General features: G+C 39.2%; 3 protein-coding genes across 3 annotated transcripts in view; 2 read left to right on the forward strand and 1 right to left on the reverse strand.

Annotated features, from left to right (window-relative positions):
* Window positions 1–2,223: 2,223 nt before the first annotated feature.
* LOC139731661 (RNA cytosine-C(5)-methyltransferase NSUN2-like) lies at window positions 2,224–40,683 on the forward strand. Its single transcript, XM_071642551.1, has 19 exons — window positions 2,224–2,370; window positions 6,780–6,869; window positions 7,570–7,664; window positions 8,946–9,050; window positions 9,526–9,631; window positions 9,964–10,120; window positions 11,068–11,263; window positions 12,637–12,711; window positions 14,486–14,616; window positions 15,211–15,284; window positions 16,400–16,539; window positions 17,978–18,074; window positions 18,517–18,581; window positions 20,380–20,469; window positions 23,472–23,607; window positions 36,862–36,939; window positions 37,529–37,667; window positions 39,307–39,349; window positions 40,293–40,683. Exons 1-19 carry the CDS (start codon window positions 2,326–2,328, stop codon window positions 40,681–40,683), a joined length of 2,253 nt encoding a protein of 750 aa, XP_071498652.1. The 5' UTR covers window positions 2,224–2,325.
* Window positions 40,684–48,674: 7,991 nt separating this feature from the next.
* On the reverse strand, window positions 48,675–56,337 carry LOC139731689 (ADP/ATP translocase 3-like). The gene is made up of 3 exons (XM_071642577.1): window positions 56,188–56,337; window positions 51,726–51,869; window positions 48,675–50,284 (listed from the first exon to the last, which is right to left on the reverse strand). Exons 1-3 carry the CDS (start codon window positions 56,305–56,307, stop codon window positions 49,640–49,642), a joined length of 909 nt encoding a protein of 302 aa, XP_071498678.1. The 5' UTR covers window positions 56,308–56,337; the 3' UTR covers window positions 48,675–49,639.
* A 5,680-nt stretch (window positions 56,338–62,017) lies between these two features.
* Window positions 62,018–72,089, forward strand: part of LOC139731662 (uncharacterized) — a 14,669-nt gene continuing 4,597 nt past the window's right edge. The window contains exons 1-2 of the mRNA XM_071642552.1: window positions 62,018–62,066; window positions 70,434–70,917. Of these exons, the coding sequence (XP_071498653.1) occupies window positions 70,449–70,917 (469 nt within the window). The 5' untranslated portion in view covers window positions 62,018–62,066; window positions 70,434–70,448. The remainder of the gene's footprint in view (window positions 62,067–70,433; window positions 70,918–72,089) is intronic.

The following is a 72,089-nucleotide window of genomic DNA, read 5'->3' on the forward strand; positions in this document are numbered from 1 at the left end:
CGAACTCGCTCATCAAGTCACGCACCACAGGTCCTTGCGGGTATAGGCCTATATAAATAAAATCAGATTTACTGAATGAAATCAATGCTTAGGTAAAGGCAGTTCCAAGGATCATTGTACTGTTTGTGACTGTCAGGCACATAAATTGCCACTGTCGTCGTCCCTAAGTGGCTGTAAGAGACATCAACATGATTTTAGAGCAAAGTTTAGGCCTATGATAATATGGTCGTCAGAATCTTTTAATCCATTTTCCTCTGCCATTACAATAGTCGACCTTAGAGTTCGTTTTCTTTCTTCAATTTTTTTTTTATCACAAAGCAACAGGGTGACTTACTTTTCCACCTTTTTGTCGTTTTGTTCAAAATATTAGCCGGGTTCACACGTACACCAATTAGCGGGATACAAATCTCGAGATTTGCATCGCGATCGTCATCCCGAGTTTTTTGCACGTGTGGACAGAAAAAACCCGAAAATTAGCGGGATAAAGCATCGCGATGCTAATCCCAAGAAATCTTGCGCTGGTTCGTCAATTAGCGGGATAATTGGCCCCGCGCTGGTACGTGTGAACGGTCGGGATTAGAATCTCGAGTTTTTACATCCCATCATGCAATGCGCACATCACAACAGCGAGGCCTCTGCGAAGAGGTCCTTCACCTCTTTGGAGCACAACAACAACAGCGCGCGAACCACACCACTGACGCGTAAAAGACAATGGACAAAGGTAAGTGCGCGCAGGCAGTGATAGAGAAGGGCGCTGTGTGACCCAGTTTGCAGGCTTTGCTGTTATCTCTATCGGCAATTAGCGGGATAATTCGGTACGTGTGGACGCTCGCCAAATTAGCGGGATACCGATCGCGATCGCTATCCCGCTAATTTGGTACGTGTGGACGCTCGCAAAAAAACTCGGGATGAGCATCGCGATCGTCATCCAGCTAATTTGTACGTGTGAACCCGGCTAATGTGTGGGTGGTTTGTTTGGTTTTTTTTTTTTGCAGCAATTTTAGGCCATTCAGAAAATTAAAAGCAAAACGCAATTTGCCGTTATTAACCAGTACTGTAAAAGTGGAAATTTTCGCGGTGTTCAAATTTTCGCGCATTTCGCGCAACCAGAAACTAGCGCGAAAATAAAAGCACGCGAATATTTTTGCGAATATTTTTGCTTGCCATATGTGCCTGTGCGTGATGTCTTGATTCCGCGGAATTAAAAACACGCGAAACTCTTCCGACCCGGCCAAGCGCGAAAAATAAGTCACGCGAAAATATCCACTTTTATACAGTACTTGTCTCTTTGTGTTGCTCCAGCAAAGACGTGTTGCATGGTTGCTTTTTGAATTTTCTTGATTTCTAATTTTCTGTTAAAGGTATGGAATATTTATGAAGCTTTCATAGTTCTTATTGTTTGGCATCTTAGATAATATTCATAAAGTCGAGATTCAATGCAAAAAGCTGCTCCGTGCCAATAGGCTTGGTCGAGCTAACTGGTCAATCCATAACGTTTGCGTCGGGTTGACGGTTATGAAAAAAATGTATGTGTCTGTGTGAGGGGGTGGGGGGTAAGAAAAGGATTGAACCCAAGTGAGCACATTGTTGTTGTTGTTGTTGTTGTTGTTGTCGTTGTTGTTGTTGTTATTATTGATATCTTTTTATAATAATCATCATCATCGTCATCGTCATTATCATCATCATCATCGTCGTCGTCGTCATCATCATCATCATCATCACCTATGATGTGAAATAGCTACATACGCTTTTCGTATCAACAGACTCTAACTATAGAAGAGGTATTTGCTCATCATTATGGACTATGAATGCTTGAAAACAATCGTCAAAAATTTGGTCAACTATCTAAATAAAAGAAGTGTGGCTAAATTGTGATCTCAAAGCTTAAAAAGTTTATAATTTTTCATATAGGCCTATGGTGATACCACATACATTATGTATACATAAATCCTTGCTGTTCTTAGATATTTTCGACCTTTTTTAAGCCGATGTTGTGAAGAAAAAGAGGAAAGAGACCTCATGACCGCACCAGTATTAGAATAATACATAATTGGATTGATCCGGGATCAGCAAAACAAGTTAAACACTAAAGAATGGCATGCTCTTATTTATTATCGTTTAGTAACCTTTATCTTGTACTCAATATTTTTGCAGTGAAATCTGACGACACGACCGATTGAAACGACTGTTCGATGAAGTCTAATGTTGCACCACATGCGACTTTTATTTCATGTGCGAGGATCTCCTCTTCTGAGTTCGTCTGTTTTCAAGAAGAGCGTGAATTGGCGGTCAAAACAGTCTTGGACATCAATTACTAAGGCAGAAATGGGGAAACGGCGAAGATATAATAAGAAGCAACAGAATAAGAATGTAAGACAATGTATGAACTCTTTAAAAAATATCGCCAGGTCGTGCTGGCAGCGCATATGTTCAGTCCTATATATTGGAATTTGTGTACGCTAGTGATACTCTAGTCCTTGACATTGCCGTTTCGTGGTGGCAGTAAACTGCATAGAATTGGTGTGCGTGTTTTTTGTTCCCGTTGAGTCGAATAAAGGTTGTTTATTATATAGCATGTTGTTATTCTTTAATTATAGTTGCGGCAGGGCAACACTTTTATACCAATAATTATTGGCTTGCCAGTGCCCTAGCAAAAGCATTCCAGCAAGCGCAGCTGCTGCGCTTTCATTGCAGTTCAATATTTGTTGGCAATGTCATTCAATGACAAATGTCAATGAGCCAGATTAAAAGTACAAACAAAAATTTACTTGAATTTTGTCATAAGTAGCCGAAGTCGGTTTATCACCGACGATATTGTAACATGTTATTTTCTTCAAAAGTTGTCTTATTTCATTCTTTTGCACCATTGATCATTTAAAAGTTATGGAGAAGAATTGTGTGGTTGCTGTTGTGTGACATTTCATGACTTCAGCTTGGTGCTGCAAACTTAGATTGTAAATTAAATGTATAGACAAGCCTCGTGCAAAGGGATCTTAAAAAAAGAGGAATGCAATAAATAACGAGTGAATGGATTAAAAATGGGCCCCCAAATGAAATTTAAGATATTCACGTCACCCAATCTTGCCTTAAAAGTTTTATTTCAACAGTTGGGGTGTTTGTTGGTAGGTACTAGAAGATCCCATTCTGCCATTGTCCTTGGAAGGAATATTTGTAACATTCCTTCTTTGTGTAATAAAGGATTTTTAAGGTGTGCTGACTTTTAGGCCATTTTAACAAAGCTTGACTTGATAGGGGTAACCATACTGTGACACAGTGAAAAAAAAAATGCAACAGTTAATAACAGAATGCAGAATAGTAAATGAAAATTACCTTTGAATGCTGCACTATGGCCTGAATTCACGAGGGTGGTACAATCTTGTCCGTGGTTTAAACCATGGACAAAGACTATGGGGCGCCAAATGTCGCATGGAATATTTTGTTAATTAGTCATTTCATCAACGAAATGATTATTTGGTGACAAAATGACAATATTTCTGAATGAAATGGTCATTTTGACGAAATGACTGTTTTCATAAGGAAATATTCCATGCGACACTTGGCGCTCTATGGTCTTTGTCCATGGTTTAAACCTTGGACAAGATTGTACCACCTTCGTGAATTCGGACCAATGGGTCATTGTATGTACACATGTTTTAGTTACTCATATGCATCACATAAACATATACCAGTGCAGAGCTGGAGATTGGATTTCAAAGAATAGTATGTTTTCAGATTAGGAGCAGCCAAATGATCAAGAGAATATTGCTCCACAGCTTTGATGCAATAACCATGAAGTTCCTGTCACCAGCCATATTTTGAATTGAAGGTTGTGCTTTGAGGATCTTGGATTTCTGATCCTAGTCTTGTGGGACTTGCATTACTTTTACTGAATTTGTATAAATGTACATATGTGTACTTGTCTATTCCTTCAAATCTATGATGGATTCCTGGGATCTGAGATGTACTTGTGTAAGATTGTTGTTTCAGAATCAAGCATTGTCAACGTTACCTTCTCTGACTGCTCAGATGTACAGCTATATCGGGTGTTCAATGGCTTTCATTTACCATAGTTATCTGGTTCCTCTGTTACGAGAAAACCAGGCAGTCTGCCAGAAACTATTTTGCTGAAACTATATATACAATATATTCCGTGGTATTAATTTTAACACTTTGACCTCAAACACAAAGGAGAGATATATATCTCTTTCTCTCCCTCCCTCTCTCTCTCTCTCTCTTTAGAGAGATAGGGAGAGAGAGAAGTAAAAATGATCAAGTAACACTGGCGTAGCCAGGGGGGGGGGGGGGGCGATGGGGGCAGTCGCCCCCACCCCCCCCCCCCCCCCCCCTAAGATTTGGACCGGGGATTTGGGAGGCGGAAAAAAAAAATGCGTGTATACTGTATGCATGCACATGAAGCGGGTCTCCTTTGCAACCTTTCATCAAATAAGATTTTTTTTTGAATATTTCACTCAAAGTGTGCACCAGATCGTTGAATTTCAATTCAAAATATGCAAAATATCTCATGCTTAGGAAACCCTCCCCCTCTGTGCCTCTTTCCCTAGCTAAGTACACTTTTTAGATTTACAAAAAATTATGAATAATTCTGAGTGCACAAGACTTATCACTTATATTCCGAAAACTCAAGGTTCCCTCACGTATAAGGGGAATTTCCCCTTTTAATCGACCCTTTCCTCAGCCCCCCCCCCCATCAGTTTTTTTTTTTTTTTGGTGATTTCCCAAATGTTGATTCCATCAAATATGCGTATACGAGATATCTCAATTTCAACCTTAAAAAGGCAAAAGCTCCATCGGAAGGGAAGGGTGGAGATCTCGTCCCCCCCCCCCCCCCCCCCCCCCGCCATGCATAGAAGTAGACTGTGGCTATACCCAGATCGCTTTATTTCAGTTCTAAAAACGCAAAAGCTCCACGAGCGGGAGGGGGAATCCTCCTTCCCCTAAGCTCTACCTCACTAGACTTTATACATACACACAGATGGTGCACATTCGGAATAAGAGCTAAATTCCGTGATTTTAAAGGACAAGTTCACCTTCATAAACATAAGGATTGAGAGAATGTAGCAATATTAGTAGAACACATCATTTAAAGTTTGAGGAAAATCAGACAATCCGTTCAAAAGTTATGAATTTTTGAAGTTTTTGTGCAGTACCCGCTGGATGAGAAGACTACTGCAGTGTATGAATAACTTAGATGTCACATGCGTACAACAATATAAGGAAAATATAAAGAGAATTTCACAAAATTCCATCTTTTGAAAAAAGTACACATTCCCCTGACTCGTTACCGATAAATGTTATGGGTAATATCATTCCCCCTGCCTTTAGAAAGAGGCAAGTCAATTGCTCTTTTATTATGCGAAAAAAGTGAAAATATGTTGAATTTTCTTTTATATTTCCTTTATACTGTTGTACGCATATGACTCACAAGCTGTAGTAGTCTCCTCATCCAGCGGTTCCAACACAAAAATTTAAAAAATTCATAACTTTTGCATCGATTGTCCAATTTTCCTCAAACTTTCACTGATGTGTTCTACTAATATTGTTGCATTTTCTCAATCCTTATGTTTATGAAGGTGAACTTGTCCTTTAACACTTCGATGAAAAAGTATTGCACCAAAAATTTGCACCAGATCGCTGAATTTTAGGTCTGAAAACGCAAAATCACCTTCGTGTGGCAGGGGATATGCCCCTGTACACCCTCGTGTGCATGCTTTTTCTGTTTGATTGCTGAACAGACAGCGTTCATGATATTCAGTGTAAGAATTAATACAAGAAGATTAGTGTATTTAAATTATACTATTTTATAGGCAAATTGTTCAATAATAATCTACACTAAAATATACTGCAACCTTAAACAAGTGGGACTGTTTCAACTCGTTAAAACACGCAAAAACATGCATCAAATTGCACCATTTGCAACATCAAAATGCAAAAAGTTCTCACCGTGGGAGGGGGGACACCCCCCTCCCACACCCTCCCCTCCCCCCTCGCTCGCTCCACTCGCTCGGGTTCAGTGGCGTTCATGATATTCAGTGAAAAGAATTAATACAAGAAGTGTATCTAAATTATACCCTTTTATAGGCAAATTGTTCAATAATAATCTACATCAAAATAAACTGCTACCATAAACAAGTGGGACTGCTTCACGTCGATAAAACGCGCAAGAACATGCATCAAATTGCACCATTTACAACATCAAAATGCAAAAAGTTCTTACCGTGGGAGGGGGGACACCCCCTCCCACACCCCCCCCCCCCCCTCGCTCGCTCCGCTCGCTCGGGTTCAGTCGCGTTCATGATATTCAGTGAAAAGAATTAATACAAGAAGTGTATCTAAATTATACCCTTTTATAGGCAAATTGTTCAATAATAATCTACATCAAAATAAACTGCTACCATAAACAAGTGGGACTGTTTCACGTCGATAAAACGCGCAAAAACATGCATCAAATTACACCATTTACAACATCAAAATGCAAAAAGTTCTTACCGTGGGAGGGGGGACACCCCCCTCCCACACCCTCCCCCCCCCCCTCGCTCGCTCCACTTGCTCAAGCTCGGTCGCTTCGCTCCCTCGCGGACTAACCGCCCCCCCTAAAATGAAATCCTGGCTACGCCGTTGTCAAGTAAAACTTATTGAAGATGTAATTAAGGAAAATCAAGATTACTGGCAAGATATGTGTGGGTCAAACAGTATTTATCCCAGTATCTGGTTTGTTCTCTTTTGTTATGTTTCTGTTAATTTTGTCTTTTAACTGTTAGGAGTGGAAACAAAGCAAAACATCTGGGGACCATCAAGGGGGCTACACAGAAGTCAAGATGGAGAATCCAGCATTTGAAGGTTACTACAAGGTAAGATAAGAGTGACAGCCTGACTGGGAATGCCTCACAGGGCTTGGGATGAATGCACTATTGGTCTCAATTTTTATTTCTGTGATTCGCCTAATTGGCCAATCAAGCCACTGAAGACTGGCTAGGAGATTTTATCAGAAAGTAATTTAGAAGACTGATTTTTGTAGACATATATCACCAAGTACTGAACTCTTCTGATCAAACCAAAACACTATTTGCAGTGTATGTGGATCATAACAACTAACCATTGTTTTCTCTTTTTGTAAAAAAAAACAAAACAAAAACAAAAACAAAACAAAAACAAAACACATAAAGAGAAATTATACTGATAGTTGAGACTTGATTGTGTTATTAACAAAGTTGTTGAAATCTTAGCAAATGCATATTAAGTAGTCCAATACACATTGTCACTGGACCTATTAATGCATTCTTTTGAAGGATGTGATTCTGAACAAACAAATAAAGCAACAAACAATAATTTCACTTGTAAATGACTATGTGATGAGAATATGCTGCTCAAGGTACTCTTCACCTGATCAAGCTTTTACAAAGTCAGTTTAATATTAATTTGCTTGTCTGCTGAACATCTATTCCTACACAGGCTTCAGTCCACCATAATCATAATGCTCCATTTTTTTGTGCTTTTATTTCATTTATTTATATATTTTGAATGTGTATTTTTGTATCTCCCAAACTCCAGGAGCAAAAGTTGGTTAAGGAGGAAGAGTGGAATGACTTCATGAGCATCCTCAAGACCAACCTCCCATCTGTCTTCCGGATCACCGGCTTCCGAGGGTGAGAAATTTGTTCCTTTTTTGATGGTGTGGTGTTCTGGTTTGCAAGCATGTTCAGTCATGCCTGGCATTTTTCTAGCTTACTTGACGTGTGCTTGCTTCTCCATCACATTGGCAGAGTGGAATAGCAGATTCAGGAGTGAATGAAATTATGGAGGGAATATTTGTAAGGAAATTCTTTGATTTCTCATGAAACTCCCAAATTTATTTCAAAGTTTTGCGTGTGTACACCCAGATATTTATGATTTAGTATTCTAACTGCTAAACTTTAGCTAAAAACTAAATGGCATTATGGTGTGTATAGTAAAGTGATGTATTATCTGGATTAAAGGACTTCAACAATGTTGAGTTTTCTCCTCTTTTAGGAACAGTTCTAAATTTCATTGTGCAACTGATCATGTTTCATTAGACTAAAAACAGTCACAACATACAAACCAATTTCTCACTAGGTTTTTCATGACATAGTACAAACATTTGTTGAAATTTCTTCTTCTCTTTGATGTTTTCAGAAATCTTTCAGTCACTGACAATATTATGTTTTCCTGTGCTGTTTGAAAGTTTGCATGGTGGTGTACTGTAAATGAATAAGAGAGGTTTGCAACAACACCATGTTTCCTGTTCTCCTCTCCTTTCTGAATCTGTGATATCAGAAAAGTGTAAGGCAAAATCGTTTGCCAGTAACTAAATGTAATCCTGTATTTCACTTACTAGTGGAAAATAGGAACCAATGAAATATCAAATATCAAGTCAAGAACTTACAGTTCATGATGTAAATGTTTCATATATCTATGATTTTATTTTCATATTTTTGCAAGACAATCTATATCTGAACTCTCCTGTTGAGTGTACTTTGACTCTTATGAGAACCTTCTGATGTACATGAGGGGAGTTGCAGTAACCCCATTACTTATAGGAACCAGGTGTTGCCACTTATCAACCCTGCAAGGAATTGCATTGTTAAGGAAGTAATGAGTGAGATGTAGTCTAACCAATATGACAAGTTCCACATTCCTGCTGTTTGATGTAAGTGCAGGGCCCTGTTTCATAAAGCTGTTCGTAAAGTTACGAACATCTTACGAGCGACTGGTGATCAGTTCTTGTGCTGAATTATGGAAATTCTAATAAGTATAGCACATCAGAACTGATCACCAGTCGCTCGTAAGTTGTTCGTAACTTTACGAACAGCTTTATGAAACAGGGCCCTGGTCCTTTTTTCTGTCATGCATTTTCTTCCTTTTTTTTTCTTTTTTGCTGATTGTTTCTTTATTCATTTTTCATACAGACAGTCCAACCAAGTACTGAGATACCTGAAAAGTGAGTGCTTCAGTGAGCTGCTCAACTCCACTTCAGAGGAAGCCCTGGAGACGAGACCTTTCCCAATCCCATGGTGAGTGATACAGTGATGCTCCTACTTTTTCCTTAGCCACATATATGCATCTTTTCTGCCACATCGTTTACTGTTTGATCGACATAAGGAACATCCCTTCAGATGCTATTCAAGTTCCCCGCTCTAGTGTATAGCTAACCAGTACATCACATGTCCAATAAATCTGAACTTGGAAAGCCCTCTCAGACTGTTCCAAGACATACAGTGTACATAATACATTTTGTAAACTTAATGATAGTAAGTGAATAGTTGATTATTTCGACAGTGTTAAAAAAAGAAACAAAAAAACCAACCAGCAAGATAATTTTAATGCTTCTTGAAGTATGAAGCTTCTCATGATGCACCAGTGTTGAAAGGCAGCAAGAATTAGATTGACCCGTTCCCTACGGGCACTTGGTGGCCTGTGTATTAAGTCTGTGGGGATTTCAAAATTCAGTATTGAATGGGTTAACTGACTGTGGTCTGCTTCTTACAGGTATCCAAATGATTTGGCATGGCAGCTGAATCTGACACGGAAGAACATCCGCAAGCTCCCCGCCCTGGAGAAACTTCACCTCTTCCTCATCTCGGAGACAGAGAGTGTGAGTAGAAGGCAATGGTTTATTGTGTGAATACCGGTGCAACCTTGTGCTACATCCGCATGTTTCACGTAATCAGTAATTTAACTTTTCCATGTTTCACCAAATTAACACCAGTATAGAAGTGCAGCTCCAAAGTACTTTCTTGGAGGAATTTCACTGAAAGCAACATTCTCTATCAACTATTCTATTATGAAACTATGGACTTTAACCTTTCACACATTAGAACAATTGAAAAAAAAAAATCAAACAACAACAACAACTGATTTTGTGTGTATGCCGGTATGGTAGTCATTTGTGATGTTTTTAATTATTATTTTCCTCCATTGCTACAGGGCAATATCAGTCGTCAGGAAATTGTCAGTATGATCCCACCTCTGCTGATGCAGGTTAAGCCCCACCACCGAGTGCTGGATATGTGTGCGGCACCTGGCTCAAAGACGGCACAGCTCATCGAGATGGTACATGCTGAGCAGACGCTTGGATGGCCAGGTATGGAAGTAAATAAGGGGAAGTGGCAATGAATAAATAAATAAATAAATAAATCCATACGGAATGGAGACTTTCCATTTTATGCCTTTTCTAGATATGTTGAATTCCATTTACTTTAATTATTGCTTAGGAATATGTGACCTGCCACAACAAAAGGATCTGAAAGTCGCTGACGAGTCTGTGCAAGTCATCTTCTTGCCTTCTCATCTTTAATAAGGCACATTGTCGACTTAATACAAGTCACCTTCTCGCCCCCCCCCCGTCTGGAACAAGGCACTTTGGCGACTTTTGTACAAGTCACCTGTTCACCTTCTCATCTTAAACAAGGCGCTTTGGTGACTTTGTAGAAGTCTGTTGTTTTAAGCAAGGTGCCTTGGCAATTTGCAAAATTCGCCGTGTCGCCTTTTTGGCTGAAACAAGGTGCCTTCACGCCTTGTTGTCTTAAACATAGCGCCTTGGCGACTTTTGTGCCAGTCGTCTTCCCATCTTCTTGTTTTAATCAAAGTGCCTTCGCAACTTTGTAGAAGTTGCCTTTTTTGCTTCTTGTCTAAACAAGGCGCCTTGGTGATTTGTAAAAATTGCCTAGTCGCCTTTTTGGCTAAAACAAGGCGCCTTGGCAAGTTAAACAGCTTGCCTTGATGCTGCACGTACAATCTTCTGTATTTATGTGACATTTTCCAAAGACATGTGGCAATCAGTATAGAGTGAAGTGATGTATGTTTAATGGATCAAGCTGCAGTATTAAACTGTACCATTTTCCTGACAATGATGTATTCAAAGAGGTCAGAGATAATTTGCTTACAGTTACAGCCACATTTCACCAGTCAAGGAACAATCCAAGAAGCCAAATCTGGCTCTATCTGGAAAGTCAATATGGTCGTATGTGTTAACATTCTTTTGCAATAGGCATTATTTTCATATTACTGTGCTTTGTCACCCACTTCCAGAGGGTTTCGTCATTGGCAACGATGATGACAATCGACGTTGCTACATCATGGTCCACCAGGCCAAGCGTCTGAACAGTCCCTGTTGCATGGTGGTCAACCATGATGCATCTGTGTTTCCACGGCTGCGTGTCCCCGGCCCAGACGGGCAGCTGGTGAATCTGGAGTATGATAGAATCCTGTGTGACGTTCCGTGTGGGTGAGTGGAGTTCTCTCCTTTTGCCACTTTGGAAATTATTGAGCATCTCGTTAAACCTCTTTGACATAACCATCCCTGCCTTTCCCTGAAAGACTGATACTTGGTTTTTAGAAAGCATTTGTAAGGTTTTAGGGTGAATTGTATTCTCCCTCATATTAAGTCTGCTGAATGCTATAGTTCTTACTTTGTCATATGTGACCCGATATAACAAAAGGATCCGAAAGTCGGGAGAGGACAATTTTCTGAAAATGGCATGATATTATTCCTGTACTCTTCTAGTTTAATTTCATGGACAGCACAACTCATAAAAGTACTCGGTTGCAGATATATCGATGATTTTATCAGTGTATGTCAAGTGGTTGAGGAAATCAGAGTTTCGAGAAAAACGCCTTCAAAGTTGTCCTTCCGACGCTATCATGATCATGGGGAGGCAATACAGTTTTCACCGCTTGACAATAGAAGCACGCACCTAGCGACCTCTGCCATGTTCAGTCAAGCTTAGCGAAAGCGGTCTCCGCATGACCAATCGGTAATCAGGATGCCACGCCCTGACCAGTAAGATCTCTCCCTTGTTGCTAGGGGCGGAGTCTAGCTGCGGCGCTAAATCCAAATCTTCGGACACATTTCTCTTACATTGAAAGTCGGAAAATCATGGCCCAGAAAAACACTGATTTTTTGCCTTTCCTTTGATCATTTAGTTTCAAAATTTTGGCAGATGATGGACAAAACATTAGACTACAAAATTATACCAAAAAGAGAAATCCGATTGTTTTGACCAATTTAGATGATGTGACTTCAAACTCAATTTTCTTGGCTCGGCCGTCAGCGACTTTAGGATCCTTTTGTTGTAGCGGGTCACATATATTCTTTTACATACTGGCACTAAAGTTGATATTTGTCAGTGACTTGAGCTCTCTAGATTTACACTCTGACCTCCAAACAAAACTTCTGAAGCAATAAAAACAAACATACCTATGGAAAGAAAAAGTTCTACAAATTTTTCTCTATTATATATAGCTGGGTTATTGGTACTTCTTCCTGTTTGTTTCCTGGAGAAGAGTTCAGAGAAATCAATCAGTTCTAACAGTATGTTTCGGTTGCAGTATCTGGTGTTATGTCTGTATTAAAGTGCAAGCATTGTCATTATTATTATTTTTTTTATGCTGCTGGGTTACACCACTAAGCAAAATAGTTTGTCAAAAAAAGCAACAAATGAATGCTCAGTTTCTATTAGGAGGTCTTTACTGAGAAGAAAGGATAATAGAAGCAGGCACATAGCTGTCTTGTTTCTTAATAACTTCATGATTTTTTAAGGGAATGTATGTTTATCCATTTGTTGTTTGTTTGTTTATTTGATTGTTTTTGTGTCACAGTGGTGATGGTACACTGAGGAAGAACTATGCCATATGGAAGAAGTGGACTCCGCTGAGTGGCTTCAACCTACATCCGTAAGCAACCGTCACCGACCAAATTGACATGATATTCTCCCTTTTGTAAAACAATGACAAAGCAAACATTGGTGGTGGAGGAAAGCATACAAAGGGGAAGCTTTTGTGGAGGGTCTTTCATGATGGTGAAAAGTTGTATGTGAGAATACTTTTAATGACCTGTAATCTTCCAAAGAATAACTTTCCATACTTGCAGTGTCTTCAAGGAAAGTTCACCTCACAGAGGAAGATGTTTAGAATGCAGCAACTAATCTGTGATTATTTCAAGAGAGTACTAGAAATGCTTGGGAAAAAAAATGAACCATTCCTCTGCTAGTAGATCAACTAGCACTGCATACCGTTTGCATCTAAGACAAGTATATTATGACCCATTAAAGTGGCATTTCATTTGATTGCCTAATTGAAAAAAAAAAAAGATGTTAAAAGAAAAAATCACATGCAGCTTGCATAACAATTCAAATATATGCAATGCAGTCTTTTGCAACTCAGTAGCCAAAAGGCCTCAGGTCCCTTTATTGTATTGTTATTTGCAAGGACAAAGAAGAAGTGTGATGCAATTTTGATACTCTGCACTTATGAGAACAAATTGAATATTGTAAAGTGAACATAGTTCTTCCATCAAATCTTGGGCTCTCGTGAGGAAAGAAGAATGTCTATAAAAAATGGGAAGTACCTGACATGTCTTGTTAGTTGAAGGAAATCTGTGAAATGGGTAATACCTGACATGTCTTGTTAGTTGAAGGAAATCTGTGAAATGGGTAATACCTGACATGTCTTGTTAGTTGAAGGAAATCTGTGAAATGGGTAATACCTGACATGTCTTGTTAGTTGAAGGAAATCTTTGAAATGGGTAATACCTGACATGTCTTGTTAGTTGAAGGAAATCTGTGAAATGGGTAATACCTGACATGTCTTGTTAGTTGAAGGAAATCTTTGAAATGGGTAATACCTGACATGTCTTGGTAGTTGAAGGAAATCTGTGAAATTCTTTGATGCAGACAGCTAGTATGAAGTTGCCATCAAATAATGTGAATAGTACTTAGTGACAATAAATGCTAAAAGTATTTTGTGTGCAGTGCATGCCCAGATAGAATTTACCTCCCCACCCCACCCCACCCCCCCCCCCCCACACACACACACACACGTATATACCACATTACATACACATGTATGCATAATTACACAAAGGAAAGACGGGTACATGTAGGACAAAAGTGGTATATTTTAACAATAAGCTCCTGTTTGAAAGATGGGCTGATCAGCAATCTTCTCCTGATTATCACAAATGCTATATTCTACACTGCTGCTGTCAACTTTTCTGCACAAGATGTCAATAGTACTGTATATGCCATATATTTAGCAAGTCTAATTTTTTTTTTTGGGGGGGGGGCGAATCTGCACTTCTTGACAATTTCTTGAGTGATTAAATTCACGATCGTGGAACACAGTAATGAACAAAGAAAATTAATGTATATAGTGTCTATGTGTATTCATTCACATACATGTCAGGATCAGGTTGATATTTTCATATGTTTTTACATTTGTGAATGGCACCTGACTTGTGAAATTTACAAAAAAATAAAAACCTTGCGAAATATATGGTGTATACAGTAGTTTGCAGGAGTGCTCCGGAAAGGAATAGTGGATGAATCACACTCGCTGTGAGTGCAGCCAAGGGTCAACTCAATTGTAAACTATGTAAACACAGAAAGTTTATCCTTCACACCTGAGAGATGTAACCATCCATTCTTATTCTGCTCTTGACATCTCCCAGGCTGCAGCGGAGGATTCTCCTTCGAGGGACCGAGCTCCTGGCTGTTGGTGGCAGGCTGGTCTACTCAACCTGCTCCTTCAATCCTATTGAGAACGAGGCTGTTGTTGCTGATGTCCTTAGGCAAAGTCAAGGTATGGTGAATGCAAAAAAAAAAAAAAAAAAAGGAAAAGAAAAGACAAAAAAGACAAAACTATTTAGAAATGGTGCTAATCATTTGAAGGCAGTCAAAGTGTGATCAACCTGACCGGCTTTAAATCATTTCTGAAATCATTGACACATCAAAGAGATTTTACTGTGTTTGCAGCAGTATCAGCCATCGACTGCCATTTAGCATAGGTATTTAGTTGAAACCTTATTGAGTGTTGGTATGCCTGCTCTCTGCATATTTTTTGCCCCCCCCCCCCTAACACACACATAAAGGGGGAAAATCATATTTTGTATGCTTGTCTGTTGACATCATACATTATGTTCATCACCGTGTATTCCAACATTCATTTGCAATTAAGGGGCAATAACAATTAGTAGTTTCATCTGTTCAAGCATATTGATTTCTTCTGTCTGAATATGTTTCTCCCCTCTGTCTGTTTCTCTGCCTGTCTGTCTGTCTGTCTGTCCGTCTTTCTCTCACTCTGCCTTTCGTTTCCCCTCTAATTCTCTTCTTCTCTCCCTTCCTTTCTCCCCCCCCCCCCCCCCTGCCCATCTCTCTGTCTTTCCCCATACCCCAGGTGCTGTTGAGCTAGTGGATGTATCAGATGAGCTACCTGGTCTGAAGCGGATACAGGGTATGCTGACTTGGAAGGTTAGTATGAATGTTCCTTGTGTCAGGTGCGATGAAAGGGTTGGGGATCTCGAGGTCGTGAAAACAGTCTCCTGCTGCTCAGACAAACATTAAATAATGAATGAATTCCAAAGATTGGACGCCCTCTTCACATGTGAGTTTTAGCCCGGCTGAAACAGAGGCTCACATGGGTTTGGTGTAATTGTTAATCATATGCATGCTGTCGCACACATTATTTTGTGTACTGTTATCCAAGAATGTAGTGCAGTTATGAACTGATTCACTTTTTGGTTGTGATCTCATGAAGTCTTGCTACATTTTGCGCCATTCATCAAATTTGTGTATGGATCGAGCTATGTAGCACATTGAGCATGAAGCGCAGCATTGTATATATTGCACAACATTATGAAAATCCGAGAGTGAGCTGCATCTCCACAAACACCCCGAAAGTTAAACCTGTTCATAACTTGCCTTATGAAATGATTCTATGAAGTATGTTTCATTTACCTTATTTTATGGTTAAATACCTGTCAGCTACATGTAGAACTTGCTTGTGAAAAAGCAGAATGTAAGAAGAAATGCCCCAAACCAACTGGTATTGAACACAAATTTGTTTACAGTAAATAGGTGATCAAGCACGCACTTGTAACTGACTGCATTGCTTAAGTATGCAATGGTGATAATTGTGATGTCATTTTAATGGCGTGATTACAGCAAAAGTTACAGTCATGCCCATATCTCTGAGCAGTCGTTAGTACTGGTCATTAGTACACGATGTCATGATAAAAACTAATGCCCTCTGGGCATTTTGGGCAAAAATTTGGTTACGTGATTGCTCTCAACCATTCATTTGATTAGGATCCATATAATCATTTTATTTTATTACCCATTTTAATTGACCTTACATGATTCACTTGGTACATAACCTTAATTAATTGAAGTTAGCATGTCAGAAACAAATAAAGTATGTATACTGCTGAGATTGTTAGCTATTCATAATCATACTTGATTAAATACATCAAATTGTATTTAGTAGATTTGATACTGCTTCACGCCGTTCATAGTGTTTCCATTGTGAGTTGTTATGTTTTTTTTCTGTCACCAAATGACATGTTTCCCTGTAATTTGACCTTCAGGTCATAGATGACAAAGGTCAAATCTTCACCTCCATGGAGGATGTGGCGGAAAGGGAAGAGAAGGACAAGAGGAGGCGCTACAAGCCCTCCTTCTGGCCCCCATCAGAGGAGGAGGCGCAGGCTCTGAATCTACAAAGATGGTAAGCTTGTTTTTGTTTTCTTTACTCCAGCACAGACCTTAGTGTCACTTCTCTGCATTTAAAAAATAATACAAGCAATAATTACCAAGAAATGGTGCTATATATGTGTGTTTTAGAGCAGAAATGAATTTAGAGTAGCAATGCTTCTGCACCACACATTCAAGGGCATTACCATAAACAGGGCTGAACACTAATCCATTTTTTCTACTGGTCTGACCTGTCTGTCAGACCAGTAGGTACCCAGTTTTTCATGCTTTACTTGTCCATTCCTGAAAAAAGTTACTGGTCCGACAGTGATTTTTACTGGTCAGGGACTGTTGAACTAGTGCCACCGTGCTGCCTTGCCATAAACTAACAGGTATCCAGGCTCAGCCCCATCCCTTCTTTGCCTATACCTGTAGCAAAATAACTACTCCTAAATTGATTTTGATGCAGATTGGATTCATATGTAAAGCATATTATGTCATTTTGTACATGAAGATGGCATTTCATACGTGAAGAAATTGTGTGCACCATGGTGTGTTGTTACAAGTCTTTCAGTGATGTTTTAGGCAACGCCCATCAGTAGTGGTTGCCCAGAGAAAGGATGCAGAGGTTGTAGAGTTTGGAAAGGATGATACATATCCTCTCAAACACTCTGATGTGTATTCCTTAGATCGTAAAAAGATACACAGTAGGACCTCGATTATCCGGCCACGTTCGGACAAGCAGGTGTCCAGATAATCAATTTAGCTGGTTAAGAGAGATATGCTCAAATACAGCACTTGCTAGCATTCATGCTTGGGGTATACACATATTATTACCAATTCATAATATCATGATTATCTACATGGCATTGTCATGTTTCATACTTCAGAAATTGATACAGAAATAAAACCAAATACAAGTAAGCTATCCATTCATGTTTGTTTGTTTGATTGATATTGAGAAAAAATGAGATCAATATTTCGACTCGTCGAATACTGCCACTGCATTGTACTGTAACCACTGCTGTGCTCTCAGTGCCAGTGACAAGCACGCATCAGTCATTGTCATATCGTCTCATGACCTGACTTAAAAGTTGCAGTCTGCTGTGATGATTGGAATATGTCCTGTTGTGTATTCCCTCAATGATTATTGAATGTGTGTTTGTTTTGAGTGAAATTTGGCACTGAAAATACATGAAAACATGAAAAATATGTCAGCCAGTCGACGTCCGCATAACAAAGAATCCGGATAATCAATGGCCGGATAATCGAGGTCCTACTGCACATGCTAAAAATGTATGTTGTTGCTGGAACACTGTCAAACTACATTCCTTTTTATGAACATTTCATTGGGAGCACCTTGAGCACCCTCTCTTTGAGTGGATGTGTTGCACATATTCTGAGTGTCTGCATAACTGCTGTATCATTATTATTGCTATATACAAACTGTATGCCCCCATTTTTTGATGCAGTGTGAGGATACTGCCACACCATCAAGACACGGGCGGTTTCTTCGTTGCAGTCCTGCGCAAGACAAAATCTCTGCCCTGGATGAAGCAGGATAAAAGCGTAGCTCAAGGAGGTATGTCAAACTTATTACAAACTTTACGCTGCCCAGTGGAAAGGTCCGAATGAAACATGACCTGTTTAACCCGTTGAGGACGAGTCCCGAGTATACTCGGGCAGGGATCTATGGGAAATGCGTGTTGTAGCAAAATCAGTCTGTCCTCAATGGGTTAAGTGGCTAATTTTCCTCATGTCTGAAATGTATTCATCAACTTCTTGATCGGGATTTTCCTCTCCTGAAATAAAATTAGCAGGTCATGATGAAGTCCAAGTTCCAAAGACTAAGCTCATGTTGACGGCTCATGCAATATTTGCAACTTTTAGCTGAATATGCTATCAAAAAATAAAGCAGTGTTTCTGTCTCTTGCTGTCAGTTACAGAGGAGAAGAAACCCGATGCGGATATGAGAGATGACTCAAATGAGACAGCAGAGAAGGCCAGTCAGGGTGAGGATGCGGTTGCCGTAGCGGCAAAAGCTTCAGCAGGAGATGCCAGTAAATCAGCACCAGAGTGAGTTTGAAATCACTGCCAATGCTTTACTGTTAGCTAGTGGAGACCAAGGCTAAAAAAGAAATTGAGTGAAAGACACACCATATATGTACTGCTCAAGTACCAGGTAATTATGCCTCCGCAACGAAGTGGCCGGAGGCATTATGTTTTCGGGTCGTCCGTCCGTCCGTCCGTCCGTCCGTACGTCCGTACGTCCGTCCGTCCCGTTTTGTTTTTGTCGATATCTCAAGAACCATGTGGTGGTTTTACATCAAACTTGGTATGAGGGTATATCCTTGGGGGATAATACTTTGTGTGGATTTTAGGGTCACAGGGTCAAAGGTCAAAGGTCACAGGTTATTTTTTGAAAAAAATTGAAATTTCATGTTTTTCTCCATATCTCGCAAATGGTTCAAGGTATCTTCATGGAACTTAGTACATATGCTTGTATCGATGGGCGGTGATTATCTAGGGAAGTTGGGGGTCATGGGTCAAAGGTCAGGGGGTCAAAGGTCAAGGTCAACTCCTCAAAATATCACTACTTTCCTTAAAATGCAATGTGCCGGAAGGTTTTTTTTTAAAACTTGATGTATGGCATGTATTACCCAATATATATTTTTGGGGAAGGTTCTTGCCAAAAGGTCAAAGGTCAAAAGGTAAAAGGTCAAGTGAAAGTGCTAAATTGCACTTTTTCCTCCATATCTCGAAAGTAACTCTAGGTATCATCATGAAACTTGCATATTTATGCATGTTCAACCTAACAGTGATTCTCTTTGGAACTGTGAGGTCAAAGGTCAAAGGCCAGGTTTAGATAATGCTATTTTCCCATTTGATACTGAAATTATACTTTTTCTCAATACCTTGAAAATTACTCAATGCATAAACTTATAACAGGGTCAAAAGTCAAGTAAAAATCATCAGTTCCCCAAATACCTGCACTCTGACATTTTAATCATTCATCCAATTGAACCTAGTTCTAGGAAAGTGAACATTCAGCACATTTGTGTCAAACCTGTCATTTTAATATTTTGCCAATTGTGTGAAACTGTCATCATACATTGTCAAGACATTGAACTATAAACCTATCAGGAGAACCATGCATTATGGCGGAGGCATATCAGTAGCCGTAGCGATATATCTAGTTTATCAATGTTTTCATGGATTAATTACTGTTTTTAGAAAAAGTGTTATTACTGGAGGAAAGCGCAGAAAGTAGAATTGAAAAGAATTTGGTCAACCAAAGCCATTATTTCTAGAGTTTGTGGGGCTGATGGTGATTTTTGGAAGAGAGATGTATTATAGTTCAGACTTGTAAATCTACATGCCAACATGACCATGGTGAGAGTTATTTACTGAGAAAGGGTTATGTGATTATTACAGAACAAACAATCAAAGGGTGATAGCCAGGGGTACAGCACAATAACCTTTTAAATGCAATCATAATGTTTATTCCATGGATGTAGGTGACTAGTAAAATGGTGTAGTGCTCATGACTCTTGTGTGTTGCAGCAAAAACAAACATATAGTTTTTGTGAGGGTTTTATTGTATGTATGTGAACAAAATAAACTCTGTAGCCAAATCGTGCACATACATGTATTTGGATGAAATCAAATGTCTGTTGAGTTCAAGCCCTCAACTTTCAAATTTATGTCTGTCTTCATTCTCTTGCTGATTGATATATTGTGGTATGTTCCCCAGTCGGCTCTCAATTAGTGAGCTGTAGGTTTGTACATGTTGCTCATGTTTTCATAGAGACTAACAGTCAGTTGCCAAAATGAGAGTAAGCATGCCGTCCCTCTGTCGTACATCACGTTGCAGACCACCGACCAAAAAGGCACGCTTTGGGAGCTACAAGGAGGACCCGTTTGTTTTCCTGAAGGAAGGCGAAGAAATCTGGCCCCAGATTAAGTGAGTTTTTCTCATAATAACGATAATGATGATGATGATGATGATGATGATGATGATGATGATGATGATGATGATGATGATGATGATGATAATGATAATAATAATGATAATATCTAGTTTTTATAGACTTAGCGCATTTTATACTTCTTAAGAATTTCAATTCGCTTTACAGACTATTATTACTTGGTCACTGGATACAATATTTCCCAACAGCACTGACAGCGCTCACTCTCCACTCCCAGGGAGCATTCCAGCCAGCTGCCATTTTACAGGTGCACACATGCTGATCATCCAACATCAGCATTCTTATCTTACTGGGTACCCATTTATACTCCTGGGCAGAGAGCAGCAATGTGGACAAAGTGTCTTGCTAAAAGGCAATCATGTCAGGCTTCGTTGGGCTCGAATCCTCGAACCCATACCAGACTGATGCGATTCAGACATGAGCACTCTTAACCACTAGGCCACAATACCTCCACAGAAGGTCTCTTTTGACCTCATGGGAAGATTCTCCACAATAATGATAATAATAATATAGAGACTTTTATAAAGTGCTCATTCTACCTAGAAAGATACTCATGGCGCTGTAGCACAGAGTACATATGTATTACGTACAACAGAGTATCACAGAAGATCTAAGAACAATAAACGAACAAACAATATATGTACATATATATGCTTACAGGTATAACAGTTGTTAATTTGAATTGAAAAGGTAAGTCCTGAGGTTCTTTTTAAAAGCATTAAGTGATGGTGCTTGTCAAAGATTTTGGAAGGCTATTCCAAAGTTTTGGGCCCATATACATAGTGCAAGAAGACAATGGAGAAGTGGGAGTAAAAACATAAAACAGGTTAAAACAATTATGATTCAATTGATAATCAATGAATTGAAAAATACCACCATTGCTTGAAAGAGACATGTGAAAAGGGATTATATGTGATATCATTAATGAATAGACTGAGTGCAAACCAAATTGATTGGCCAGTTATAGCTATTACAGAGCATGGCTGCATGCAGAGTTTAGTATGTACGTTGAGGCAGAGCTAAATCTGACAAGTTTCTCAGGAAGAAAGAGAGAGAGAGAAAACTAAAATGGACCTCCTGATTGAGATGAATTAGTACATGTATTCAGAGATGTTGGCAATTTTCCCCTTCCAAGACACCAATAAAGTGCTACTAGTATATTGCTAACCCGTTAAAGACTAGTCCAGATTATACTCGGGCAGGTGTGTATGGGAAATGTGTGTTAAAGCAAAATCAGCTTGTCCTCAACGGGTTTACATGTATTGAAAACTCATGCTTTCCTGGATTGGTCTCCAGTTTAAGTTTCTATAGACTTCCTCTTTCGTAGGCTCCATGCAAATGTGCACAAGATGTGTGCCCATACCATTTAATGTCTTATTTTAATACAGAGAAGAGATCTTTTAGCAGAGAATTAATGTTTATATACAGATAAAGAATGGCAGATCAGCATTGAATAGTTACTTTAGGTCGGGTCACTGAAATTTTAATGATCCTTTTATTACCCGTACTTTCAATAGATCCCGTTTGGTCACGTATGATACACCTTGTATGTACATCAAATATGCATCAAACCATTTCTTTGTATTTCTTTGTTTTTGTTGTTTTTTTAACAAAATTTGTGGCAGACACTTTTTGAAGCATAATACTCCTAAAACAAATTTAATTTTAGCCATTTAGAGTAAAAATAAGCATATTTATATGAACCATGTGAAAAAACTCAATTTTCATTGACTTTGTACACAAAATCACATTTTTGAGCCATTTTTGGCCTCACGTGCATGAACAAAAAGTTATGTAACTTCAGAACCGTACCCCCGGACGTCACAAATTTGGTGTCAAAATGTGCGCGAAACTCGAAAGAAAAAAGTCATAGAGCATCGCGGCGATAGCATTGCGTGTTGCAGAGTAATCACACGAAATGTCGAGGGGGGCCTTTTAGGCCCCCCCCCAGTCTTTTTAGGGTTAAAGGACGTGTACAGTTCTGGTCCAGGTGAGGATTTAGCTGTTAACGTTTTGCAAGATATTCAGAAACCACTCTGAGATGTCAAAGAGCGTGCAATTCTAAGGGGTATCAAAAGTTTATTTGATGAAAATCAGTATTGAAATGGCTGAGATATCCAAAAACAAGGTGAAACAAAGAGATCCTAATAAAAGGCGTGGCCTGTTGCCTTTTATTATTATCATTTTTTGGATATCTCAGCCATTTGAAAACCAATTTTCATCAAATAAATGTTGAGTCCTTCTTGAAATTACATGCTCTTTCATATTTCATAAGAGGTTTCTCATTATCTCACTTAGGAATGTTCAAAACATGAATCCCCACCTCAACCAGTACTGTACAGTCCCTTTCAGTTATTGCAATTCTAATGTGTTTACTATGCATTAAATCTACCAATAGGTCGTGTATAGTGCACCAATAGAAAAGTCCCATTGACTGCTATACAAATAATGCACAGGTGAGAGTACATTTAGTGGAGATGCAGCGCACTCTTTTAAACCTGTGCATTATTTGTTTCATAAAATGGAGCTACCGTGTTGTTCATGTATGAGCTATTTTTCATGTACCTTTTTGGGTGAATACCAGTCAGCTACATGTTAAACTTGTTCCAAAGCCAAAATGTCTGAAGATATGTTCCAACCACTCCACTGAATACAAACTTAGAAGTTGTGTTCAGCAAATAATTTGTGATTGAGCGCTTGCTTGTAACTGATTGAATTTCTGCTACTGACGTACATGTAGTATCTAGGCCTACATTGTTACGTCAAAGAGTATACAGTTACTCATTTTCATTGCACGCTTTTTGCATACCTGTGCATATTTACAAGAAAAATAAAGAGTGCACCCTTGTCTCATTTTAGCGCTTCTGATTAGCTTCATTCTTAAACCCATTTTATGAAGACTGACGTTTCTTCAGTGATATGGTTCACCTTTTTTACCCCATTTTCTTCCCCTCCCTTATCCCCATCACTCTGGAAGAGAGTTCTACGACGTTCAAGACTCCTTCCCCATGACCCAGGTTCTAACCCGCTGCCACGTGGGTAAGAAGCGCAACCTCTACCTCACCAACAGGCTCATCAAGAGCATCCTTCAGTACAATGAGGAACGCCTTAAGGTCAGGAGACACAGTCCAGTACATTTCTTTCTTCCTTTCATCGTTGTATTCATTCTTTCTTCCTTCCTGCCCTCCCTCCTTTCTTTCTTTCTTTTTTATCCTCTCTTTCTTTCTTTTTTCTGTCTTTCTTTATTGACTTATTTATTTGCCTTGCCTAACAAAGACTTCCCCCATTGATGATAATGAAAATATGCTGGAAGAAGAGTAGTGTGCTGTAGGTCTTCTATTCAGTATGTTACCAGCATACTCAGAGAGATCCACGCAGATATCAGATATTTGCGTATATTTGTAGAGTTTCCAAGCTTTGGACATGTTCAGGTATTGTTTTGTTTGTAATCTGCAGTTTTGTCACAACTATTGATTTATTTATTCCTTCGTTCTTTTTCTTTTTTCATCTCTTCATTCTGTATTCATTCATTCCTTCATTCACTGTATTCTGAAGTTCCTCAATACCATGACAAACACAATGTGTTTCTACACACTAGTTAGACTTTGGGTGTGTTCGAGCGCTCTCCTAAAGCGAACTGAACCGTACCGTACCTGCACCAGATGAGCACTTGAACGCTTCTAAAGTGTACCGTACTGAGCTGAACTGAGCCAAAAGTGGACCATTTCAAGATGTGCTCCAAAAGGGTACCAAAAGCGTACCAAAAGTTTGCATGTGAAGAATGTGTGTAACATGCACATATGTCATAATGCAAAGAGTTCATTCTCTTTGTTTGGGACAGCTGTAAGTAGTTTAAGCATGCCAAGTGAATGATTCCCTTGCTACAAAATGTGTGACCCCCTCTATAAATAACTCATGAGGTACGCTTTCTCAACAGAGTGCTTGAACATTCCAAATCTGGCACAGTACAGTTCGGTACGCTTTCGTTCAGTTCGCTTTGGTTCGCTTTAGAGCACTCGAATGCACCCTTGGAAAACAGAAATGAAAAATGATCTGCTTCCCACTCAAGTGCCAGAAGTGATTCATAAATACTCTGCAAGGGATATTACCAGTATTGAACTTTATATCACTCTGAGTGGCTCCATGGTGTGAAAAAAAAATAGAAATATGAAAATATTGCCTCCCATAAGTTAATGAAGGCACTGTATATTGTTGAGTTATTGTAAAATGAAGCCTAATATATATGTATATGAGGCCCATTCACACTCTCCCAAAAATATATGTTTTTCTTCAATTAAAAATAAGAAAATATTGCTTCCCATAAGCTAAAGGCATTGTATATCACTTTCAAGGTAAGAAATTACGAACTTAAATGTTCTCCTGAAAAGGGATGATACACGTAGCAGTACGTAATTCTCATTCCATTACGATAAACGTACATATTTTCCTGCTGAGCGGCTCAAAAATGTATTCGCAGGTTCTTGAATTCATGCAGAAATGTGCAGAAAAAAATTGTGTAGATATTTTTCATGTGTTTTAGAATTAGCGCCGGGCATAAGTAGCGCAAAATGCGAGAAAATTAATACACTGCAAAAATTTGTGTTTACAGTATTGCAGTTCTGAATTGCAAAATCTACAGCGCACAGAATTGTCTTCTTAGTCCCAAGTCATAAAAATAATCTTGAAGTACATGGCATATACAGTATCTACACTTTTGTATGTGGCACATATATATAATCTTCACTGATTTATTCTTGTTTTATATAAGTAAATATCAAAAGTATGAAATACTATTGTATATGTAAAAAAAAAAAAAGAATATTATAACCTTGCAAGTGTATCAAAATCATAATATTTCAATGTTTGAATTCACTAAAACAGAGTGACATCAAATAAAATTTCTGTGAATCGGACACAAAATGAGAAAGTGGGGAACATTTTACATGTTTTAATGAAATAGTGACATTAGTTGGAACCAGTACATGGTTCGATGATGCCATGCTGTCATTGCCTCACAATGCTCCAATTGGTTGTCATAGAAATGTCATACAGTGCAATTTTTAGTCAGTGATTTAGGAATTTACTACTTTCTTCCTGGAAAGGTCATCAGTTGTAAGTTATTGCAAGTTTACAAAGGTTGTATTGATTCTTCTTTACTTTGTTTCAAGAAAGAACATAAGTGAAGATTTGTCTTGATCTCTATCAGTCATAAATCTCGGTATGTAATGGTGACCTATTTCTGCAGTCTTTGAGAAGATGTAAAATTCTAATTTTCTTTGAGAAGATGTTAAATTAAAAGTTCCTTAACTTGCTTACTTTCTATCCAAATATGTATACGAATTGTTTGTGGTGACTTTATGCTTGTCTATCGATGTCGGCTTGAACAGACAATAGTTTACACCTTTGGTTATTAAATGCTTTAACCCTAACCAGGCCAGGCTTTTTGGGTGTTCTGTGGCTGGGGAAGGGTTGATTCAACCCCCCCCCCACCCCCCCCCCCCCCCCCGAGATCTCGGCCATTGATCGCGCAATCGCCATGAAATTTAGCACGTGCATTGCCTGTGGCGTATTCTACCACGCTATACAAAAAGAAATGGAAATTTTCGTCATAATAATTAATTATGCTAATATATGCATAAAATCATACATTTTGCTCTAAATCAGAAATTGAAGCTCCTAGAATCTTAATTTTTGGTAAAAACATTCTTTGTAGCATCCTAACAATGTACTTCCAAAAAAAATTTGGTATCAAAATCAATTTCTTATATATTTTATTGTTTTATGAATTTCTTATGTATTTCATTGTTTTTTCGACCTTTTGTTTTATCATTTTTTTCCGCAAAATTTATGAAAGAACCTATTTCAAGCATAATAATGCTAAATTAATTAGTTTCAGCCTATGAAAGTGAAAATAATCATATCTTTATGAATAAGATTAGAAGAGAAAACTCCATTTGCATAGACTTTATACACAAAATCACGTTTTTGAGCCATTTTTTAGCCTGACAGGCATGTATAAAATGTCATGCAGCGTTGTAACGGTATGCGCGATTTTCGCGAAAATGGTGTCAAAAGATGCGCGAGACTTGAAAGTAAAAAGTCAGCAAACGGGCGCGCTCAAAAAATTTCGCGCAGCGGAGAAGTCGCGAAAAATAATGAGGGGGGGTTGATTCAACCCCCCGGCCTTTTTAGGGTTAAATGTCAGGATCTACTCAAAGATACTATAGCAAAAGAAAAAAGATAATGCCAAACAAGGTAGTACTAAAGAGGTATTATGGAGAACTATAGAGAGAAAGTTCTCTTTGATGGTAGCTTTAGGACAATCATACAATGATCTCCAGAAGGAGGTACTGTAAAACGAGGAATGTTCGCGTGCATTTTAATTTCACGAATTTTGCGAATTTTGCGAGTGCCAAGATTCGCGAAATGAAAATGCACGCGAAAGTTCTTGTCTACACTATATGCATTGAACGCCAGTGGCAATTTTGCAACAATTTCACGCCACGATAAAGGCCGTCGGCTCCAATTCGCGAAAATTTCATGCAGCAAATATATCATGTTTTACAGTAAATGAAAGGTCAGGTTATGTTATAAAAGATTATCATATGGATGTTCAGAATTTGTTGAGCACCTATTACAAACCCGTATACCCGCATCATGATCAAAGAATTGGTGATATGGTGCAAAATGTTGCAGAATCTCTTTGTACCTGTAGCAATCACTCTCATTCACAGCGACACAGTCACAGGAGAACACGATACACATCTTTTGGGGAATAACATCCACATCGGCCTGTCACTTTATTCCGGCCATGTTAATCCTTCTCTGCATGACCCATTCTTGACATAGCTGGCGCTATAACAACACTACATCACCCCTTTCCTTTGAAAGATAAATCTCATCATCTGTTCTTTCAACATACGTGTACATGTTGTTAGAATAACAACTTTCTTTGTTTTCTTTAAAACAAAATAAATGCATCTTAAGTTGTTGTTGTAGGTGTTTTTTTTTCTCCATTAAGTCTAATTAAAAAAAAACATCACAACTGTTTGGGCTTGTTTGAGTGCAAAGTATCATAAAATACTGAGAAGCATGCACTTTGATATTCCATATCATTTCCGATTTTTTTTCCTCAAATACTCTCAGATTCTTTTTTTTCTCTTAATTTTTTTTCTGACCTCTTCCATCCCCTTTTCTTTCTTTCTTTTTTAAAACTATAACTGAAACACATGTATACTCGTTTTCTTTCCTTGTGTATACACGTACTAATAATGCAAGCTTCTTTTGAACACTCAAAACTATTAAATACAGGTACACTGTATATAGGGAACTATCCTGTGTTCCACCATAACATGTCAGCAACGAAAAGATATGTCATGTAGGCATGACAAAAAACCACACAAGTAAATATACTGTATGTACACTTCAACTGTGTGCAGATGCAAAACATGGAAAAGCGATTAACACAACAGTTTTCAGAGTTCAAAAGTCCACGAAAAAAAAGTCCACAAATTAACGCTTCTTGCTTTCACTGCGCAGCAGTTCTGGTTTGTAATTTTTTTTTTTCGTCCAACCAACACACAAAATTTATCCTTTGCGTAAGATTGTCACTCATCATTAACTTGTACTGTGTTCATATGTTTGAAAATAAAACGTGGATTTTCTATCACTTTCAGGCATCCATGGAGTCCAAAACCGCTTCCTGTTGGTACAAAAATAATTAAAGTCATGTCCGTGTGGGATTTCCGATGCAGCAAAAATTGTCATATGATTCTAAAACATTCTTTCATGTCGTCACTTGTGAATACAACTTTTGAAAATTAGAGGAGATATCCAAATGAAATTCGGAGCACTGACACTTTCACTATTTCCTTTTTGTTTTTTGTTTTTCCGAGGGTAGAACACATCACTTGTGAAACAATGTAGATCGCGAGCACACACATTTTCCTAGTGGTGATTCAATTGAAAGGAAAAAATGTAAACACCGAACACACATTTTCCTGTGCAGTTGAGAAAAGCAAATCGCGAACAACACATTTTCCATGAGGTAAAACGCGAACACACACTTTCCTGTGGGGTTGAGAAAAAGCAAATCGCGGATAACACACTTTCCATTAGGTAATTCAATGAAGGAAAAATGTAAAACGCGAACACACATTTTCCTGTGCAGATGAGAAAAGCAAATCGCGAACAACACACTTTCCATGAGGTAAAACGCGAACACACACTTTCCTGTGCAATTGAGAAAAGCAAATCGCGAACACACTTTCCAAAGAGGTAATTCAATGAAGGAAAAAATGTAAAACCGCGAACACACACTTTCCTTTAGGGTTGAGAAAGGCGAATCGCGAACACACTTTCCAAAAGGTAATTCAATTTCAGTATACAACATAATCATGGAACCTCACTGGCATTCGCGCTTGTCTTCGGGAGCGTCGAAGGGGACCGCGCAAGATTGGGTGAGGTCGTCGGTCAGCTTCAGCCTGGTCAGCGACTGGGTGGAACGCATCTGTGACGTCGTCAAACTCGTCTTCGCTGTCGTTTTCAGAGTGGCGAGCGACTCTAGCATCCACCTTCTTGAAGAATGAGACGTTACGCGTTATTTCCTTGTTGCCTCTCCGTGCTACAATGGTAGTACCCATTTTGCGAACTACTCTGAACGGGCGGGGGTCAAACGGGGAGCTTGCTTTAGACGTCTTGGGTTGTCTCACCAGGACGACGTCTCCTTTCTTCAGGCTGCTGTCCTTGCATTTCAGCTGTTGGTCTGCATGCTTTTTCATTTTCTGCTTCTGCTCATCATCTCTAGTTTTCATGGTGTCGTTGGGCTGCTTGTCTGCATGGTGTGAGGTGATTGAGGGTAGCTCACACTTCAACTCACGACTGTTCAGAGCAAAACATGGTGAAACGTTGGTAGTTGCATGTGGCGTGGCCCTGTACTGGCGAAGAAATCTGAAAAGCTGCTGCTTCCAGCTCTTCCGTTCTGTGTGGGCAGTTCTGATGGTCTTTACCAGCACTTTGTTGAAACGTTCCACGACGCCATTTGCCCTTGGCCAGTATGGAGTGATCTTTCTGTGGGTAAAACCAAGATGGCTGGCAAATTCCGAGAACTCGTGGCTGGTAAATGGAGGGCCATTGTCTGTCTTTAAGATCTCTGGGATACCTTGTCTGGCAAATATGGCGTCGAGTGCCGGCAGGGTTGCCTTCGATGATGTTGAGGTCACCACCTCAACCTCTGGGTACCGGCTGTATTCGTCTACGACAACCAGCAAATATTCCCCTGTTGGCAAAGGGCCAAGGAAGTCAGCTGATACTTCTTGCCATGGGCCTGTGGGGAGCGGTGTCATCTTCAGTGGCTCAATCCTTTCACCTCCATCAATTTGAGCTGCTTGGCATGGTAGGCAGGATTTTATTTTGTCTTCCACCATCCTGTCAATACCAGGGAACCACACTTTCTCTCGAAGTAGGCCTTTCGTTTTGACAACTCCCTGGTGAGAAGCATGCGCAAGTGCAATGGCTTTGGATGCCAATGACATCGGGAGCACCAACCTGGTTCCTTTCAGCATCACTCCATTGTGCACTGCGAACTCACCTTTGCATGAAACATATGGTCGTAGCTCTGGTTTTGTCCAGTTCTCATGCTTCTGTGTAGTGACTGCATGCATCAGAGCTTGCATTGTGTCATCATTTGCTGTTGCTTCTCTGACTTCGTCTATGGTCATTGCTTTCGGCACGGCATTTTCACAGACATAGTTCAGGTACTCGTCTGTCATCCTGGCGAATTCATCAGACCTTGGATGTCTGCTTAGGAAGTCAGCGGGGTTTTCGTCATCTCGCCCCCTCTGGTAGATCAGGGTGCTGTTGTAGGGCATCAATCTCAAACGCCATCTCTCTATCCTTGCTGACATGGGCGTCTGCTTCTGGAAGATTCTGAGTAGTGGTTTGTGATCTGTAATCACCTTGAATTGGGCCCCGTAGAGATAGAGATGGAAGTGTTCCACTCCCCAGACAACAGCTAGCATCTCTCGTTCTGTCTGTGAGTATCTGCTTTCTGTGTCAGACAATGATCTGCTGGCATATGCGATTGGCTGTTGTTTCTGACACAAGATTGCTCCAAGCCCAACCGGACTTGCATCAACGATCAGTTCAGTGGGTTGGCTTGGGTCGAAGTATGGCATTATCTTTGTGTTTGTGAGAGCTCTCTTCAGTTTGTCAAATGCCTCTGATTCCTTTTCTTCCCATTTCCAGGCAGTGTCTTGATGTGTGAGTTGTCTCAGCGGTGCAGTGATTGTTGCATAGTCTGGTATGAATCGGGAGATGTACACCGCAAGACCAAGTAGGGACTTTACCTCCTTAGCATTTGTTGGTGCCTCAGCATTGACGATGGCTGCCACCTTCTTTGGATCTGGGCTTAGTCCTTTCTCACTGAACATGTGACCATAGAACTTGACTTCACTGTGTGAGAACCTGCATTTGTCTCGGTTCAGTCGAACATTGTATTTCTGGAGACGATCTAAGACTGCTTTCAGGTGTTTGTCATGGTCAGCTTGTGTTTTGCCATACACGATGATGTCATCAGACACATTCTTAACTCCTTCCAGGCCTGAGAGGAGTTCTGCGACTGCGGATTGGAATATCTCTGAAGCTGCATTCACACCAAACATGAGGCGTTTGTATCTTCTTAGTCCCACATGTGTACTGAAGGTAGTGATGTACCTGCTTGACTCGTCCAGCTCAAACTGATGATAACCTGCAGTCAGGTCCAGTGTGCTGAACACACAGGAGCCGTTCATGTCCTCAATCAATTCGTCTAGGGTAGGCATTGGATGCCGTTCCCGCTTGATGGCTTTATTGGCTTCCCTCATGTCAACGCAGATCCTGACTTGGCCTGTTGATTTGGGGACAACCACGATGGGGCTCACCCAAGGAGTTGGTCCATCAATCTTTTCAATGATGTCCAGCTGTTCAAGTCGAAGAAGTTCCTTCTCCACATCTTTCCGGGTGTGAAAAGGTATTCGTCTGTGCTTCTGTTGTCTGGGTTTAACAGATTCATCAATGTGCAGCTTGATTTTCCTGTCTTTCACCTTCCCTATACCCTCAAACATGTCAGGGTATTGTGACTGAATGTCATCGGTCGTCAAGTGATGATCTGAAACCTGGTGAATTGTGATTAGGTTCAGTTTATTCGCCGTTGAGTAGCTGAGGAGATTCCCCTTGGCCTGGACGACATGGAAGTCTGCAAAACAGGACGCAGTTTCCGAGTGCAGTTCTACTCGAATCACGCCTTTCACTGGCAAGGGCGTGTTTGAGCCGTAGGCATACAACTGGGATGTGGGTCTGGACATTGGCAAGGATTGCTTGCTTCCAAGCTTCTGATAAGTTTCTTCATCTAGGATGTTCACAGTCGTGCCAGAGTCGATTACAGCCTTGATCTTGGTTGGCCCAGCAAAAACCTCGGTCATAGGTAGATGATTCAGGTGATACGCTACCATCTGTCTGTCACCAACAGTGAACGTGTACTGGTCATCAGAAGATTCCGATTCCGCTACCTGATTGACCCTCTTAGACTTATGTTTGTTCACCTTCCTGTCTCCATATGTCCTCCTTGCATTGTTCTGCTTCCGTTTTGAGTGGCAGACTCGCTCAAAGTGACCAAACTTGTGACATAGCCTGCATTCTTGTCCTGTGGCTGGACAAGTATCCTTGTGCGGGTACGGGCCTCCACAAAAGTAGCATGTTGCATGCGAGTCCCTATTCCTGGACTGACTACGGCCCCTCGAATGAGATCTCTGCCCTTTCTTGCTTCGGAAATTAGAGCGAACAGCATTAACATCGTCTGCATGGTCACCTGCTTGCATCTGCTCGAGATTATTCCCATTGCTATGGAAGGTTGAATTGACAGTAGGCCTAGATCTACTCACTTCTAGTATGTGTGCCTGCTGCTCACTGGCCTCAAGGGAACGACCGGTTTCGAGTAACTGTTGCAAGGTTAGGTCTTCTCCTTTGCAGAGGGCCTGTCGCCGTAACCGTGGAGATGAACCATTCATGATTATCTGGACCATGATTTCACGATCAGCATTGTGAAATTTACAATTCTGGGCAAGTTGGCGGAGACGTGTGACAAAATGGTCTATCGATTCATTTGCTTCTTGCTTGGCCTGACGAAAAATGTATGTCTCATACAGAGAATTGGACTTGGGGCTGAAATACTTATTCAATGCAGCTACAGCCTTGTCATAGTCGGATTCTTGGCCAACGTCTTGTAAAGTGTCAAAAATCTCATCCACTTTCGGACCTGCATAGTGCAGAAGAAGTGCTCTCTTTCTCTTAGGATCTGATACGCCCATAGCAACCATCAATCGCTCAAAACGGCCAAGCCACTTACCCCATTGTGGCCCTGGATTCTGGTCGATTTCCACAAAGGGTGGGAAGGCAGGGAGTCCCAGCTGACTCATCGTGGTAGAGCTGCTGATGAACGACTATCACCTCACAGTGAAAACTCCATCTACACACCGCTGATAACGGGAATGCACGGTAGACTGTTTACATGTATGGCTATGGGTTGCGTACTGTACTATGTAGACCGTACGTAGCTACGCGGTGTAGGCATACCGCAATACACGTACAATGTCAGGCACAGTTCAGTTGCAATGTACAGTAGGGCCTACGTCCGAAGCAGATCAACATATCTCGCTCGAAACGATCGGTAGTTACACCAGTTCAGAATGACAGTAAATGGAATTCAGTGTCATTTTCCGTAATTTACCTCGTCGCCATTTGTAGCAATCACTCTCATTCACGCGACACAGTCACAGGAGAACACGATACACATCTTTTGGGGAATAACATCCACATCGGCCTGTCACTTTATTCCGGCCATGTTAATCCTTCTCTGCATGACCCATTCTTGACATAGCTGGCGCTATAACAACACTACAGTACCGAGTCTCATTGAATATCACATGGAATCGAGGGATTCTTTGCAGGTCCACTTTCCAGCACAATTTCACGTTCAGGCAAGCCAAAGCTGCTAGGTAAACTACTAAATATCGTATCTGATTTTCCTGTCATAATTATGTTATCATAGCAAACACTGCGGGTTGGTTTTGTGGAAACACACTTGAGTCAGCACAGCTTCCCTTCAATGTCACTTGTCTTGGTTGATATCAATCATCGCATTCCAACAGATACCAAAGAGAATGATAATTGAACACGTACGGTGTATAGAGCGACTATTGTTCATCCTTATCTATTCAAGACATATGGATATGCATCACTTAGTGGTTTTATCACATACCGTCCTTTGTACCAGTGTAAGTACTGGAGTAAACTCCCGGTGATACAAGGTACTGACAAGCACATTTGTAGCAGATGAAAATTGGGGGCAGAAAATATAAGGAGTGAAACCATACTTTGTTATCCGGGATTGAAAATCCCATTCCTTTTTCACATCAACAGACATGTGTCAATCTTCAGACACACACACACACTGACACACACAAACAGACACAGATACACTCACAAGTGAACATGTAGCCTGTATATATACGCACACGTGGTTGTGCATTTGCCACAAGTGCACACACAGGTGTACATTCATACACCGGCCTCATGAATAGAGACCTAACACAAGTAAAGTGAGGAAAAGGAGGTGATTTGTCAGGGGAAGTCAACGTGAGCTCAAAGTGAATGGTATGTAGTTCTTTTTCTATAGTAACCAAAGTCCACTAGATTAAGGGAAGAAGTAGCATGTGTAATCTCTTCCTTTGATCAGACCAATGCATGGCTAATCAATGAGTATCAGTACTCCATTCTATACGAAAGACATGGACCTTGATCGTGTCATGAGAATAGAGCTTTTAATAGGGATTAAAGTACAGCAGGCTATGGGGCTACTGGAATGCAGTAGGCTATCATAAGGTACATTGTACCTTGCATCAATTAAATTGTAATGGGTGTCAACCCCAGAGGTTCATGCCCTTAGAAAGATACTCCCATTTTAATCTGCCTCCCAGACATTGTGTCACAATCACCTTCTAAGCAGCCACAACCCTTTTGATATAACTGGTCTTTTTTTATAAAAATACAACACTAGGTTTGTATTTGATGCCATTAAATGTCAATTATCATAAAAGTAGGGTTCCTAAAGTCGTAGAAAATGGTAAAAAAAGTTATGGAAAAAGTTATAGGGAAGGGGCCACGAACAGAAAAGGAAACTGCACTGAAAAGTCCTGAAGATTTAAACTGAAATATTGCTTATTTGTGCGCCAACCAAAATCATGGTTGAGCTCATTTCCATGTAAACATGATGGTGTTCATTTGCGAGTGTAACACACTCGTTTTTTGTTTTGTCATTTCTCGTTTGTCACCCTGCCCTACTGTAGAGGCTTAGCAGTCTCTATCTAAACACCACTTTGATGTAAATTTCGGATTCCTGATACAAGGGTAAGGCTGAGGAGTGTACAGTGGGTTCCAGCAGATTGGATGTGCTTTTCAGAGCTATTTTTTCTCTTAACCCATTGAGGACAGACTGATTTTGCTACAACATGCATTTCCCATAGACACCTGCCTGAGTATACTTAGGACTCGTCCTCAACAGGTTAATAGTGCAGTCTATCGTCTCTGTTTGAGAATATAATCCCAGGGTTTCCACAGATTCCCCTTCTATCTCGAGGCTGGTCAAACAAGACCATGTGTGTTTGCAGTCCGTCTTGACCGGGACACAAAGGGTCAAATAGATGTAAGCTGCTTAAGAGTGGTTTATGTACAGTTTATAATCTACATGTATGTCGAGGGTTGATTGGCACTACACCTTTCTGATTCATGTTGCATCCATTGAAATGTCTGTGTGGTTTTTTTTTTTTATTACCCGGTATCTAATTTCTCTTCTTTTTTTTTGTTTGATAACACATGCACATAATAAGTAGATTTTTTTGGTAAAAGAAAATTTTTACAGAGCTTCGTAGATGAAAGATCAAAGGCTAGTGGGCATATAATATATTTGATAGTGCTCTTGAGATGTAGACTTTAGACAGGACCTATCTGGTTCCTGAAGGTGATGGTTTAACACTTGATACAAACATACTGCAGAATGACTCGTAAAAAGACATTAAATCAGCAGTTTTTGAACGCTGCAGAATGAACTGATACCTATCATGGTGTAGTATTCTGTATGAAGATTTTGGCTGAAAGTGCAGTGAAATGCTCAGTTGATTTTTTTTTTTAAGGAAAATCAGACAATCCCAATTAATTACAGATTTTTTCATGCTGTCCTCTCATGTATCTTGTTTAAGACTTTACAGCATTTTTTTAATGTCTAAGTAGCAGTAGGATATAAAGAAAATGTAGTATGAGGTAGTAATTTTGCAACTTCTCATTTCTGCACATTCCTTAAACCTGTCACAGATGTATGTTCAGGCAAATGTTATTTACTTCTGCCATCTAGAGGAGCTACAGTGTTGGTCAAGTGCTCCTTTTGTGTCCTAGTGGGTAGCGCTTAATCATGACATACTGTATACGCCGAATATTTTTCGCAAGGTTTTTATTAGATGCTATTCGCGAAATTAAAGACATGCAAAAATATCGACTCTGATCCCGATGTGATTGTGACGTATGAGTGTACATTTCTCCATTCAGTACAGAACTCCACGATTGCAAATTTAACCAATCGCGAAATCGTTGGGAATTCCCGATTCGTGAAAATTTAGACTCATGAAATATAGGGCGTAAACAGTACACTATAACTTAAAGAATTTGTGACTTTGAACCTATTGTCCAATCTTTAATACCAAATGTTTTTTGTAATGTTATTTTATCATCTTGCATTCTGTATTGCTAAGACAACTACACTGCACAAGTTGTCAAGTATGTTTCAAAGGAGTGCTTCTGAGAAAGTGACAATACACTTTCATCACCATGCTCTCGCTTGTGTGTTATTCTGTGGTTTAATTCAACATTTGTAACACTTACTTTGTTGAGATGGACTTTGTTTTAAATCAGTCTCTTTCTTTCCCATCCCCCCCTCTCTCTCTCTTTTCTTTATCTATCAATCAATCAATCAATCAATCAATCAATCAATCAATCAATCAATCAATCAATCAATCAATTCATCTATCTATCTGTGTATCTATCTGTCTGTCTATGTCTGTATCTACCCACCTACCTCTCTATCTGTCTAGCTATTTATCTATTTATCTACCTACCTACCTATCTATCTATCTATCTATCTATTTATCTACCTATCTATCTATCTGTCTATCTACCTATCTATCTATCTATCTCTCTCTCTATCTGTCTACCTATCTATTGATCTGTCTATCTATCCATCTTATTCTCTCTGCCCCTGCATGTCATGATTGTCCAAACTATAGGTCATCAATTCTGGGGTTAAGATCCTGTCGCGGAGCAGTTCTGATGATGTTCCCTGTGACTTCCGACTCACCCAAGATGTAAGTTCAGAAATTCCCATTTTCAGCCAGAACAAGTATGTACTCCTCACTGCAGAGATGTATTATGTTGTTCTAACATAGCAATCAATGTTCGATCTTGAGCTGGCCAGCTAGCCAACCCAGCTAGGTTTTAAAGCCATACACCCATGAGTGTATGCTCAAATATATATACCATGTATGAAATGGATGCGTATACATGTCGTTTCTATTTCATGCATGCACCCTGACATACATGCACAAACACACACACACACACACACACACACACACACACACACACACACACACACACACACACGTACACACACACACGCACGCACACACACACACACACACACACACACACACACACACACACAACACACAAACACACATAGCCAGATACATTGTAGATGTAATATTTGCATACATTGATTGTATCACCTTGACTGACAAAATATGGCACACTATATTTTGTGTTGTTTTCATCCGTTTCCTCAATGCTGACTGGCATGATGGATTCAATAATTTTGTTTTATCTCTGTTTAATTTTGTTCCATCTCGTCATATGACATCACCTGCACCACCTCAATTCGAACTGTTCCCTCAGGGCATCAACATCCTCTACCCCTACGTGAAGAGGAGGAAACTGACGGTGAAGAGGGAGGACATCGTCACGCTGTTCTCCGAGGAGAACCCATTCACCAAGAACTTCAGCGAGGGCATCAAGGAAACACTCGACACCATGGGTGAGTATTTACTTTATGCCCCTTTCACTGAGTGATTTGAGGATACTACCCCAGTGGGATGAGATGTGGCACTTGTAGTCTTGTTTCTGGACAGCTTTCGTCTGTTCTTTCTTTGGTCACATTACTACATGATTCATGTTAGTTACAATGCTACTCATACTCTACATGCATAAAGCCATTTGATGGAAGAAATCTGTCCACCTGAAAGAGGGGGGGGGGGGGGTGGGAAACAGCTGTAGGTGGTGACATCCTCACCACAGCAGTGGTTGAAAATTCAGGTTTAATTGTGTAATGTTAATTGCCTTGAAATTTCCAGCGAGGGTTTGAGAAAAGGACTTTTTTTATGCCTCCGCCAACGAAGTGGCCGGAGGCATTATGTTTTCGGGTCGTCCGTCCGTCCGTCCATCCGTCCGTCCGTCCGTCCCGTTTTGTTTTTGTCTATATCTCAAGAACCGTGAGGTGGTTTTGCATCAAACTTGGTATGAGGGTATATCCTGGGGGGATGATACTTTGTTTGGATTTTAGGGTCACGGGGTCAAAGGTCAAGGTCACAGGTTATTTTGTGAAAAAAAGGTTGAAATGTCATGTTTTTCTCCATATCTCGCAAATGGTTCAAGGTATCTTCATGGAACTTAGTATATATGCATGTACCGATGGGCAGTGATTATCTAGGGAAGTTGGGGGTCATGGGTCAAAGGTCAGGGGGTCAAAGGTCAAGGTCAACCCTCAAAATATCACTACTTTCCTTATATTTATGCAATGCCTGAAGAATTTTTTTTTTACTTGATGTATGCATGTATTACCCAATATTATTCTGTGGGAAGTTTCTTGCCAAAAGGTCAAAGGTCAAAGGTCAAGTGAAAGTGCTAAATTGCACTTCTTCCTCCATATCTCAAAAGTAACTCAAGGTATTATCATGAAACTTATATATTTATGCATGTTCTACCTAACAGTGATTCTCTTTGGAACTGTGAGGTCAAAGGTCAAAGGCCAGGTTTAGATAATACTATTTTACCATTTGATACTGAAATTATACTTTTTCTCAATACCTTGAAAATTACTCAATGCATAAACTTATAAAAGGGTCAAAAGTCAAGTAAAAATCATCAGTTCCCCCAAATACCTGCACTCCGACGTCTTAATCATTCATCCAATTGAACCTAGTACTAGGAAAGTGAACATTCAGCACATTTGTGGCAAACCTGTCATTTTAATATTTTGCCAATTGTGTGAAACTGTCATCACACATTGTCAAGACATTGTACTATAGACCTATTAGGAGAACCATGCATTATGGCGGAGGCATACACCAGTCGCCGTAGCGACATTTCTAGTTTTCTAGCGCAGACAGATTCTCAGAATCATTCCATTATGTGGTTTGATACATGTGTAGTGTGCAGTATGTTTTGTCCTAATGACAAAATAAAAGGACTGCCAACAAAATGCAGCGATATCATTTCATCTGCAAGATACACGGAGACTTGCCTTTTTAGAATAATTGAATAGCACACATTTGAAGATGAACCATTGTGGCTTCAACTCATATGAGATGTGCACACCAATTCAATTTGAATATCAATTTGATTTTCTATATATATTTTGCCCAAATTTTTATGTATTTTCTATTCATTCCACAAAGGTCAAGGGTCGGTCATTCTCACATACCAGCCTGAAAGTGAAGGGTGAGTTCCTGCACGCTAAATGTAATCATCTTCTATATCTCTCTGTCTTTTGGTACTCTGCAGTGCACTATGCTCATTCTGTCGAGCAACTGTTATTAGTCATTGTGGGCCAACTAAAGGGAAAGTTGCTATTTTTCGCTAACCATTTCTCAGACACTGCCAGCCACCCACTTAACTGAGTTCCACCCTGCCATTCACAGGAAGTGATGATGTAGTATCTGTTATGTTCATGGCTCTCACACATAGGAACAATGCTAAATGTCATGTCTGTGAGTTGAGGCACCCCCCCCCCCCCACCACCACCCAAAAATAGTTTATGGAAGGGAAATGACATAATGACCATCTATGTGTACATTAACCTGTCAAAGACAGACTGATTTTTCTATAACATGCATTTCCCATTTACCCCATTTACAGCACTACTCTTCAGTGGGTTTTGCATGGTCTGGTTCTGGCTTGTAGTATTTCAACCAGGGGTCTTTGAGCTAGACAGGCTACTGCCCATGCTAACATGCCAGCATTCCCAATGAAGTTCCTACATGTATTTGTATTCAACATTCTTCTTGTAGTGTTTGAGCTCTGTTGACATTCAATTGCTTTGGCTTGTTGTGCTTTCCGAAGGATTGAATGTACAATCATTTTCTGTTCATTGTGGGATGGAGATTCAGTAACTTAACTTCACGACATATCGAGCAGAAGTCTAGGCATTAGAGAGTTGAAAGAAAAATGATTCTTCTTTACTACTATTCTTTCTACTTAATTCCTCTTCATCTGCATCTGGTTAATGTAAACCAAGAAATACAAGAAAATGTGATGAATTTTAAAAAAAGACAACTACAGATACTTGCACAGTGACATTTACAAGTATGGTAGTACATTTTGATATTGCAGTCTTACCATTCTGCAACTCGGTTCTTTAAATCATTTCCTTCTATATACACAGGGATGGAAAACTGGAATCTCCTTTCATCATCGTGGGATGGCGGGGAAAGACCTCCCTGCGCTCTTACGTTGCCAAGGGCGACAGGCAGCACATCCTGCGACTGGTCGGTGGACCGGTCAGCGTGTCCAAAAATCCAAGGACTAGCAGTGCCGCGGAGTCATCGGCACACACACCGCAGGCCACAGCAGAGGACAATGGTGAAAAGTTAGATGGTGATGCTGTGGGGGATGATGAAGAGAGAGGAAATATTGAGGAGGAGAAGGATGATGAGGAGGAGGAGGAGAAGGAGGAGGAGGAGGCAGAGGGTGCCAGAGTAGAGAGCGAGATGCAAGAAGAGCCCATGGAAGAAGCAGATGAGGGGTGCAGAACTGAAGATTCACCAGCAGAATGAAGGATGAATGAAGCAAGCGCAATTAGAGCCAAGATGGACATGATCGATGATGTGTCCCATGATGGAATCCAGGCAGATGTCCGCCATCCTAGCAATTTCATTCAGAAGTGATTTCACATGAAATTAATGGTGGCGGTTTTTGCTTTGTCAGTGTTGAAGTGAATTCACTCAACCTCTGTGATTCCAAGTTTAGTTCTTTAGATGCAACCATTTGAATTCCAATGATCATTGCAGTCTGTGCATCAGCAGATCAGGTGTAAGCAATTTTGAGATGCTATTTAGTGGTAGTTGCAGTCAAAATGCAAGATTTGATGGGTGTTAAGCCTGTCAAGATATTGAGCTAAGAATCAATGTGAAATGTGGAACCCCTCTCAAAATATTAGACTTTCCCATGGAGTTTTTAATACTCGGCTCAACCAATGCATTTAGTCATGTATTAACCCGTTGATGATGGACTGATTTTGCTATATCACACATTTCTCATAGACACTTGGCTGAGTATTCTCAGGACTCATATTCACCGGGTTAATATTGTGTTTTTCAAAGTTATTTCTTGAATAATTGTCATTATTTTGTACAGTTTAAGCTTCCTTTCTGATATGTGATCATTTTCATGTCTTGTCCCTCAGATAGGGCATTTAACGGAGGTCCCGTGTGTGAGAGTCAACTCATGCATGTAAAAAAATCCTGCTTCATTTACTCATCAAAAAGAGCAGGGTTGGTGCATAAATAAAATGAAATGGTCTCACCTCACATCAAACTGGACTGCATGGAAAACCAGCTAGTGCAGCTGAATGTGGGCTATCCAGCCTTCTTCTCAGATGGAAAATTGAAAAAAAGAAACAGAGAAACAAAATATCAAGATCTTTTGCAGCCATCAATTGAACATTATTACCATACATTTCGAAACTAAAAAAAGAAAAAGAAAGTGTTGACTTTAACATTCCCATTGGGCTGAAACTATGCAGTTTAGGTCAACTTTGTAAGGTTAATTTGTGATAATTGGTATTCTCGCATTTATGTCTGATGCTTGGAAGCATAAAGCACAGTATGAGTGTGATGTCATTACAGTTTTGTCGAACTACATTTTTTGTGTCGGGCTAATGTTTCTTGGTTTTCCACCACCCAGGTGCATGAGAATGTGCTTGAAAACCCTACCCAAAATTCTTTTCAATAATTCGATTGTCCCATCTTTGTGATTGCCTTTGAGTTTTCACCCTCTCCTCTGTTTTCGACACATTGAAGAGACATTCAATGCCCCTTCAATTGACCCTTCAATTCAAAACTTTTTTTTTTCTGAGAAGGTATATTTCTACAGATTGGAGTTTTCTTCACTTATTTCAATGGATTAGTAACATCCAAGTTTCATTTTAAAGCTTACTATCTCCTTTTTCATAATCTAACCCAAACTGAAAATTTCAGTAATTTTATGTTAGATTTGCGATGCAAGGTCACACATCTTTGTAAAACTTGCAACATCATGATGTGAGGAAAAAGCACTATTTATATCAAAGTTGTAAAAACCCGAGCCTTGCTTCCAGCACCATGTACCAGGCAATGTAGTTGAAGTAAAGTCAGTGAAATGGAAAAAAAAAAAAAAAAAAACCACAAGAGGGTAAATGTGAAATTGTACTTTCATTACTTTTTTTTCAGGTTATGCTGTTTAGTTGGAAGATTGCACGCTTTCAATAAACTCTCTTGCAAGAAGTTACGCATGGTGGTTTGTTTATAATACAGTATTAGGGAATATCATTCAACCACATGTACATGTAATATGTAAATCAAAAGGGACCCTTCAGCCCTCATGTCACTCACTTCATACAGTGTGCAGTGTGTTTTATTGATGGACTTACTTTATAACACGATATATTTGCGGCATGAAAATTTCGCGAATTGGAGCCGATAGCCTTTCTTGCAGCATGAAATTTTTGTGACTTGCCACTGGCATCCAATGCATATTGTGTAGGTAAAAACTTTCGCGTGCATTTTAATTTCGCGAATGTTGCCGCTCGCGAAATTCGCAAAATTAAAATGCACGCGAACATTCCTCGTTTTACAGTACAACACGTACCTTTGCTGTAACGTGAAACATAACTCTCCAACCTAACGGATCGCTTGAGCAGGCTTCAGGTAACTTCCTGCAGCTCCTTTGGATCCATGGTTCATCATTTTTCATTATCCACAAGGTGTCTTTGGTTCTGGTGGCTCTGTGGTTGTGTGCCTGCTACGCAATCAAATAGCTTATGGTTCGATTCCCATTGAGTCTTGCTAAGCAGTGTTGTGTGAGATCATGCCATTCCCTCTTGCTTACTCGAAAGAATGCCAAAACACAGCAAAATATTATTCCTTGGAAGGACAAAAAATGGATGTTTTGCAGGTAAGAGAGAAAGTTACATCCCATGCATGTAAAAGTTCCTACAGCTGTACTTCACTCCATGGTTCCCATGGGTTAGAAAACGCTGAATTTTTAGCATTTTCCCTTTCTCCAGCACGGGGTATATGTTGCAGTACATACAAGTAAGATGTACTATATGTGATAGATACTGGAACAAGCGAGGAGTGGTTAGTGTTTCTAGGGCTTCTAAAGGGATAGGACCATGTTCCTGTCCGTCTTTCTACCCACTCCTCCCTTCTCCAGTAAAGCAGTGATACAGTCAATCTTGCCTAAAGTCGAATCTATTTTGACTGAAGAAACAGCTTCGACTTTCAAAGAGAAAATTTGTGACCCGCTACAAGAAAAGGATCCGAAAGTCGGGGGAGGATAATTTTCTAAAATGGCATGACATAATTCCCTTACTCTTCTGCTTTAATTTCATATGTAACACAACTCATAAAGGTACTCGGTTGCGGTGATATCGATGATTTTATTAGCGCATGTCAAGTGGTCAAGGAAATCAGAGTTTCGAGAAAAATGCCTCCAAAGTTTTCCTTCTGAGGCTATCATGATCAAGGGGAGGCGAGACAGTTTTCACCGCTTGACAATAGAAGGTATGCTCCTAGTGACCTCCGCAATGTTCATTCAAGCTTAGCGCCAGCGATCTACCCACGACCAATCAGTAATCAGGATGACATGCACTGACCAATAAGATCACTCCCTCGTTGCTAGGGGGCGGAGTCTTGCTGCGGCTCTAAATAAAAAATCTTCGGACACATTTCTGTTACGTTGAAAGTCAGAAAATCAAGGCCCAGAAAAACCCTGATTTCTTGCCTTTCCTTTGATCTTTTAGCTTCGAAATTTCAGCAGATGATAAGACAAAACATTACACTACAAAATTATGCCAAAAACAGAAATCCGATTGTTTTGACCGATTTTGATGATGTGACTTCAAACTCGTTTTTCTCGGCTCAGATGTCAGCGACTTTAGGATCCTTTTGTTGTAACGGGTCACATTTGACTTATGAGGGATGAAAATCAGTAGAATGTAAAGAGAAGAGGACTTGAAAAGGCCTTTGACTTAGGTGACTATTTAACCATTGCAAGGTCGACTTAAGCAAGGTTGACTGTATAGAAAGTAAAATGCTTTCATAGCCTTGCATACTTAATCTTTGTATGTTTGTTTTCACATCAATATGTCTAGATTTTTTTCTTTGATTACTAACAATCTGTCAAAATAAAGTCAAACTGTTGAGAAGAATAGTATGACCAGCCTAGGTCATTTATCGAACAAGGTAAACATATCTGTTTCCATCATTCATGATATGAATCTAGACATAGAGGCATGGTTATGTCAAATTAGTTCACACATTATGTATCTCAGAGACCTTTTGCAATTGAGTTGAAGGCCTGGGCAAAATATCTAATTATCCTGTGAATTTTGACTGGGTTGCACCGTGAAAGAAGCAAATATTTCCACATACCGTAATTCAACCAAAACATCTTGTAATACATTGTTGGGACAGATCAAATCTTCAAATGGTATTTTTTGGTATATTTTCGCGATTCTCCTATTTTTTCCCATGGTATGCAAGATGATTGCTAATGTTTGCATCATGTACAACAATAATAAAGTGCAGATCAAAGACATTAAAAGTGTTATACATGTATTAAATATTTTTGTAATCAGTATCACAGGTAGATATTATTTAATTCATGCCAATACAGCCACAGAGATAGTGTGACACTCTTTTAGATGCTACTCCCGGTAAAATGTTAATGTCACTTGATAACTGGACAGTGACCCTTCAAAAACTTCAGGGCATTGAATTTTAGTTTTATTTTTATGACAGAATGTTGGTTAAAGGGGAGGCATTGTTTTTGTCGAAGTATATCAGACGTGGGAGTCATATTCAACTTGTACTTTGTTTGTTTTTTTTTAAGTTAGATGCTGGCTTGTTGTATGTGAAACATGGGGGGAAATGAATAAATTAATAATCCAGAAACACAATGAACAGAAAACAAAGTATCCAAATATCCAGAAAAGGAAACATAGTAGAAAGGGAATGTTCAACAGATGATTTCACCCCCAGGTAACACATCCTTGTATTGAAGCGATGATACATGTATGTAGTGCAGTTGAAATGATACATTATGGTTTGACAGAGAAGGGGAAAATTAAACCAAAATTCCATATATTTTATGTGATTTCACATACTGTAAAAGTGGTTTCTTTCGCGGTGGTTTTATTTTCGCGCTTTGAGGTTGAACCGCGAATTTAACATCACGCGAAAATGTTTTGAACTTGTCTCTTGTACAACGCTATCATTACCGGCCGCGAATTTAAACACACGCGAAAAAGTCCGCACCGATGGAAACCGCGAAAGTTTCTGTACGCGAAAGAAACCACTTTTAAATTAATACAACATGCACCTCAGAAGTGAAATACAGTATATGTATCAACACTTCAATTTAAAAAAAAAAATGAAAGAAACCAATGTGTATAATATAGAAATTATGCAAGTACATGTACATGTTCACATGCTGTACAGTGTAGGTAGTGGCTGAGCAAACATTGCACTTCAAAGCTTTTCTTGTGTTTTGGTGTGTGAGTGTCCATACTACACATTACCTACAGTTAATCATCTGCTCCAACTTTGAAAGGATGGTATGTTGTATTTAAAGCCAATACGGTAACTGAAAAAAAAAAAAAAAAACGTTGCCAATATGAAAGGTTTAGAGTCTGAGAGTGAGCGGTGTGCAAGGGTGCAGAAGTTAACAAGTTTTTGTGTGCATACTCGTGTGTTGAAGGTTGATGGCGTGTGGATGGCTTGATTTCAAACCACTTGAAACAAAGCACTGCATGATTGGAATAAGAGTTCTACTCTCCGAGTCGTTATGAGTATGTGACTTCATCTGCAAGATTTTGATAAAAGTATGTGTGTGATTAAAATTCCCTGACTCTTAAGCAGTCCAGTCATTAAACCCAGGGCGCTGTAACTAAGTATAAACCAGTAATGTATGTGTTGGGGTGGCTGTGATATGTAATTCTCGGTGTCGTCAATGTGCAGAAAACTTCTACGCACGCTAAAAAGCCCTGTAAAATGCACTGTGGGATTCCTCGGTGCCATTGTTGCTTCAAATTGTCTTGCGTGTGTCTTAGTTCCCATGCAATTCAATGCAATTTTTGTCTGCTTTTTTCTTCGCTAAGAATTAACAAAAAAAAAAAAATCACAATTTTAGTGATTTGCAGTCACTGGAGTTTCCAAGGCTTCAATGTGCTGGTCACATGACAGAAAGCAAAGAAATCTTCACAAAAAATACTCCTGGATAAATATGGAACATGACCCGAGTGCATATGCAGCCAAAACAAGGGTAAGTTTATCCCCTGAGCTATCCCGTAAAGCATTTAATACGCAGCTCTGCAGACGGCACCTATGGTTTGTATTGGCGTTACCGAGAATTCTGTCCCACTTCAAATCCAAGAACTAACCAAGGAACACAGCTTCATGAAGCACCAATGGGCCAGTGGTCTCTTTCCCAACCTACTTGGTTCCACAATCACATCTGCATATTTGACAGGGCATGTCATTGCCTTTGAATCTCCCATTGAAATAATATTGAGAACCTCATATAACTCCTTTATTTTTGTCATTATCAAATTATCTTCTGCAATGTACTTTTTTTTTTTGGCCATCTGGAGCAACTTCACATAGAGGCCATCAGTGCTGAATACATACATATGTAATTCAAGCTCTATACTGATTTTGTAGGTTTCATGACATATGCTCCTGCGAAAAATGCTCCCATGAAATGTCTGCGCACTATAGCCAAACAAATTCTACCCACAAACATAACCGTAACACTAATCCTCACATCAAACTAAACCTAAAACCCTAACCATAAGTCCTTTGAGAAAATAAGACCGGAGCAATTGTCGCAGGAGCAAACCTAGTGTCACATATCTTGTAATGTGAAATAAATAATTTTGAGAGATAGTATTGAAAATCAAACTTGAGCAAATATTTATGTGCAACCCAAATACCAGAGCTGTGAGGCAATAACATTACCTCATCTCATTTCTATGTGACGGTGATTACAATGTACTGGCAATTTTTTTGTTCAGTTTTCATGAAGCTTTCATTCGTCCAAACTGCCAAGTATGTGCTCATTTGTATCAGAGTAATCGGCCCTGTTTGCAATGGGGTGCTTATTTTCAGCAGGGGCAGTTTCCTTCATCGATGAAAATGGCTTTTAGGCAATAGCGCCTCGAGTATACTTGGTCCCACCTCCGAACAAAAGTGGGAGTTACTTGCAATGTGTTAGGGGAAGTGAGAGTGCTCTCGCACCCAATGGGGCCTTTTCATCAATGAATGAAATGGCCCCTGCTGCAAATAGGCAACCAGTCACAAAAAAAGGAATGAAAGAAAGAATTGTCAGAAAGTTTACATTCTCATACATCACCACAAACAAATGTTATCTCAACAAGTTTGCTTTAGACCAAAATCGGCAGTTGTAGACCCCCTACTAGTGACTAATTCTACAATTTTTGCAACTGTCATTACAAAATCTAGCTCTACCGCTACAAAACTAGGCCCTATGTACGATTGAATAGCGACTGTTCTAGGAATGATTATACAGCTGTATTGCAGCTGTCGTGCCCCTGCACGGAAGAACGAATTACAGGTATGCGAAAGCCATCGTAATTACACTAGATCTACGTATGGCTCGACTGAATACCACTAGCGCACTGTTGTTACGGACATTCATGAATATGACTGTGGGTTTGAAAAAGGAGAAATCGTTTTGCTTTATACAGCAGTTTCTTTCTTGTACTGTAGGTCATATAATATAACAGATATTGACTTTTTACCTTCGGTAGGAATATAACATTTCATTTCCCTTGGGAAGTTGTATTTTTGTCTCGGAATACAGTGTACTATATTTTTCCTCAGCGCTACGCGCTTTGGAAAAATTTAACAATCCTCGACAAAAAAATAACTTCCGGCGAGGATCTCAAATGTTATATTCCACCACTGGTAAATCAATATCTGTATAATATCAGATCTCTTCATACAGTATGAAGTTTCCACTGTATAAAAATTTTGGACAATGTATTCTACAATTCACAACTGCTGGAGAAATATAAATGTATACATGTATGCACATTGTACCAAATACAATTGTACACTGAACATTTTGTTTGGGTGTTGGACGAGTGGTGTTTTGGGTGGAACAAGTTGACAGCTCATCAACTTTCGCTAAACTACAGTCGACCTTGCCCAAGTCGAATCTACTGTATTTGGACTGAAGAAAAACAGCTTTGACTTAGAGAAAAATCGACTTATGAGGGATTAAAATCAATCGAATACAGTATAAAGAGAAGAGGACTTCAAAAGACCTTCCACTTGGGCGATTATTCAATTTGTGCCAGTTCGACTCAAGGTTGACTACAAGTCCATAAATAAGTATTCAAGTCTTATAAATCACCAGATTAATCATTACACATCTATCAACACACACAAATGCATGCACGCAACATCTACTCGCATAACACATGTACGCAACAACATGCAAGCAATTCGCTATACGAATAATACAGCATTGAATGCAATAATTTAGGATTGGATTTCTTTCTTTTTTTTAATTTTAAACCAGTATTCTTTTTTTTTCTTCTTTTTAGTTCACACATACAATCCACTTCACAACACAAATTGCTTATGAAAATATGAACCAGCACTTGATGTCCACCTCAATGGTCAGCATGATTGGTGCCTTCCAATGCTGCTAGTTAAAAGCCAAACTTCAAGGTGAGACACTTTCCAACCATTTCTACAACAATCTCACTGGAACTTTTGGGTTGAGGATAGTGTGCTGTTGCAAGATCAGAAGGGACATTTTATTGAAACCAAAAATCTGTAGTCAGAACTAGTTGGTACATCACTTATTTCTTGCAATTGTTGTCTATAAAAGGGTAACATTGAGCGCTAGAATGTCATGGTAAATATGATTTGATAGATATATCAAAATCTAAATCACTTTCCCATTATTCACACATGAATACTTTATATAAATACCTTTGAAAATGTAGCATCATTTCGTTGCTAGTTCTTTTTTTTTTCCCTGCTTGCAAACAAAGTGGAGCCTGACCACAGCTGTCAGACAGTAATCTGGCTAGATCTACACAATATCCCGTAAATTTAGGTGGAACTGACATTTCCACATGTAGCATAATCATAATTCTGCAGTACAGACAAAAGTGGCGTCATATGAACATACATATCTGCTAGTTTCTTTGTGCATCCATGAATCTTATCTATGAGCACGCACAATCAGTACCAAGCATACAAAGGATCCATGAACTACATTAATCAAGAACAGAATTGCCCAAATCAAAAACTTCTCTTCATCTTGTCACCCCACAACTGAATTTATTCATATATGGGCCAGCCAATTTTCTTCACTAAACTTGTCAACAATAGATTGGCATTCTGTACAGTTTCACTGTGACATATCCCCCAAGATCTGGACAATTCTGCTCAAGGGTGTTCTCAATAAAACCCACGGATGGACAATCCTCAATTATACCAAGAACTTCTTCAGTTCGTCGTACAGGACCAGGACGAGGGCACCACCAGTGCCACGGAGGACGTTGGAGAAAGCACCCTTGAAGAAGGCTCCACCTCCTTCTTGTGCTGCGATCTTCCTCCAGCAGTCGATGGTGCCCTTGTACATGACCTCACCGCCCTTGCGGCCGGACTGCATCATCATGCGACGACGGACAGTGTCGAAGGGGTAGGAGATGATGCCGGAGCAAGTGGTCACCGTCTGGGCCACCATCCACGAGATGAAGATGTTTCTGCTGTACTTGTCGGGAAGCATGCCCTTGGCTGTGTCGTAGAAGCCGAAGTAGGCAGCACGGTAGATGATGATACCCTGCACAGACACGCCAAAGCCTCGGTAGAGGCCAAGCATGCCATCAGACCTGAAGATCTTTGTCAGGCAGTCGCCCAAGCCCTGGAACTCCCTCTCAGCAGCACCCTTGCCAATGTCAGCAGCCAGACGAGTACGGGCGAAGTCAAGGGGATACACGAAGCAAAGCGATGTGGCTCCTGCTGCACCACCAGAGGCTAGGTTACCCGCAAAGTAGCGCCAGAACTGCTTCCTCTTGTCAACTCCATCCAGGAACAACCTCTTGTACTTGTCTTTGAAGGCAAAGTTCAGTGCCTATTGTTCATTAAAAAAAGAACAATAAAAAACTTTGATGTCATGGCTCACTAGACAGTTATTCATTTATTTTTTACTTTAACCCTAATCAGGCTGGGGGCAGAATCCGCCCCCCTCCCGCCGCGATGTTTCATGACTTTTTTCTTTCAAGTATCGCGCAACTTTTGAGACCAAAATTGTTGCGCCCGCGCGTACTGTCTTGACTCAACGCACGTTCGAAAAATATTTGTCAACCCCAAAATTGCTCCAAAACATGACTTTGTGTACAAATCCAATGCAAATTGTGTTTTTTCAATTAATTCACATAAAAATTCATATCTTGACTTAGAATGGATTAATTTATTTTAGCATAATAAAGCTTCAAAAAAATGTCTGTGACAAATTTTGGCCAAAAAACAAACAAAAACAAAAGGTCGAAAAACAAGGAAATAGATAAGAAATTCAAAAAGCAATCAAATACATAAGAAATTAATTTCGATACAGATTTTTTTTTATCCTATGTCTCAGGAGAATGATACAAGAAACATTTTTAAAAAGAAATTAGCTTAATTAGAGCATTAATAAGTGATTTAGAGCCCAAAACTGATTTTATGCATAAATTACAATAATTAATTAATATAAAATATAAGAAAAATTTTTCGGAGAAAGCAACCATACATTTTGATAGTATATGTCACAGGCGTCGCGTGTGCTGATTTTCGGCGCGATCACGCGTTCCATAGGGCCCCCCCCCCTCCCCCCCCCCCCCCCAGATATAGCATAGCCAAAAAAGCCCAGCCTGATTTGGGTTAACATACTCTACAGGAAGATATGTGTGGGCAAAGTGACAGTGGGTCTTCTTGGTTACTACCTATAACACAGAAGAAATTGATGATTACAGTTATGTTAATGAGAGAGAGGGAGAGAAAGAGAAAAATTAAGAAATTTTCCTCAGAAATTAGACATGTTGTCATAACCCTTCTTGCAGAGGTATAAAATAACATGTAAATCAAATTGTTGTTATAGCTTTACTTTGTTTATAAAAACCTCATTATATGAATAGTGTGAAGGCTAGCAATGTGAGCAATATGAACAGCAGTACTGTTTTGAGTATGCCTTTCCACTCACTGTAATATCTTGAGGAAATACATTGTAGCAGGGAGTTGCTGCTTTTGTTTATTCAGTGCCACTCAACGAAAGGTACAGAGTACTATGCCGACAAGTTACATTCAAGAGACTGTACCAGCTATTAGAGATACCCATTCAGCGCCATTCACTAGGTAAACAGTCAAATCTTGCAACAACCTGGCTTAATTTCACAGAGCAGTTGCTAAATATTGTGCTGACTTGCTTTCAATTATTTATCTCTTACAATTGTAGTACCATTGCTTTCATATTATGGAGGTCCATACGGATGGCTGGAAAGGCTTTCCAGCTGAAGTGATGGTTACAATACGCTTACCTGTGTGGGGAAGTATCGGATGACATTTGCCAAGTTGCCACGCCATAATGAGAAGAATCCCTGCTCTTTTGTAACACGGGCAAAGCAGTCGACGATGCCTTTGTACTGCTGGTCTTTTGTGATCTGTTTTGATGCATGTTGTACCTGTTGTAAGGGAAAGGGGGTGAGGGGTATAAAACATTATTTTCATTTTCAAACGTGGCATGTCAAAGATAATAAGAGTTCACATTGCAAACTAGAACTATAATGCGGGGAATAATTTTCGAACTCAAATTCGATTAGCAATTTCAGATGATGCACAATATTTCAAATGGTATCCTGTACACTTCTGTGGAAGAAAACTGCAGCACAGGAGTTACTGTATTTTGTGTTGCAGTGATGTAAAAATGCACAGCAACCTGCGAAGCGATACAGTACCAGGACCCCGTTGTATGAAGAGTTTTCATTGATTATATAGTTAAATTCTTATCATGTCTATGGCAGCCTGTGTGGTAAGAAAATTTATAATCAATTACATCTTAAATTGATAAAACAGGGCCCAGGAAAATTATTCCCTGTAATGACCAATATACATGAGTAAATGTAAAACTTGGTGAGGTTTCTTTACAGTCCTTGTTGTCCATGAACTTCTGGTAGCATATGTAAACAAAAATGTGGTACTGGTTTTGCCACCATACTTGTCTTCTTCTATTCCTTCATAAATGCTACATTCATACATGTATTGTCATATTAGCACATAATTACACTGTAGGTCTATTTTCTAAGGACATCATCTGAGAGGGATAAAAAGGCCTGAAGGGAATAGCAGTAACATTATCATACTTTTTATCTTTCAAGGCTCAACAATCCGTGAAAGATATTAGTTCATGGCAACAATAGTATTATTCATGTACAAAAATATCCAAAACAAAAGTGTGATCAGAATACATGTACATAACATGTTAACACCACTGAAGATGTAGTGTGCTAAAGCTCATGTTTCTTGTTTACTGTTTCTGGAATTTTACTAAATATTGTGGAGTCTTGCAAGTGTTGAGTACGTACAGATGTATATGATTTTTCTGGTCCATAGAACGGGGCCATACTTGTGACTCACATTGTACATTGTATGGAGATTTCAAAATATAATTGGCCCATACAGCAAACATCAGAAGTAGTGGAATGTTGGACTTGGAAAAGAAGAAATCTACATGTTGACTTACATGGTTTTCCCCCAACGTCTGCAAAAGGGGCACTACACATGATGCGAGTCCCTTAGCTTTGTACAGGATGTTGATGGTTTTTACCCAACAATGAGTCATATACCAGCTTCCTAAATGTCTAACCACATAAGTTATGAACCTGATTATATTAGTCAATTATACACTCCTTTATTGGGGGTGGGGGTGGGGGGAGGGGGTTTAAGGTTTAAAAAAAAAAAAACCTAAACAAATCTGTATTACAAGAATGAGTCATGTTACATACAGTGCAAATCATATCAAAATCTGAATGTGCACATGAATTCTTGTACATATTCTGTATGAATTTTATGCAGACATACTAAAAATCACCCGATCATACTTTTGACTTTATGCACTTGTCAATGTAATGACGCACCCCACTACCCCCGGACATGGGTGCGTCATGGTCATTTTTTGACTGACCACACGGGGTTTTTGACGGACACCACAGTCACTTTTTTGACGGACATAACGCTGCAAGTGACGAACACCACAGTCACTTTTTTGACGGACAACACGTTGAAAGTGACGCACACCTCGGTCACTTTTGTGACGGACATCCTCGGTACATGTGACGCACCCCCGTAAATACTGAAACGATTTTTGCATACGTTTTATTCAAGCAATTTCATTTTCTTTTGGTTCGTACACATAATTTGTAAAAGTTTCGGCAAGTTTCCCTTACCATGTAAGCACCGTATTGTCATTCACCGTACCAGGTACATCATGCTGCTGCTACGATAATAGTATTCCGTATAGTAGTATGTATTCTGTGTATGCAATCCATACATGACAATCACATGTGTGCAGAATTTGCGCTGTGTGTGCGCGGCCATTGCTAGTGCGGTGGATGCATACTGCTGCAGCGCAGGTAGGTACACACCACGCCACGGCATTCATATTCCCGCTCGAGTACTGCGTAACTACAGCCTACTAGTCGCTGTACGTAGAGATTCGCACATCTAACGTCGCGCGCGCGTCTGGCCAGCTGGTCGGGCTATCCCGCAAGCAGAAAATGGCATGCAGCAGGCAGTTCTTCTGTTGCCGTTTCGACAGGAAAGATTGAACTAAGTTGTTACATCATTGAACAGTCCCTGGTTTGAGATTGAGTATGCATGATTTCATGGGTTTGTTGGAGGGAAAATGTAAGGAGAAAGGGTGGCTTTTAAATTCTTACTTTACGTACTTAGTTCAGGATCAATTTTTACAATCAAAAATATGCAGAGCTAAAATGGAGTTTCGAACAGGAGTTGGGTGCATATTGGTTGCTGTTAGGCATGATGTCACTATTGTCACCATAAACCGCAACTGAAACTGAAATATTCATCAGATTTCTGGCAATTAAGATATTAATACTTTTCTATACAATCCATCAGTATGATACTGCTACTGCTGCTAATAATCCACTTTGCTACAGAAGATATATCATGTTCCCATTGACAAAGGTCCTTTAGCAAATTTTGGAAATGTCATATTGCCAAATTGGTACTCCTGGCTCTACACCAGCATACATTGGACATAAACATTGTATATTCATGTTGTATAGACCAGGTTTATTCAAAGGCAGATCTCGCCCACAAACTGCTAAATCTGCTTCAGTCCAAAGTGAAGTATGGTCTACAACATTGCCAGTCATCACCAGCTGGCGCTCTACAAAATAGCACTTGCATGCACATCCATTATTTTGCACGTACAGCTTGCCAAAACTTTGGCTCTGTATTGCACAGCAAGCTATTACAAGGGTAAAGTTTACATGTATGTATATTGGCAGAGGACCTGTGAGCGGAATGTAAAAATTGATCCGTGTTGTCATTGCCAAGCCAATTTGTGCTATTTTTTTGCATAAATTTTGTGAAATTACATATTCAGGTCTTTATTTTACGAGGGCAGCAGAGAGCAGACTTAAAACCTCTTCTTTTTTTTCTTTAAAAAAAAAAAAAAAATTGAGTTCTTTTTTTCCCTTAGAACCATTTAAACCAACAATTTTCTACCAGTCAAGCACAAAATTCAAATTCTTCACACTACACAGGAACTTGGAGGACAAGATTTTGGCAAATTTTCCCACAGTGCCTGTCGAGTCAGCAGTAGCCTAGCAACTTTTTGCCACAGCACTGATGCATACAACAGACAGACTACAAATGTACATACCTCTACACACGAAAGCAGCGTCGAGCACTTCTATCCACTTTATTTCCTTTAATTCTTGTGATTATTTGATTTAAAAATATCAATTTCAAACATAATAATGCTAAAGGTTAGGGAGTAAATAGATGGTAGTGTAGGTTTATAGTATGTAAATTTAAGTAATAAATGAATTGTACTTTTTGGAGCAAATTGCCCACCACCCGGCAGAGCTCCAAATTCAAAAGATGTCGAGCATACCAAACTAGAACCTATGCCACTCAGCAAATGAGGAAAATGGGGGCAAATATACAAATAGGGGAGTCAAAATGGTGTGTTCACACAAACAATATTTGTTTTACCTATTTATTTGAATTATAAAGAATGTTATATATGTTTAGAAAGGGGTTCTTATCTTCGCTTTCCTCACCAAGCAGTCGAGTCTATTGACTCTCTTAGTAGTCTAACTGCAAACGATTGTGAATTGCCACCCAAGGGGGTAAAATCAATATGTTCACTTTCATATGATGCAGTAGCCTAGCAGGTAAATGAATTGAGAGCCTAATACAAAAAGAGCACGCCATCTCCAGCAGGGCCATACCCAACCAATGCCAGATAACATGGAAAACCTCGAGTGTCTCGCTAGATCCACTCGAGCGTGGCAAGACTGTCGACCGACCGTGGTCTACGCGTACAACGTAATGTGTCAGTAGGTTCTTCTGGTTCTTCTGTTGGGGAAATTATTGTGTTCCGCAACAGCACTGGGCAGGAGATTCCGAGGCGAAGTGGCGAGTCCACCGATTCCATGAATACAGGTCCATCAGATTTCAAAATGTAATATTTCGTGATGCCGGGTAATGAATGTGAAACATTCGTAGCGGCATTCACGCGTGTTACAAGGCCGGTCTTTTGCACTCAGTGAGCACAAATGTTTAACCACGTGAACGTTTCTGCGAAAGTCCAAAAGGCCGGTTGACTTCACATGCTGCAGATCGCACGCATGCTCATAGTCTTACCACACTGCGTGCATTGGCGAAGGGACACTAATGTCAGAGGGGACACCATACGTTTTGAGTCCCATATTTCAGAAAAAAAACAACAAAAACGTTACTTAATATTACCTGCAAAAGAAGCTTCACTCTTTCGATGGGTGCTACTGCAGTTTTTGAAATTGCTGCGGCGATTCCACCGGCGGCAAGATCTTTTGCAAAAGACGTGACAACTTCTCGGTTGATAGCCATGGTCCTTGCTGCTGCACGAGAGGAAGGGAGGAAAATGCCGGTAGATGGCGTTTACGTCACTGATTCTTCACATTCATCTGGCATGTCATACATCCGCGTAACGAATGTAGTATTTAGTCTGGATGACATTTGTGAATTATTGTGCCTGGGTGCTTCATTAAATACTGATTGATACAATGTAATTTGTATAATAATGTATGATTTACAGCTATTACACACTTTTTCAATCCTTTAATCTGCGATACGTTTCTGAGTATCAAAATCATTCCGCGAGTAAGTCGTCATGTCAGAGGTTACAGCCAGCAGACTACTGCGCGTGCGCAATCCCGACGTCGTACTCTGACTCAGTTTCCGTTGTTCAAGACAAAAGTTATCCGCAACTTTTAGTGAGAGCTCCGAGTTGGCGTCATGACACATCGGCGAAACGAGAGGGATAGGTGACCCGGAAGAGCAATCTTCACTTCTTGAACCAGACATCTTCAGAATAATTTGATGCATAATACTCAGTACTTATTTTTACTTCGGTCACATGAAAAATGAATGCCAGTGTGTGATTAAATGTATACAACGAAAAAGGAACTATGAGCATATTCTACTCCATAAGAGGATATTTATCTTAGAAGGCAATTCCGATCGAACCAGTTTTGGTCTACCTTTTACCTTGTGTTTGTCACTTCCGAATGGTCCTCTGGGAACTGTAAATATAGTTGGTTTGTAAAGGAAGAGTTTCATTTTCTAAGCAAAACAATGAAAATTTGATCTAACTCGGCTGAAAATCAAGGAAATTGTGAAATTGTTTCGCTTATCATCATGAACTTTTTTTTAAAGCAATCAACATTCAACATAATAATAATTGTTTTGGATATAAACTCCAACTCCAAACTCCAAATCTTTTATTGTCCAAGAATGGAAATTCTTTTTGCCCAATTGATCGTGGGCCCGGCAGCCACTGAGCAGCGCCAGATCGACGTTGCTCTAACCTTTTCAACTGTTGAACGGCAAACAAGGTAGCAGCAACTCCCATCTTTTAACGTCTTTTGGTATGACGCGGCCTGGGTTTGAACCCACGACCTCCCGATTGTGAGGGCAGCCGCTCTGCTCACTGAGCCAACACATCGGTTTAGGTGTTTAATCGATGATGTCATTGCCTCATATTTGTACTTTCAATTAGGCCTATACAGTAGGCCGTACTGTTACGGGCCCTATAGCTACACGGCATTCTGAAATTTCTAGTTTTTCGTTCAAACATAATTATGTGCCCCAGTCTCATATTCTGATATATCTGACTGATCACTATTTAAAAGATAGTCAACCAGGAATGTTTTTAAACTTTTATATAGGAGAAAGTGGAATTTGTGTCATTTTTTTTCCCAACAGGCAATCAACAATTGTGAGGTGATGACATTATTGCAGCTCACCCATTTAAAACTAGTCAGATAGGCCTATATCAAACTATTCAAATTGATGTTGTTGTTTTTTGCAAAAGTAAGCAAATCTTTGAAATTTCATAAGTCCTTTTTAATCCGATTTTAAGGAAATTTTTATTGATGTGCAAATCATATTTTATTCTTTCTTTTCAAACTACCTTCCCACTGGTCCGGAATTTCCCCTTGAATCAGGGAGTAGGTAGCCTACATGGAATTTGTTTTTACAAAATGTATTACAAGTATATAATGTAGGTCCTATTTTGATACGACATGGCTTACTTGGCAACGAAACATGACAGCCAGTGAATCATAATTACCATCATGAGTATTTTCAACCCTTGTCAAGAAAACAGAAAATTCGATATTATCTTCACTCTTCTAGGGTAATGATAAACACTTGGCATACCACTTTCAGAATGTAGACGGAAAAGCACCCTTAACACTATACAAGTCAAAGACTCTGTATTTTCATTAAAATTTTTCATTAAAAATGAAATTATGTGAAATTCTCTTTCCATTTTCTTTTCATCGTTTTCCATGCGTGTCGTCACGAACTGTTGAAGTCTTCTCATCCAGCAATGGCTGCACCATAACTTTAGAACGGATTGTCCCACTTTCGTCAAACTTTCTGATGTGTTCTACTAATATTGTTGCGTTCATCCAATGCACAATGATGACCTCTTGTGTAACTGGTTTTCACTCCCCTTTGTTGATACCAGTTACATACACAGACACTCACATTCATTTGAGGTCGGCATCCGGCCGTTAATCGAGCTCTCCTAAGCGGAAGCTTGTAATAGACATTAGGCGTTTTCACATCAGCCCGATAAAAATCCAAGCTCGAGATATTTTCCAATTTCCCAAGTCAGAAAATAGCGCGCTATTTCGAAACATCGGGCTCCGATGTGAAAACGCCTATTGAGAAGATGAGATAATTTCTAGCCTTATTCATTTATTAATTCATTCATCTGTTATTAGTCCAACATGATGGGGCATAGAAATTTTGCTTCATCGACATTACAATATTATACAATAATCATAACAATACAAACACATCTCGCATCACAAATGCATATCTCAATGAAAGGCACAATGAATCTATTACACAATCATGCAATGATAAATATATCATTATGACCCTATACATAGCCCAAGCTATACTTTGACCCTTCCCGGCAGGCACCAAATTTTTGAATTCACGAACTGTGTTTCCAACTTTCTAGGGTCCGAAAAAGCAAGAAGACGAGATCCGAGATCAGACTTCTTCTCCACTCCTCGGAACAAAGTCGAGAAGGCGGGGCATCGTCTTCTCGATGGCACTTAGGCCCTATAATCAAAGTTATTGTTTACCTTTGGGAGCTGTGATTTTAAAAAAAAAAAATGTTTGCGTTATCACATTTGATTCATATGTGTTGGTCAGTTCACAAAACATCCTACCATATAAAAGATTTGCAATAAAGCCTAAAATATAAGGAAATAATCACTATTTTTCACATTAAACCATAACTGTAGACTGTTTAGTTTAGAAACAATATCTTATCATAACTATTATTCACATTTTGTATATTTTACAATACTTCAGATTTATTAATCTGATTAAGTTTTTTTTTTACACTCTGTCTGGTTGTTTCTATCCCTAACTCCCATTTCAGAACTATTTCGAAACCCTAAAGCTGGGTTTTTGTTTTATCTGCAAATGGAAAACAATGCCTTTAAGCTTATCTTGTCTCCCACCTCCCTATACTATACCTCAACGCCGTGTGCGTCGGTTTTTGTTTTGTTTTTGTTTTGTTTTTTTTAAGGCAACCCGGTCCGCCACCCATGCATGATGGCTATTATAGGAGTATGTCATGACCACAATCTTTGTTTTTATGAAATTGAATGTATGTCTGCTTATTCTTTTCTAGTTTTCAGCATCTTTGATCGTTGTTCCTGTTTGTCCAAAAATTAAACTTTTTGTTTGTTCGTTCAAAGTTGCTTTTTTGTTTGTTTTTACGGAGAGTTCGAAAATTACATGTTCCCCCTCCTCTGCAAACGTCTCAATATAAACCGCTTTATTAATCTATTCAAATTTATGGACTTTTCTTTGTCTCTGATGGCCTAACAAATTATTTCATCTATACTTGTACATATGCGATAGATTTTGATACCTAGAATCAAGTTTGCATGTAGTAGGCCTATTTTTACTTGCTATAGTAAAGACACAACTATTTTTGAACGATCCCCAAGAATGTTCACTATATCCAGTGGTATTTTCTTGAGTATTTATTATTCTCAAGTAGGAATGTGGACTCTTGTTTGAACCTATGTGTGGTAATTATAAACATTACAAGACAATTTTTTTTTAAAGATGAGGAAAACGTCATTTTTGGTGGGCGTTTTCAATCAGAGATCAGTTTACTGCAGAAAATTGATTAAAGGTATAATAGATGTGAATTGTCGTTGTTGTTGTTTCGCTACTTTCATCAAATCAATGGTTTTGATTGCACCGGATAAGCTATTTCCTTCAGGCTTTACCCTCTACGTAAGATTATCATGACGTCACGAAGGACATGACGTCACCACGCTCTGAAAGTTGAAATCCCGCCATCTATGTCTGGTTGAGACCATGCGAATAATAGTCGGTATACGTGTAATTGTTTTTTTAACACTGTTGTTCCGTCATTTTCGCTAAAAACGGCAAAAGACCGGCTGAATTGTCAAGACTAGCATGCAAACTTAAAACGTGCGTGTGTTTCACCTGCTTCTCTTCACAGTTCCGTCACATGAAAATTGACCCGGTTTCTGTCATTTTTACGATGTGACACAGGATGCCTAATAGATAAGTAAAACACACACACACACACACACACACACACACACAAACAAACAACACATGGGGAATACAGCGTCATACTCATATCGAACCATGGTCTACAATATACATGTACACTGTTTTCTTGTCAGTATCAACACACCAGATGAAAATCAATGTATAGTAGTGTCACTGCAAATCTGTTAAGATTTGGTTTTGATATACGAGATAATCAATTTGAGGTATGACAGTGTTTTTTTTTTTCATGAAAATCGGTCTGAAAGTATAACTATTGGAAAGATTATGAATATATCGTATATTTTCACAATACAGTGACATCAGAACCAATTAGTACGCAATGTACATGAGGTGATGATGTAATGGGCGTATAAAGTCACTCATTTCAATTAAACCTACACACAAATCTTCATAAAGTGTCTTTTATTTAACATAATAAATATAAAAGAAAAACTTGCGCCTGTCACATGAAATTTGTGTTGTGTTGTTATGTACCCTGCAGCATTGACATATACGACTTTTAGGAGGAAATGCATGGTATTCTCAATAAGCGAATACAATGTTTTTGTCTTGTATTTTTACGGGGGGGGGGGGAGGAGTAGCAAACAATAACAGGTCTTTGAGTTGATGACATCAGCACTGTCATCTCTGCTAATTTGTAATGCGGTTTAATTACAATTTTATAAAAATATATAGGCCTATGAAATTTCTGAAATATGCAGTTTGTTTTTGAGGAGGGATTTCATGTCAGATTTTGATGAGACATGTCTGTGTTTTATTTTAATCAGATTTTATTAAAGTCAAATCGAATATGATGTGGAACTGAAAAGTCATTTCCTTAAGAATAATATTGTGGTCAGGAAAAACACAACGTTTATCTTTATTTTCCTTGGAATCGATTTTTCTTCGGTTGTTGTCGCACCATTTTCATACAAACAGCCACGTAAAGACCCCCTCACGATCAAAGAGTGTGTGGTAGAGATGTCTTTCCCTGAATATAACATGCATGAGTGCAATCATTTTCCCGAACAGCTGTTTGCCGTGTCGAACCGAGAGGGGACCGAGAGTGAACGTGAATTATTAGAATATGCAAATCGTTCTATTTGTCTGTTCCTATCACATTTCGCTGAAGTCCGCTGGCGAGAATTGTGTGGAAAAGGAAAATGAGTTGAAGAGGGGGGGGGGGGGGGGGGAGAGAAAGCTCATGGCGGCATATTAGGCTTCTCGTATGTCGCACTTCATACCTCTATGGCGAGAAAAAACACACACTCTCACACTGACACATACACACACGCACACACACACACACACACACACACACACACACACACACACGGCTAAATATTAAACACGCACACAAACATAGCACATATTGACACACACACCGTCGTATTCACGTATATTATGAAATTCTTGCCTTTGTTCTCCAGCTCATTGCAGATTTTAATAGTGGTTTATTTTATGGCGCCGACGTCCCGCGTACAGTTGTAGGCGGGAAGTTGTACCAAACACCAAAGAAGGTGAGTATCATTGTTATTGTTATCCCGTTCCATATATCATTATTTTTTTAGTTAACTTGACTGCTTTATGTCATTATTGATATATAAAATGTCTGAATCTGATATATAAGATTTCTGAATATGATATGTGTTTGTCGAGATCATACTTAATCGCATTATGTGTGAGAGAACTCTTTGATTATAACATATCGAATCTTGCTTATAAATCAAGTAGGCCTATATAATGTATAAAATAACTGTTGATGATCAAAAGTTATACACAGAAATACCAATATGATATCGAAATATTTACGTTTTCTATATATACCTGCGTACAATGCAAGTTGTCTAGTGCATTCTCAAGACTTTACACTGACGGGGGTTTTAAAGGGAAAGTCGTCTCCTAAAATAAGTTTGTTGAATAGAACCAAAACAATGAGAGAAACAGGACAGTGAAAGTTGTTAAAGTGTCGAAAGTTTCAAGGTGCTACAAATCAAAGAGATTGAAAACTGTGATTTGGCATGTCATATGACCTCACCTTCCATTTTACTCTCTTAAAAAAATCGTGTGAAAATATTCACTCTTGAAGGAGTGAATACAAAAAATAGTGAATTTAGAGTGAAATTGGAGTGAATTTCGAGTGAAAATGTTCATTTTCACTCATTTTGGAGTGACGTCAGGGATCACTCGAAGATTTGGGAGGATCCCTGACGTCACTCTAAAACGAGTGAAAATGAACATTTTCACTCGAAATTCACTCCAATTTCACTCTAAATTCACTATTTTTTGTATTCACTCCTTCAAGAGTGAAAATTTTAACTCGTTTTTTTTTTAAGAGAGTACGTGTGCACAAAACTTCATACAATGTCTATTCTTTCGTCATTGCTGACGGAATACATTTTTCCAAATTTTCCATGCAAGGGTTGTATAGGAAAATAAAACTAATGTAGTATTGTATTAAGGGTGCATGTATAATTTGAAATCTATGTCACTACTTGATATTGAGAAAATGAAAATTTCTTACTCAAGTACAGAAAAAAAATGAGCGTCGAGAATCATAAATTACTCTAAATCAGAATTTGTGAAAACTTTCAATTTGTCCTCATTCTCTATTTTTTCTTTAATTTTCAAGGTCGATTTGCGCTTGAAAAGGACGTACCCTAATTCTAACCTTTCTAATCATTCTGTGAAGAACTACGTACTCAACCCATGAAATGAAACGTAAGAATGGCGAGTAATCACCTATCGATCTTTAATCGACTTTATATAGCTACATGTCATGTTGCACGTGGTATTTGTAAACGAAAGTTCATTTTGAGGGAAATAACAGAAAAGAAAATAGTCATTTCATTTGAAAAGAATCTTAACCAACTCCCTGCCATGTCCAACTTATAGTACAAGCACCCTTCCCTATCGTGCTTTACCGGAATTGCGTTTGCGAAACATTCCCATCCGTGTAATATGCATATGATTGTATATACCTTATAAAAATGCAATTATGTTGTTACTCATCATCACTTGTATTTTGTTAATGTATGTTTTTTTAAAAATTACTACAAATTTGTTTTGTTTATGCATTCTGTATAATTTGTACTGTTTATTTAATGAAAATGAAAAAATAAAGTGGAAAGTTGAAAGTTGAAACCACCATTATATTCGATGGGTTTACTCAGAATCAGAGTCACTGGTGTAAATCGCAGCTCTCAGGAACCATCGCAGGCATTAAGCTCAAAGCTTATTGCCGGCGATATGATTCAAATTGAATCACAGTTTGATTCAATTCAATCAAACTATGATTGAATTGAATCGAATTGAAAGCCAATGTGTCTGCGATATAAAACAACACATGGTAGTAGGAATACGTGGCGAATACGTGGCGAAATTTACGTGCTGTATTCTTCAATCGTACTTCGAGGGGAAGCGATAACTGCTTGAACTAGAACGTGTCTTTACTTTTTTTCCCCATGTTAATTGGAAATATGTTGCCCTGCGTGGCGAACAGGAAGTACCACCTTTATAATTGTTTAATATCATAATATAATCACAATTACATATAATTAATGACAAGCACAACAGTTGATATCTACATACGGTAGAGCAGCATAAGAAAACTATTGTGAAAATGTTTTTTGACTATGATTGCGTCAATCTTGTTGGATATTGTCGTTGCTTGATATTATTCTAGGATAAAAAGTAAAAAATTAAAGACAGGTATACAGACAATAATATATAGAGATGGAGATGGGAAAGGCAGATTGTCTAAGATGTAGTCACACACGCACACACACACACACACACACACACACACACACAAAAGAGTGATAATAATGATAGATATGCATGGTAGTATTGCTATATTGATTATGACAGATAACTGTAGAAGATCAACGACTTATAATGCACATACATACACATACTGTTATCACATAGAAAGACATGCCATTAACAAATAACATTAACTCTCTCTTTCTCTCTCTCTCTCTCTCACGCACTCACATGCACACACACACTCATTAACATGCACAGAAAATTAACTCAACAAAAAAAAGGTGATTCAGACAGTCAAACAAATGCTTTGATTGAGTATATTTGCGCTGAAGTAGAATAAACAGCACCAGCCGCGAAAGGGGTCAGGCTCCCATACATGAAAACAGGATTTGCATCTGCTCGTATAATGTACAAGCTTGCAGGTCTCTAGAATTGTGATCTATAAAAAGTCCACCTGTTAATCAGATATCTGTATATGAGAGGGAAAAATGACTGATCACAATCATAGCATCATAATATTATATATATATATATATATATATATATATATATATATATATATACATATATATGTATATATATATATATGTATTTATATATATTTATATATCATGTATATAGGAATATTAATCAATGGTAATGTCACAATAGAGGAATGCAGTAAATACCAATTGCCTTGGTTTTTATTCAAAAATCCAAATTTTCGGGGGCCTCCCCCTTCCTCAGAGTGCACTGAGTTATATTTCCCAGTGAATGAGATTACATGCGTAATCAATCACAGAGTTAAGTGTTGCAAAAATTAATATTCAGTATATACATAGCATGCAACCGACAATTCTCTGTTTTGTTCCTCGACCATTGTGTATACATTATACTGACTGTGTGATCAGTGATGATTAGTTCATATTGTCTCGTGCGGTTTATACACCAAATTGAATGTAATTTCTTCATTATTATCGCACATCGCCCATTCCTTTCCATGGTCTGCTGACTCCGGTGCCTTTCTTTATTCATTTTTCCAAAACGATCTGAAGCTTCGCATTTATCTTATTTGCTTTCAAAAATCAAAGTAATACTACAGAGAAACTTAGACTATACGAGAAAATAGTTGAACATTATGATTTCCATGATTCTTATCAGCCGCACAATACTTCTACAGATTATGGATGCTCACATAACACTGCAAATTTCACACATCATTGCAAGCTTTGATGTCATCAACATGTTGGACCAATGGAAATTATGATTCCAACGATCACCATCATTTGAGTGATGGTCGGAAGAAAAAGAATATCATGATAGTGATAATAATGTCATCAACTTTTTGCAAGGACTACGGGAAATTATGATCATAATAATTATCATTTTAATTATGGTGGGAAGAAAAAGAAAAAAAAATGTTGCTAATGAAAATAACAATTACTATCATAATGACGATAATAGGAATGATAATGACACAATTGATACTTCTACTAGCAATATGAGAGCGGAAGTCGTGACATGCTTAGAGTATTTCATCCCTTTATAGTGACTCGTAATTATGCAATTTACGTCGTGCTATTTGTTATATATATCCACAAAACAAACAATAACCGTATGGTGTCAGAGTTATTTTATGTGTGAGTCCGTGCGTGCGTGCGTGCGTGTGTGTGTGTGTGTGTGTGTGTGTGTGTGTGTGTGTGTAAGTGTATGCGTGTGCGTGCGATGGGGGTGGGGGAGACGTATTCCACGCCTATAGTGTATATATCACCTAATCATTATAATAATGAGAAATGCTGGTAAGCGGTACTCCGTGTTAATCATCACTTCGTCGTCTTTCTATCAGCCACGCATTCGTAGTCGCTCTTCATTCGGCTGTGTATTACGATTTTAAAGCTAGAGACGTGTCTTAATTTTGATGTATGAAATATCAATATTTTACTGATACTTTTGTTGGTGTTGATGGGAATTGGGTCATTCAAAGTAATCAGTCGAATGGGCAGAAAACATGGACATTGATTGTGAATAACATAGGGCTAAAGCATTGCTATCATCACTTGCACTGCTATCATTGCTTTATACAGTACAAGTACTCATTATAATAACACACATGTAATTTTCTTTACCTTCAATGGCGTTATGTTACCTTAGTATGCACAACATTTTTTTTTCTGACACTAACGTTCAGTGCTATACTTCCTGATGAGTTTTTGGTTGCTTACGAGAACTGAACGGCAATGCCATGGAAATGAAAATTTCAATACAAACATGCTGATCGACCAATTTCTTTGTCATACAAATTAGCTCAAATCAATGCACTGTGTGTGATGGAACACGTGTTGCACAGGGCGGCGGTCTCTTAGCGCGTGTTAAAAGTGACAGTGGCAAGCGTTGGGAATGAGCCCGTAAGAAAGGCCTCACACCTGTAAATGATTCCAATAATGTATCGTATCACATGAATAGAAATCAAACGATTTTGTGGATTGCACAGAAGGTTATATCCGTTAAGGGTGTTAAGCACTCGATGTCATATCTCATGTGTTTCACTTCAATCTGAAGTTGTATGTTTATCTGCCAAAACTCCGCCCAGAGGTCCTTTAAGCCAGATTTCTGAGTGGCTTTATCAATTTATCGAATATCCCAACATAAAGAATTTTGAGGGTTTACAGGATATTCTTCAACCATTTACCACATTACTGACATTCAAATTGCCAATCCACTTCTTTACGTTATTCATCATTGTATATACCAAAATATTATTCATACTATCTTGGTACATATATGTCTTTCTCTTTCTTTTCCCCGTCTCTATCTCTCTTCGAAGACAGACGAACAGACAGACAGACACATAGGACCTACACCTACACACTTATAATCTGTGAATAGTACTGTTTTGATTCCGTGTTTGATGATCAGCCTCGTTAATTTCCATTGATTTGTATACCTTCGTTCTTATAATTGATATTTCATGCTTAATCACGTATAAAGATTCGCTCTCATTGACAAAATGATAATATTCAAAGTAGGATAATCTTCAACAGATTTTTCTCTCGTACTGCTGCATCACCATTCTTGCTGATTATGTTAAATTACCATAAAAAGAAAGATGAAAAAAGGGATAGTAAAGCAATAGAACAAAAGACATAGCTTGATAGAGGAGATCAAGTTACGTGAAATAGTCAGTGAGGTTCATAGTACACGTGTAATCTCCAAAACGCCTTGCCTGGAGGGAGTGTGAGTGGGTAGGCCTACTGTGGCGCAAGGATATTCTCTTTCAATAAAGCGTGGATTCTGGCGCCGCACAGCTGACATTCAGCGCATGCGTGGTGAAAACGATCCGCCTGCAGGTCCCTGTCGAGGCATATTATCATTACAGTACACAAATTATGATAAAGTGTACTTCCACGCATGAGCGGGTCCATATGTGCTCTTCGAACGCACAAAACATGTGACACATGTATCCATTTGATTCGTGCCCATGGAGTGATATTCTCGTTGAAGAAGTGTAAATGCACATCATTCGCAGGAGATTCTGAGTGTTGAGGATTATTCGGTTTTTCTTTTTTCTTTTTTTTTTCCAACCTATCCATTTTCGTTTGAGTACTAACGTGTCCATCTGAGAAGGAGTTGTGCTTGTAATCTTGGGATTTCCAATCGTGGTAGCGTGTCAGCACAGATCAGGTAATGTGTCTGTCAGCCGTGATTGTTATGTATTTTGCTATTTTGTCTTCTGTCTGCCTGTCTGTCTGTCGAATGCAGTATGGTGCCTGATAAAGAATATATATATATTTTTTACCTGGCACCACACTGCATTCGACAGTCAGTTAATGTCAAAAGTAAAATGTTATTGGTTAAAAAATATATGAAATTCACGTTTAAATTAGTCCATTGCATTTATAGTATTTTCACCCCTGACATATTTACACCGACATATATTCCGCAATAACAAGCTTATATATATATATATACATAGGGCCTATATATATATATATATATATATATATATATATATATATATTATATGGAAGGATATATTTTGTTCTGTACACACTTTTGTAGAACTGCACCGTGATTAATGCACACATAATGTGTTCATATTCTATATTTACAGTAATGAAAACAAAGTCATTCCCAATAAATAACTTCATTTTCTAATGATGTATTCACATTTATCCGTGAGTGCGGAAATCAGGTGTGATATAAAACATTTGAGTTTTCGAGCCTCTTTTAGGCAAACGCATACTGGTATATCAAGAAAGATAGAACATTTTTGAGAGACGTAAATCCGTATCCTACGAGAGCAGAGCCCTAAAAATTCATTCTTTTTTAATTTCCATTAACGTTTTTCAGACATTCAAGTCATACACAGTGTAAAACATTCTATTTTCAGCGAGAATTGAACCACTCTTTGTCGAAATTATATTAGGCCTGCATGTGTATAGGTATTGGTTTGAATTACCCGACTGGGAGAGCTTTGAAGTGAATTGAAATGAATTGAATTGAATTGAACTAAATTCATTTCTTATATTTCACGACGAAACCAAATACAATACTATGCATAACCATGTCAAAATCATCAAATTACAATACGAAACATAGGGACGTAAAGCTACAAATACAAAATTAAAGATATTACAATAATGAATATGAGCAAGTACATAACTCAAGGCTATTCTTAAGTAAAATAATGACGGATCGGCTTGCTGTTGTTCATTTTTCATCCGTGAAGATGGCTGGATAGCCCATATTCAGCTACACTAAGCTGGTCTTCCATGGGGTCCAGTTGGATGTGGGGGGTGGGACCACTTCACCGGGTTAGACACCCTGCTCTTTACGATGAATGAATGAAGCGGGATCTTTTACGTGCATGAGCTGTGACTCTCTCATACACGGGACCTCCATTTTATGTCCTATCCGAGGGACAGAGTGTTTTGCCTCTTGCTAGAGGGGACGGTATGCTTACACACAACATTGCTCAGTCCAGACTCGGGTTCGAACCCGGGCCGCGTGATCGTGAGGCAGACGCGCTACCGACTGAGCCAACTCACCACCCTATTGCATGGGTCCATAACTAATTAAGGTGTGAAATAATGACAGAACTAGCTACGAAACAAAGAAACACATACCCTATATCTACACCATTACAATGCAACACTGAGAAACTGATCAACACCTTCAATGTGGTTCACTGAGAATTCTCGGCCCTTGAGGACTTACGGTTAAACGGTTAAACTGCTTGATCGTGATTGCTAGTTTTTCATTGTTAACAAAACAATGCATAGTATATGTTGGTCCTACAACAAGGCCTATGAAACACACACACATGTACGTAGGGCATTACCTAACACTTGTGTCCTGATGACGAGGAGTTCAGAATAGATTCTTCAAGGCATACAATGCATGCATATAAGAGATACAAGGTGAACGTAGTCAGACTATGGCCTTGTCTAGTGACATAAGAGAGGAGCTAAAACCAAAACAAAAACGAAACAAAGCTATATAAAAGGGAGAGAGAGAGAGAGAGAGAGAGAGAGAGAGAAGGCGAGAGATGGGAGAAGAACCATGTCGTGACGGTCCACTGTGTCTAATGAAAGAAATTGTTTTGCGGAACGATTAACTGAATGATAAGAAGGTGGTCTTATTATGAATTTCTTTTCACTCATAGCGCAAAGTGAAAAGAAATCATAATACGCCTGTTTCACTCGAATCTTTGGCATTCCCAGTTTCAAATCAGTAGGATGACATTAGAACCAATAGATTAGATGACATGATTTTAAGCACAACCCACTTAGAGCACTAGAGGATAACACTGATAATAGAGGATAACTCCTTCAATTTTTCTCATTCATTCCCTGCACATTACTATTTTCTCTATCTTATTTGAACCACAGTAAAGTTTAGTCACCGTAGGCAAGTGGACATGTGGGTTTGTGGCACTCTGATGTATAGTTTGAATGTTAACCCTTTCGACCTCAAAGATATGACAAGTTCCCATCTAATGAATAGTGCAATCGGTTCTCGTAGAAAATGGGTCAATTGCTATACATCTTCTTTCACTGGCCCTTTCTCTTACTGACTGTCAATGTGTATATTTATTGTCTCCACCATGTTCCCTTATCCCTTCCTCGTCATTTCCACAGTCGCGTGCGCCTAGCATGTCGATGATGATGGATTACGAATTCCATGACTACGATGACGAATACACTCCACTGGAGGACAGTGGCGACCGCCGGAGATTGAAAAAGAAGAAAAAGAAACAGCTGACGATGTCGAGAAAGTCGATGCGCCTCCCGCCCGCGTCCGACACCACCTACCGCGGCGGCAACCACTTCGACCAGGAGAAGAGGCGGAGCTGCCTCTGTCGCGTCTGCTGCTTCCTCTGCAACTGCTGGACTGTTGTCATCGTTCTCTCCACCATGTGGGCGACGTGGTTGACGCTGTGGCTCGTTTCTACCTACCTCCTCGGTCCTGCCGGCGACTCGTCGTCGACGCCGGGAGGAGGGACGCACGTGAACGTGAACGGCGACATGAACGCGGACCTCGTCCGAATACCCTACGAGACGGCGAGCGCTAAGGGGGCTTTGTGCCTGGATGGCAGCGCGCCAGCGTTCTATCACCGCCCAGGTGAGTTCGTGGTCAAAATGTCTGCTAATCCTTTGTAAGGAAGCAGACACGTGACCGCAGTCTCAGATTTTTGACAAGTACAAAACTTTGTGATTTCTATCCATTTTGGATGACATAAGTATGATGATGTATTACAAATGAGGCAGGTGCATTACAGTTGATGAGCTCTGACCATACACTTTGCAAGTCCTCACAGTCTCTGTGGATTTCCATCATCTTTTGATAACCCATGTCGACAATAAAACTGCATGCCTTAGTATGAAGGTTCCCTAAGAAATGGAGTTATAACCGTGAAGTCAACGAATTTTGCTTCCGAATTGCTGCGTTGAAAATATATAGAATGCAGTTTGACAAGAGTAAAAAATAATTGATGTTAAACATTCATAAAACCATAAATGAAATTTGTTGTCTAAGTATCAGTTCAAAGCAACACAGGGCAACTTCGTTACTTGTGCTGAATTTATAATAAATTGCTTTGATGCATCTTGTTTCATCTCCAGCGACCATTGCAAAATCAAATTCATATGACTAGGTAGCCTACCCCTCTTCTACGTCGGTTAGCTATGCATGGTCATTTCTCATCTGTTTTCTCACCTGTTCATCACCATTATCGTCTCGTCGGTTCGGCTCTGTATCATCTTCACGTTAGTGCAGCACAACATTGCAATTCAATTCCTTCGAAAATCCTATCTCACACTTCCACAGCGAGGTTTTCACGATTGTAAGATGTCTCATTCCGCTCCATGGCAGCAATTAATAAAAAGATACAATTGTTACAGTGGGAACTTTCAAGCAATTAATCTTTCTCGCTGGGTCAAATCAAATTAACTGATCTTGTCGAGAATTCTGTGAATGAGACCAAAAGTGTACTTGTTTCGCTCTCTCCTAGGGTGTCTGGAGTGCTCTGCGAATACTTCGAGCTTCTTGGTTGGGCGCGAAATCGAAGAGTTGTCAAATACTGAGTGGGGAAAGACAATAGAGGGCGTTTTCATTTGTGGGATAAGTCTTATGCATAATGAAGGACACTGTAGTGAATGGAGCAGAATGAAGAATATCAGTAAAATCATATCGCTACTAAAAGTGAGAAAATAATTGTCTCACTGTCTATAAAATGATTATATGAGATGGTTGATGTCTATGAAGAGTTATTACATTGGTATGACCGAGATGTA

The sequence above is a fragment of the Diadema antillarum genome, unplaced genomic scaffold (genome assembly GCF_040938485.1).
Source record: "Diadema antillarum isolate AM-2024a unplaced genomic scaffold, OU_Dant_1.0 seq00000382_RagTag, whole genome shotgun sequence".
NCBI classification, from domain to species: domain Eukaryota; kingdom Metazoa; phylum Echinodermata; class Echinoidea; order Diadematoida; family Diadematidae; genus Diadema; species Diadema antillarum.

Bases quoted from the DNA above. Each gene is read 5' to 3' on its own strand.
- LOC139731689 (XM_071642577.1), bottom strand. From the start codon at position 56,307: ATGGCTATCAACCGAGAAGTTGTCACGTCTTTTGCAAAAGATCTTGCC. The intron at 51,870-56,187 runs GTAATATTAAGT...CCCTTACAACAG, and splicing joins GAGTGAAGCTTCTTTTGCAG to GTACAACATGCATCAAAACA. The intron at 50,285-51,725 runs GTAAGCGTATTG...AATGAACAATAG, and splicing joins TCCGATACTTCCCCACACAG to GCACTGAACTTTGCCTTCAA.
- LOC139731661 (XM_071642551.1), top strand. From the start codon at position 2,326: ATGGGGAAACGGCGAAGATATAATAAGAAGCAACAGAATAAGAAT. The intron at 9,051-9,525 runs GTGAGTGATACA...TGCTTCTTACAG, and splicing joins AGACCTTTCCCAATCCCATG to GTATCCAAATGATTTGGCAT. The intron at 18,075-18,516 runs GTAGCTCAAGGA...AAGGCCAGTCAG, and splicing joins GGATGAAGCAGGATAAAAGC to GGTGAGGATGCGGTTGCCGT.